The sequence below is a fragment of the Python bivittatus genome, unplaced genomic scaffold, assembly GCF_059951505.1.
Source record: "Python bivittatus isolate LINGU-HERP-01145 unplaced genomic scaffold, Pbiv_v1 ctg000650_np1212, whole genome shotgun sequence".
NCBI lineage: Eukaryota > Metazoa > Chordata > Lepidosauria > Squamata > Pythonidae > Python > Python bivittatus.
The window spans coordinates 128,468-192,704 of record NW_028277093.1 but is presented as its reverse complement, the minus strand read 5'-3'; the positions used below and the strand labels follow the sequence as shown (position 1 = coordinate 192,704).

General features: G+C 59.5%; 8 protein-coding genes across 13 annotated transcripts; 2 read left to right on the top strand and 6 right to left on the bottom strand.

The window, feature by feature from the left end:
* Positions 1-10,020: 10,020 nt before the first annotated feature.
* Positions 10,021-14,039, top strand: B3GALT4 (beta-1,3-galactosyltransferase 4). Its single transcript, XM_088151441.1, has 2 exons — positions 10,021-12,511; positions 12,906-14,039. Exon 2 carries the CDS (start codon positions 12,927-12,929, stop codon positions 13,989-13,991), a length of 1,065 nt encoding a protein of 354 aa, XP_088007567.1. The 5' UTR covers positions 10,021-12,511; positions 12,906-12,926; the 3' UTR covers positions 13,992-14,039.
* Positions 14,040-15,174: 1,135 nt separating this feature from the next.
* Positions 15,175-28,244, bottom strand: WDR46 (WD repeat domain 46). Its single transcript, XM_088151398.1, is given in 17 exon segments — positions 15,175-15,493; positions 16,207-16,320; positions 16,449-16,544; positions 16,793-16,887; positions 16,998-17,145; positions 17,262-17,415; positions 17,499-17,598; positions 17,697-17,832; positions 18,297-18,447; positions 18,765-18,869; positions 18,968-19,029; positions 19,131-19,218; positions 24,958-25,070; positions 25,146-25,226; positions 25,321-25,452; positions 25,538-25,622; positions 25,624-28,244. Coding segments are annotated over 17 exon segments (1,914 nt in total). The 5' UTR covers positions 25,770-28,244; the 3' UTR covers positions 15,175-15,385.
* A 143-nt stretch (positions 28,245-28,387) lies between these two features.
* TAPBP (TAP binding protein) lies at positions 28,388-34,668 on the bottom strand. 2 transcript variants are annotated; one of them, XM_088151317.1, is made up of 8 exons: positions 33,960-34,668; positions 33,436-33,678; positions 32,805-33,113; positions 31,731-32,063; positions 30,540-30,866; positions 29,668-29,757; positions 29,560-29,585; positions 29,282-29,426 (listed from the first exon to the last, which is right to left on the bottom strand). In XM_088151317.1, exons 1-8 carry the CDS (start codon positions 34,636-34,638, stop codon positions 29,415-29,417), a joined length of 2,019 nt encoding a protein of 672 aa, XP_088007443.1. In that variant the 5' UTR covers positions 34,639-34,668; the 3' UTR covers positions 29,282-29,414. The 2 variants fall into 2 exon arrangements, with proteins under 2 accessions (XP_088007442.1, XP_088007443.1); XM_088151316.1 differs by lacking the exon at positions 29,560-29,585 and having other exon boundaries at positions 28,388-29,426.
* Positions 34,669-36,078: 1,410 nt separating this feature from the next.
* ZBTB22 (zinc finger and BTB domain containing 22) lies at positions 36,079-38,760 on the bottom strand. The gene has a single exon (XM_088151421.1). It carries the CDS (start codon positions 38,535-38,537, stop codon positions 36,957-36,959), a length of 1,581 nt encoding a protein of 526 aa, XP_088007547.1. The 5' UTR covers positions 38,538-38,760; the 3' UTR covers positions 36,079-36,956.
* A 150-nt stretch (positions 38,761-38,910) lies between these two features.
* On the bottom strand, positions 38,911-46,583 carry DAXX (death domain associated protein). Of its 2 annotated transcripts, none has more exons than XM_088151351.1 (8): positions 46,070-46,583; positions 45,591-45,857; positions 42,591-43,350; positions 41,079-41,338; positions 40,282-40,459; positions 39,536-39,917; positions 39,246-39,447; positions 38,911-39,084 (listed from the first exon to the last, which is right to left on the bottom strand). In XM_088151351.1, exons 1-8 carry the CDS (start codon positions 46,196-46,198, stop codon positions 39,025-39,027), a joined length of 2,238 nt encoding a protein of 745 aa, XP_088007477.1. In that variant the 5' UTR covers positions 46,199-46,583; the 3' UTR covers positions 38,911-39,024. The 2 variants fall into 2 exon arrangements, with proteins under 2 accessions (XP_088007477.1, XP_088007478.1); XM_088151352.1 differs by having other exon boundaries at positions 45,591-45,853; positions 46,070-46,199.
* Positions 46,584-47,015: 432 nt separating this feature from the next.
* KIFC1 (kinesin family member C1) lies at positions 47,016-52,393 on the bottom strand. Its single transcript, XM_088151386.1, has 16 exons — positions 52,125-52,393; positions 51,932-52,046; positions 51,561-51,617; positions 51,414-51,455; positions 51,113-51,326; positions 50,834-51,032; positions 49,658-49,804; positions 49,453-49,581; positions 49,149-49,265; positions 48,886-49,059; positions 48,315-48,482; positions 47,958-48,096; positions 47,691-47,830; positions 47,405-47,478; positions 47,243-47,318; positions 47,016-47,163 (listed from the first exon to the last, which is right to left on the bottom strand). Exons 1-16 carry the CDS (start codon positions 52,251-52,253, stop codon positions 47,119-47,121), a joined length of 1,965 nt encoding a protein of 654 aa, XP_088007512.1. The 5' UTR covers positions 52,254-52,393; the 3' UTR covers positions 47,016-47,118.
* A 160-nt stretch (positions 52,394-52,553) lies between these two features.
* Positions 52,554-60,255, top strand: PHF1 (PHD finger protein 1). 3 transcript variants are annotated; one of them, XM_088151404.1, is made up of 15 exons: positions 52,554-52,876; positions 53,122-53,357; positions 53,444-53,525; positions 53,711-53,806; positions 53,884-53,969; positions 54,199-54,347; positions 54,579-54,674; positions 54,745-54,813; positions 55,920-56,043; positions 56,782-56,849; positions 57,663-57,782; positions 57,923-58,073; positions 58,156-58,259; positions 58,339-58,398; positions 59,568-60,255. In XM_088151404.1, the coding sequence occupies exons 2-15, from the start codon at positions 53,139-53,141 to the stop codon at positions 59,872-59,874; spliced, it is 1,731 nt and encodes a 576-aa protein (XP_088007530.1). In that variant the 5' UTR covers positions 52,554-52,876; positions 53,122-53,138; the 3' UTR covers positions 59,875-60,255. The 3 variants fall into 3 exon arrangements, with proteins under 3 accessions (XP_088007530.1, XP_088007529.1, XP_088007531.1); XM_088151403.1 differs by having other exon boundaries at positions 52,557-52,876; positions 59,565-60,255; XM_088151405.1 differs by lacking the exon at positions 52,554-52,876 and having other exon boundaries at positions 52,912-53,357; positions 59,565-60,255.
* Positions 60,256-60,423: 168 nt separating this feature from the next.
* Positions 60,424-62,467, bottom strand: CUTA (cutA divalent cation tolerance homolog). 2 transcript variants are annotated; one of them, XM_088151457.1, is made up of 7 exons: positions 62,363-62,467; positions 61,905-62,273; positions 61,534-61,682; positions 61,376-61,435; positions 61,214-61,259; positions 60,695-60,744; positions 60,424-60,605 (listed from the first exon to the last, which is right to left on the bottom strand). In XM_088151457.1, the coding sequence occupies exons 1-7, from the start codon at positions 62,450-62,452 to the stop codon at positions 60,503-60,505; spliced, it is 867 nt and encodes a 288-aa protein (XP_088007583.1). In that variant the 5' UTR covers positions 62,453-62,467; the 3' UTR covers positions 60,424-60,502. The 2 variants fall into 2 exon arrangements, with proteins under 2 accessions (XP_088007583.1, XP_088007584.1); XM_088151458.1 differs by lacking the exon at positions 62,363-62,467 and having other exon boundaries at positions 61,776-61,908.
* Between the last annotated feature and the right edge of the window lie 1,770 nt (positions 62,468-64,237).

Genomic DNA, 64,237 nt, shown 5'->3' with positions numbered 1-64,237 from the left:
GTGCCAATCCGGGCCAAGGAAAGCGGAGGCAGCCGGGAAACCTCACTTGCTGCTGAGGAAGAAGCGCACCAGCAGTGAGCAGGTGGGCCCAAAGGAAAAGCCTCTGCAGCCTCCAAGGCCCAGACCCAGGTGGAGGGCCAGAGCAGCAAGCTGCTGGACCGCTGCCACTGGTGGAAAAACACCTGAGGAAAATGGCCTGGAGCAGTAATTAAATCGGGGAGCTAAAAGGAAACGAATCTCTCCAGGGCCAGCAGCCAGCACAGCTCTGCGCATGAACACCTGAGCCAGCATCAGGCCAGCGCCTCGTCTCTTCTGCTGCCCACCAGACGCCCCCAGGAGCACTCTTTTTGAAAGGGAGACCTACGGCAATCGATGCAGCAACTGTGGAAGACCCCATCCTTGTCCCCTAGAGAGCTAAGCGTGGCCTGGCCAAAAGGGGGATTGGGGACTTGGGAAAGATGGGCTGCCCCATTCATTCGATATGAGGAGCCTGGCTGGGGGCCCTTCTGTGCGTGGTATGAACGCAGCCTGTTTCTTTCATTTCTGGTTCAGCGTCATATGAACCTTCACCCTGTGCGCTAACCGAGCGAAGGGGTGCGAGCACCCAGGGCTTGTTGGCCTGGCCCCTTCGCGGCAGATGAATGTCCCTGACCCTCCTCGTGAGCCCTCCAGTCTCTCCGAGGCCCCGTCGGAGCAGTCTCGTCTGGCCCAAGATGATGGGATGCGAGGCCGTCAGGCTGGGGTGTTATTTTGCCCAGGGTGCTCAGATGGCGCCCTCACTGGGTGCCGGCGGGGCTGGCGTGGATGGAGCCGGGCTGTGCACCTGTGGCGGTTGCTGTCCTTCAATGGTAGCCCTGACAAAGTGACCCCCTCCCTTCGACGGGGCTCCTCCAATGTGCCCGTCAGAGAGGGGGGGCCCGATCCTGTGCACCAGCATCCTGGAGGGAGTGCCGAGTCTGCAGCAGCTAAGATGGCGATGTCCTTCGGGCGCAGAGGGCTCCCACCTTCTAGCATCGGCCCACGGGAGCCCCTCCTCCCCGCAGGCAATCAGCAATGTGGTGGCCCTCCTGGGGATCGGCGAGGGGTGAGCAGCCCGAGTGTGGTGGGCCAGTGGCGGCATGTGAAGCGGACCAGACTAGCCCTGCAGTGCTCCCCGGCCCAACTGTTGGTCAGCCGCCTTCCGGCTCATCCAGCTGGCGAAAGCCTCTCCTTGGCCCAGGACAATGGCGGGAGGTGGGCTGGTCCCACCCCCGCGGAGTCACCTGATTGTGACACCAATGAACCAGTTTGGCCTCTGACGGCACCCCACCCAGCTGTCAAAGAATGTCTGGGTGCCACGGAAGAAGGCGACCCGTTGCCACTCGCACGATAGGAGGGCTAAACTTGGGTCTGCGCCGGACTGACCTCAGCTCAGGCTGGGTCCCAGTTCAGCCCTTTCCTAAGCCGGCTTGTGCCGTTAGCACCCCTTGCACCTGCTGCTGCAAAGCCCTCACGCGGGGCTGCCTCTACGGGCCTCCGGAAGCCGCAACTGCTCCACAGCGTGGGAGCTTAATCTCTGCAGGCACTCGACGCGCCGGCTACCTTTTTTACTTTTACCTGTAACATATAATAAAAAGAGGGAAAAACACACCAGAGACTGCATAGCTCCCTCCCCTCAGAAAACCGGTAACCCTTACATTGTGCGAGGACAGCCACATTAGTCTGTGGTAGCCAAAAATCAGGGGGAATCTAGCATCTTTGCAGCCAAGGAATCCTTGCACCTTTTAATAAAATTTGTTAGTTGGAAAAAGTACCAACTCACTCATGATTTTTGGCTACGCACATTATAGTGATTAAAGTAAACTGAATGTAAGAGGAGAAACCGAGAAACAGTGAAAAAGAGAAAAGATCCATTTAGTATCAGTATAAAATTAATCCAGTTCTTACATTCATTAAACCATGTAGAAACTATGGAGGACAGACAGGCAGAAGGCTGGCAGAGCGCATCCATGAGCACCAACCAGCAGTCAGAAGACACGATGAAAACTCCTTAATCTCACCACAGATGGACAGACTCAACCATAGTTTCCACTGGGAAACTGTCAGCATCTTAGACCAAGCTAAATCCAAAGATGCAGGAGAATTCTTGGAAGCCTGGTGTTCAGACAAGGCAGCCATCAACAGGCACATAGAGATAAACAGCATCTACACACTATTCAAAAGAGACAAAAGGCCAGAAGATCGCCTCACCAGCAGTCATCACCCAGATAATCAAAGGTTACCACCAGGCACACAATCCAGGAACTACCAGAAGAGCAAAACAGGGCCCTTACCCCCACCAGCACTGGCAGGGCAGGCCACAGCACATAAACAGAGGGCAAACCCCATCCCATTTTAGCACTGAAGATGTAACTTAGCCGGGTAACGAAACGTTTGCAAGAAAAGAACCAAGCTCAGAGAACCCCACGGACTCCGGAGTTCAACCCTGAGCTGCACATATTCACCTCTATTGGTATCATGTAGAAACATGTTGCTCTATTTTTTTTTTCATTTTAGAATATAAAGAGATTTCAAAAATGGGTAACAAGGACACATCTTGAATTTATTCCTTAACATCAGAACAAGCGTTTTCCTTCTGTGTAATAAAATAATTATCTTTCCAAGTTCTAGGCTTGATAAAGTCCTTCAGAGTATAATTCAACATCATATTTACATTGTGAACTGCTGTATATTTTCCCCCAAAGATGTATGTTTGTCCTAATTTGAACCCAAAGAGGATCTATGGCTGGACAAGACCCAACTGGGCCAATGTCAAGTCCACAAAGTCCAAACCCCAATTCAGAAGAATTCCTGTGACACCAGGCCTGGCTCAGATAAATGCTCCTTTATTGGTTGGTACAGGCAGCTTGAAGCAAAGCATTGCTAAAACTAAAGCCTGTAAATTTCCCTCTACTTATTCCCCCCCCCCCCCGCTTGCTACATTGGCGCCAAATTTCTTTCTCACAGGATGGTGGCCTTGTGCATTCCTCCCCTTGCTAACATAGTCCTTCCTGGCCTTCAGGCTACCACCGGTTTTGTCTGCATTCAGGTCTTGCTGTGCATTCCCATATCAATGTAGCGCCTCTCCATCTCAAAGGAAAACCCCAAGCACACCTATGAACTACCACTCCCCCCTCTTGTCACAAATAGAATCAAATCAAGCAAACACCCATTGACTGCTATAGCTCTACAACAGCCTTTTTAAAATTGACATTTGATGGATGCAGGTTCTGACATGCTGCCCCCTCAAAAGGCCCCTCTTCACCACGATGGTCTGGAAGCCTAGAAAATAATAATTTAAGGTTATTTAATTACTAATATATACCTTACATTTTTCCAATCATTTTACTTAGGTTTGTTTGGATATTTCTTATAAAATTCTAAGAGCAAGTCAGGTGGCTTAACATGTTTCTTTGAGACCCATTCAGCAAAAGATTTAGGGAAATGTTTCCAATGCACTAAATACTGAATGTCCCCTCTGTGCTGTCAGGGGAAAAACCACATTAAACACGGGAGGCAGACACACCATAAAACAAGTCACTTCAAAGTTCTAAAAGCTTTATTAAATGTTAGTTCAACAAGCAAGTAAAGTTCAACCAATAGCATACATGGTACTCACTTAGATTCACATTGCAATGCCATGACCATTTTAATCGAGCCGTCAGGTAAACAGCTTGACCAAAATGGTACCGACCCCCTCAGATGCAATCCCTTTTATCCTTTAAAACCACAAACCACAGACATGATTCCTAGGTTTAGCAATTGATTCGTAACGTCCTTGGTGCTAATTTTACCATACCTTCCTCTTCTATTCCCATCAGCAGTTTGCTTAGTCTTGCATTTGACTTTTCCTGTCATTGCCCTACAGGTCACAAGAAGCTAACCTGGCTTTATCAATTGCAATCAAAACTAACATTAAAACATGTAGAAGGCTACTAAAATTTTCCTCTCACAGTGTTTTCTGGAGTCCAATATTTCCGTGACCTCAAAGTGCTGTTCTCCTTCAATCATAATTGGTTCTGGGTTAGGCACTGCTGGTCTCCACTTATCAGACTCTTTGTATGGTTTCAACAGGTCATTGTGGAAAACAGGATTAATCTTTCTTAAGTTTTTAGGGAGCTTTAAGTGCACTGAAACAGGATTACTTTTTCCCCTTCAAATGGTCCTAGAAATTTGTATCCAAGTTTTTTACATGCTTGAGATGATTTTAGATTCTTAGTGGATAACCATACTTTGTCCCCCACTTTCCAGGGTTCATGTGGAGCTCTCTCTTTATCTGCTTGTTTCTTAGCTTTCTCTTGCTTTTGAAATTGCTTCTTCTGTGATTGGCCACAACTGTCTTATTCTGTCCCCCCATTCATCCACTGATTTAACTCCTTTCGTATCATGAGGCAGTTCAGGTATAGGTACAAAATCTTGTCCTGATACAATTTTGAAAGGGGATAGACTTGTACTATCGTGGACAGCATTATTGTAAGCCACTTCTGCATAAGGTAATAAATCCACCCAATTGTCCTGCTGATAGTTTATAAAGCATCTTAAATAGTGTTCCAATCCAGCATGCCTCCTCTCCGTCGCTCCGTCTGTCTGAGGATGAAAAGAAGAACTCATGGCTTGCTTGGATCCCAAAAGCTTAAGTCGCTCTGTGGGCCCCAATGTTGGGCTAGGTGCCTTGCTGGGTCTTTCGGTTTGACCACAAATTGCGCTTCAATGGGTTGAGGGGGAATATACATCTCCTCGACCACGATCTGCGGGGAGTTGGTCCAGTCATTTCCCCCAACTGCTCCAAGGTCCAATTTGGCAATATCCGCCTCCATTTGCAGTAGTTCTCTCTCCTCCTTGGTCTGTAGCTCGGGCGAACTTTTCTCTTGTTCCTCTGAGGCCATTATAGGTTTCTGGAATTTTCTCGTAGAGTCACGCTCTCGGGTAAAATCCAGTATCAATGAGTTTAGCAAAATGTCAAGTCCACAAAGTCCAAACCCCAATTCAGAAGAATTCCTGTGACACCAGGCCTTGCTCAGATAAATGCTCCTTTATTGGTTGGTACAGGCAGCTTGAAGCAAAGCATTGCTAAAACTAAAGCCTGTAAATTTCCCTCTACTTATTCCCCCCCCCCCCCCCCCGCTTGCTACATTGGCGCCAAATTTCTTTCTCACAGGATGGTGGCCTTGTGCATTCCTCCCCTTGCTAACACAGTCCTTCCTGGCCTTCAAGCTACCACCGGTTTTGACTGCATTCAGGTCTTGCTGTGCATTCCCATATCAATGTAGCGCCTCTCCATCTCAAAGGAAAACCCCAAGCACACCTATGAACTACCATTCCCCCCTCTTGTCACAAATAGAATCAAATCAAGCAAACACCCATTGACTGCTATAGCTCTACAACAGCCTTTTTAAAAGTGACATTTGACGGATGCAGGTTCTGACAAGTCAATGCAATCTTTCTGGAATTCACATTTAGACAGTTTTGCATAGAGCTGTGCCTCCAGCAGTTTTTTCAAGATTTTCCTGACTAAATCCACATGTTCCTGCATAGTTTCTATGTAAATTAATATATCATCCAAGTACACCAACGCTCCCTTGTAGAGGAACTCATGCAACACCTCATTAATCAATTGCATGAATACACCGTGGGCTCCTTTTAATCCAAATGGGAGAACTTTATACATAAAGTGTCCAAGGTGTAAGGTTTACCCCGTTCGACTCAGAGAAACTCTCGTGACATGTGTGTTCAGCAAAGAAGTTTACTCAAGTGTAACGTACGTAATTACAGACAAAGCCAGGACTGGCTTGGCACATTTTACAATACAATTTATAGTTCCCCGTTCCTGTGCTTAGCCCCTGTTGCTTGTTTACAGATTACCCGCAGTAATACAAATACAATACAATACAAATACTTTAATGACCAAGTATAAAATATACACAAGGAATTTGTCTTCGGTGACGAACAGCAAGATCAGCGGTGTGTTTGGATAGCAACAAAAAATTAATAAACAGTAACAATAACACTGCTCAATAAAATAACTTTTCCAAAGAAGAAGCCACTCTCCAGTACATATCAAATCATACCCTAATCCCCCCCTTTACTCAACTGGCAGATTCAGTCCAGCTCTTTTGTGTTCTTGATCGTTGTCTATCGATGGCGTTTTTGTAGTCGTTGGGTCTTTCTGTTGCTCTGCTCGCAAAACTGGGAGTTCCCAATCATGAGCTGATTGCTTTAACTTAAATCCGAGGCTCTCCCCTTTGTCTACAGTGCCTGCGGCAATCTGGCATTGACACAAAGTATCTGCTTGCGGCTTAGGTGCCAGCTGGCCCATGCTAGCGCTCGAGTGGTGAAACCGACTGGGCGCGGCTGGGCAAGTTCCTAGCTGTGCTGCACCAGCTGAATCTGACACAAGGAGGCATCGGAATGCGGTTTTCCACTCATCCCCCTCCCTTATTCGCACTTGAAAATATGCATCTCTCAGATCGAGTTTGGTAAAAATCTCTCCTTTTGCCAAATGAGATAACAAGTATTTCAGTAATGGAAGTGGGTACTTGTTCTCTTTACACATTGCATTTAACCCCTGATAGTCTGTGCATAAACGTAAAGTCCCATCCTTTTTCTCTCTGAACAACACTGGCGCCACTAGGGGGGATTTGGCGGGCACTATGAAACCCCGGCTTAAGTTTTTGTCAGTGAATTCCCGCAATGCTCCCACTTCTTTTTGAGTCATTGAGTACATTTCCGGGGTTGGGTACTTTTCTCCTGGCTCCAGCTCAATCAGTCAGTGGGGCGGCGTGGTGGTGATTGGCTGGATTCAGCCTCGCTAAAAACTTTTGCCAAATCTCTATAGTGCTTAGGGATTCCAGCAGCCCCTCCCGTGTGGGGTTTCCTCCCTTGGCGTTACTCATGTATGGCTGCCAACCCCAGCTCCATACGTTGGCAGGGCTCCACCTTTTCGACCTCACTCACGCCATCCGGAAAGGTCAGGGTCTCTGCCCGCCAGTTGACGCTTGGGTTCCACAACTCTAGCCAGGACATTCCCAAAATGAGGGGGTAATTAGCCAGTGGCACCACCAGACACTTTAAAGTCTCCCGGTGCGTCCTCCCTCTTAGTTCAAAGCCTCCATACAGTACCGTACCGCACTGCCCCCCACCGCAGTTCCATCCACTTGCCTGACAATTATGGGTGTTTTTAGCCAGGGTACTTTTAACTTTAATCCGGTGACCAGCAAAGGGCTAATTAAGCACCTGGAACACCCGGAGTCAATTAAGGCCGTAAGCTTGGCTCGGCAAGTCGAATGCGGTGCCTGGATTATCACCTCAGACGTCATCCGACTCACCCGGATGTCTTCGATCAATTCGCTCTGTCTCTGTTGGTCACGCCTCAGCCTTCCCACCTGCTCTCAGGCGCGGTTTAGAGGTGACCTGCGTTTCCCGCTGGCTGCTCTTCTTCCTCGCTGTCCGACAGGTATTGGATTACAAACCACTCCTCTTCCCCTCCTGCCGCCGTACCTTTCCTTGTTGTTTTCGCCGGATTCGCAGGTTTGTTGGCAGGTTTCGTCTTTGCCACGGCTTTTAAAGTTGGCTTCTTAGGGGAGGTTGAAGCGAAATGCCCCTCCTTGCCGCAGGTGAAACATGTTTTCCCCGCTGCTTGCGCCGTTACGGACGATTTTATCACTCTCGTTGCTGGTTTCATTGCTTGTTGTCGAGCGGCGCTTGAGGGGCGGGCTGGTTCTCCAGGATGGCTCTAGACCTCCAGAGAGGCCTCCCTCAGATTCGTCCATGTGTTCCCGCCTTCAAAGCACATTTCCTGGAGGGTCTTTGGGGTCACCAGGGTTCTGTGTATGAATTAGATGTAGTATTTTGCTGGGGGTGTTTTAATTATTGTACTTTATTGTCGTTGTTAACTGCCAAGAGTCATGAGATCTGGTATGTAAACTCGTAATCTCCTGCATGATTTCTCCTGGATAAGGCAGGGTGGCTGGAAATAGCCTTGCAACCGCCCAGGGCTGTTTGTGGGGAGGAGGCTTCCCTGCTGCAAGAGACGCCTCAGGCAGGGTCCTGTGAGGATGGCTACAGAGGGCTTCCCCCAGGCAGGACCTGCCCTAAGCTGGCATCTGGAAGAGCACATACTCTCCCCGCCATGATGGATGGTTGGCAGTATGGCCCACCCTCTGTGAGCCCCTCCCCACTGCATGGCCAAGGGTGGCCTTCCGAGAGACCCTGGCACCAGTGGAGGGCTGGAGGGTCTTCCGGCCGGAGGCCTGGTGAAGAATGGGAACTTCAGCAGAGGGCATGTGAGGGAGGAACCCTCCTCTGATCAAAGGCCAGTTTGTTAACTTGCCTCAGCTGAGAAAAGCAAACCTCAGCTGACCTTTCCAAACTGAGCAACAAATGCCACTTTTATTCTCCTTTCCAAATGATGGAGCCAGTGTCCACCTCTCTAGAGCAGTGGAAGAAAAAGGAGGGGGGAGATTTGGGGGTGGCAGCAGTGCCAGGAGGGACCTGGGGCAAGGAACAGGGAGCCCCTTTGCTCCTCGGGAACCTCCAAAGCTATACTTGGTTCCCAATGACCACAGCTAGGCAGGGCTGGGGGGGGCACTTTCCTCCAGCCCATGAGAGGCCAGGAATATCCGGCCCTCCTCCTCGCACCTCTAATGGAGAGTGGGTACATCTGGGCATGTGGTGGCCCACAGGTGCCCCAAGGGCAGGGCGAGGGAGCAACGTGGCCAGCTTCTATTCCCTGCATCTCAGCAGCCCTGCTCACCTCAAGAAGGGGCTTCCTGCTCAGCCGGACAGACGACTGAAGAGAGGGCTTTCTTGCCCAGCACATTTTAACCAGTGGCACTCACCTCCCCAAGAGGCAACAGTGGGCACCAACCTGGACAGGTTTCAAAGGGGCTTGGGGAGACTCGGGAGCCTGAGGATAGGGATCATGGACAGGAGACCACTGTCTCTTTGTCCTGCGGGGGAACCCTCCACAAGGAGCCCGTGCCCAGGATGCTGGGTTGCAGAACCCCTCTGGCCTCAGTGATGTTCCCTGTAGCTTCTGGGAATGGATTGATGGGGGAACCGGGAAGGCAGGCAAAGCCCAGGACAGCCCATTGACACCTCCCGGCCGCCTCTGAGAGTTTGCTAGGAGGGCCGGCTGCCAGCCTCTCTTCCGTGCCCAAAGAGCTAAACAGCTAAATGCTACAGGAGTGCCCGGCTCAGTTTACAGAAACAGCCTGTGAAAACCCAAGGGGCTTTTGGCATCAGAAGCGGCACACTATGGGAGGCCGGGCAGGGCTCTTGGGACAACCAAAGCAAAACAGCCCTTCATTTTGGGGAAAGCGCTACCATGCAAAGGGCCTGCGCTGGGTCCTGTCCCTGCCCCACTCCAGGCCAAACCGGGCCTGTCCGAGTGCCCCAGCCCCCAGCGGGGGAGCAGCTGGCCCGTCCTCCCGCCAACCGGGAGGGCTCAGCTGGCACCCTGGGAGGGAGATGGAGAGGCAGCTACCGACGGCTGCTTTGCGGGGGAGGGGGCGCTTCTCTGCTGAAGCTCAGCGCCAAAGCTTCCCTGGCAAGCAGCATCACCAAGAACAGAAAACCCACAAGCCCCTGCGAAAATCTGGGGGAGAATGGGAATAGGAGGTTCCTCTCCAGGCACACACCACAGCCCCAACACAACCACACATGCCGCCTGGCTGCAGAAGGCAGGCCGGGGTCTCCAGAGGGCCTGAGCAGCTGTCTGGGCCAGTCTGGAGAGCAGCTGCCTTGGCTCCCGGCCTGACGTCTTGCAAGGCCCTTTCCCAGCAACTCCCCCCCTGCTCTGGGCAGCCCACAGCTGTCCTGGGGCCTCCTGCAACCAAGCAACCGGGCAACCAGGGCCAGGCTGACCTCGCACAGCCTCCTTAACTCCTTCAGGACTGGAGTGGGCTATAAACATTGTTAAATAAGTCAATAAGCAACGGGCATTCTCCCTTACCCACTTTCTCTCTACCCCTTCGCCCCTCACCCCTCCCTTTGCAATCTGACCTCTCTCTGTGACTGACTGACGCAAAGCATGGGAAGGTGAGAAATACATTGTTTTTTAGGCATAAAGGGAGAAAGACAGTTACATACAATGTCACAAAGAGAACAAGGAACGATTCAGATTAGAGAAGCAGGAAGGCAGCCGGATTCTGAGGGGAACGATGCAACATTTCGGCAGCCGGGGAAGGGGGCTTGCGGAAAAGTCTCCAGCAAACAGAACCAACGAGATGCAAAGATTTTGGGTGAAATGGAACTGAAGGAAACCCGGAAGAAGCATTCTAGAATTTACATGGAAACAATGATGATACTGTCTTTCAAAGAGTGGAACTGAAATCAATGCTGTGAATGTTAGTGCCCTGGGAAAACCGGATGAAAAGGGAGTTGAAGGAGCTGCGAGTACTTTGAAAACCAGTAAGGCTGCAGGTGTAGATCTGGGAAAAAACAATCTGGCTTAAAACGTACACGTGAAAATGGCACGGCACGGCATCTGTGCCAACACCCAGAAAAATGCTTTTAGGATTCCCAATAACAGGGAAAGGGAATACGAGTGAGTGCCAGAGCTCTGGGGGATTTGAAAAGGGCTTGGCAGAGTTGCCATCCAAAGGGTTCAGGAGGTCACAGCGAGTGCCCAGACCAAGGTTTGCTCTTCAGCAGGACATTGAGAAATACGTGAATGTCAGCCTCAAAACCTGCTCAGATTGTTGATTTGGAGAGTGTTCACAAGAAAGCAAACAGGCTTGAATGAGGTCAGGTTTTGCCCAATTACAGAGCTGAAGAGGAACACTGAATGGGCGTAAGGTGGGAGTGAGAGTACGTGGGCTGCTTAGCAAATGATTTAGCACTGAGCAGGGAATCAGATGGGCAGCTTCCTCTTGAGATCCACGATGGATTATACCTGTGGCAACAGTTGGGCTGAGTTGCTGGGGTCACAACTGCGTGCGTACTTCTGAAAGCGGCAGACCCAAATGGTCTGCGGGGAACATTGCACAGCTAGTCTGATGGAAAGGGGGGTTGTATTTGGCAGGGAAAATGGAGGGAACGCTTGAAAGTTATACACGGGAGAAAAACCAGAACAAGCAGGTGGCTTTTGCGTATCTTGGTAGAATACTGGCTAGAGATGTTCTAACTAACACCGTTCCAAGGAAAGAACAGGGAACAGAGCTGGGGTAACCTAGTTCTAGATGGGTTTTGTTTTCTGATCTCATGGGTTGAATTTCTTGGCTTATGATTTCTTGTTCCTTTTCTGTGCTGTGTTGCAACGCTGCTCTCCCCTGAAGGATGCGAAGTCATGGCCACAGGAGGAGGGCAGGATTCAGCAGGGGAACAGCCTTTGAAGCAGCACTGAGGGAGGTGGGCAGGGGGGGGCTCCGGGTCCAGCTGGGGTCTGCAAAACATGCGGGTGTGTTGCCGATTCAGCCAGAGTCCCAGCACAACTTAACAGTTTGGGTTTGCAATTGTGTAAGCATATGACTGCAATCAAGGAAAGACTGTGCAATAACCCAATGGAAGGGTCTCTTTGTCTTTGTTGAGTCCCGGAAGCGAGGGGCCCCAGAGACCATCCGGCTCGGGGGTCTCCACATTAAAGCTCCCAGCGATGTGGCCTCTAGCCCCACCCAAGCACCTTTTGACGGGCGTATAATCGAGGGGAGCTGCTGCTTCGTGTGGCTCGGAAACCACGCTCTCGCCATGCAGCCTGCAACTGGATTCCTCCTGAGTTTGCCCTCAGCTGCCGTGGCCTCAGACCAGCCCTGATGGATCTGGCCGCGGCCTTCTCCTCCCGGTAGCTGTCCGGGGGCCTCTGATGCTTGCCGGGAGAGAAGTTCCCCTCACCTCAGGGGCCCCTTACAAGACGACGTTCAAAAGTGCACCCTCAGCATCTCTGGGGCTCTGACGGCTGTCCCTTTCAGCCCAGGGCTGGGCCTCGGCCTCAGTTCAAGGGCACTGCTGGGCTTTGCCTGTTTCCTGGACCAGGCCCCACCATTTGCAATGATTCGCATCTCTTGGATGCCAAGCAGCAGCTAGAAAACAAGCGCCAATATCCAGGATGGAACAGATACCCCCAAATCCTCCATCTAGCCAGGGGAGAGACAAGGAAACAAGGGGAGAGGAGGGGGCTGTGCTGGGAGAGCAGGGCGAAATCAAGGCAGGCTCTCTCAATTCCACCGAGGGGGCCGGGGCAGGGGCCTCTGATGGACCCTGGGGGTGGCAGCGTAGTCTGGCGGAGGGGCAGGCTCTCCAGGGAATCCGGGGGTATTGCCTGCCCCCCGCCCGTTAACAAACATGCTCCGGGAGAGGTTGCTGGAGGGGAGGGGAGGCTGCGGGCCGGGAGCGGGATCCTGGCGAAGAGGCTCTTGAGGCTGCCAAACGGCGGAGGGCCGCGGACGGCGCCTGCCCGGTCGCGCGCAGAGGCGAGAGCAACGCGGGCGCCGCGAGCAGGCAGGTCCGCAGCGGCCGCTCACCCAACCGCAGCGAGCGCCGACTCCCTCCAAGCAAGGTCCGTTTGCTCCGCGCGGCGCCGCGGCCGAGGGCTCCAGGCGAGGGAGCGACGCCCCCGCGGCTTCCCGGCTTTGGCGGAGGGATGCAGGGCGGCCGCCGGCGCGGTACTGTGAAAGCGGCGGAGCCGCAGGCCACCTCCGGCGCGGCGCTCTGTCCGCCGGCCAGCACGGGGCCGCTCGCCGGGAAGCGGGGGGAGGAGGGTGCCGGCGAGGCCGGCCCGCCTCAGTCTCGCCGCGCAGCGGAACGGAGGCCGGCAAGCCTGCAGCAACGGACCTCCGCAAAGCGCGGCAGGCCAGCCCGGGGCTCAGCCGCCCTTTGTCCTCCGGCAGCCGGGGGAGGGGGCGGGCAGGCGGACCTGCGCGCGGAGCTGACGTCCCCTCTCTCACTTGCAGGCCCTGCCGCCGCCGGCGCCCATGGCCGCTGCGCCCCCCTGCCCGAAGCGCTGTCCGCGCCGCTCAGCCAGGCTGCTGGGGGGGCTCCTCTGCACCCTGGCCGCCCTCTCGGTGCTCACGTTCCTGGCTGGCGGCGGCCACGAGGAGCTGCTCTCCCGCTCGCTACCCTTCCTGCTGGCCGCCGGCGGGGGGGAGCAGCCCGTCGGCGCCCCGCTCCTGCCCGCGGACGACGCCTTTTTGCTGGCGCCGCGGCCGGGCGCCTGCGACCCGCGCGGCCCCTGGTTGCTGGTGCTGGTGGCCAGCGCCCCCGGGCACGCGGCGCAGCGGCAGGCGGTGCGTCGCAGCTGGGGAGGGGCCCGCCGCGCGGCCGGGCGCAGCCTGCGGACCATCTTCGGGCTGGGGGTGCCCGGCGAGCCGGCGCAACAGGCGGCGCTGGAGCGCGAGGCGCGCGACCACGGGGACCTGCTGCAGGCGCGCTTCGTGGACACCTACGCCAACCTGACCCTGAAGACGCTGGCGATGCTGGGCTGGGCCGCCGCCCGGTGCCCCGGCGCCCGCTTCCTCGTCAAGGCGGACGACGACGTCTTCCTCAACCTGCCCGCCCTGGCGCGCCACCTGGGCCAGCTGGCCGGCCCGCCCGCCGCCTACGTGGGCCGCGTCCACTGGCGCGTGCCCCCCACCCGGGACCCGCAGAGCCGCCACCACGTGCCCGCCTCGCTCTATCCGGAGCGCGCCTTCCCGCCGTACTGCGCCGGCCCCGCCTACGTGCTCTCGGCCCCCGCCGCCGCCGCCGTCTTGGGGGCGGCTCGCCAGCTGCCGCTGCTGCCTGTGGAGGACGTCTTCGTGGGCTGGTGCGCGCGCCGCGCCGGCATTGCCCCGCGCCACGTGGCGCGCATGATCGGGCCCGCCCGACTCCCGCTCGACGCCTGCTGCTACCGGGAGGTGCTCTTTAGTGTGCACGGCGTGACGCCCGCGCAGATGTTGGCCATGTGGGAGGCGGCGGAGCAGCCCTGCGGCGCCTGGCAACGCGCCCTCGGACTGCTGCGCTGCCAGGCCCTGGCGTGGCTGGCGGCGCTGGCCCCCTGACCGCGGGCGGGCGGCCGGTGGCGTGGCGGCCGGCCGGGTCTCGCCTGGCTGCCAAAGCGGGCGGAGAAGCGGCGGGTTTCGATCCCCGCTTGGGGCTGTTCGCCCGGCCGCTTCGTTGCCCGAAGCCAGCGCGGCCTATCGGCGAGAGGGGAGGAGAGGAGAGGCGGCGATGGATGTCTCCCGCGACCCGTGGAAGCGCCGCTACGGACTCCGTGAGGACACCGTTGCCGACTTCCCAGAAGCCGGGCTTCCCTTTCCGGGCTGCGGGGTGAGAGGCTCCCCTTTTCAAGCGCTCCGGCGGATCACAGTCCGCAGCCGCAGTCCCGCATGACGGCCGTCAGAACAAAACGTCTTCACCTGGCTGGGTTGCCAACGTGGTTAGTTTTTGTGGGGGGCGGGGGTTTTCACTATCGATAGGGAGGACATCCTCCTTTGTAACGAGAGCTCGGGTGGCCTCGTGGCGCGACTGGTGTTCGCAGGCGGGTGAGGGAGAGGCCGTCCCACAGAGCTGCAGGGCTGTGCAAACCTGCAGGTTACCTGGCGGAGCCTGAAGGGGTTGGGCACAGCCAGGCCCTTGAAGTCCAGCGCATGGGGCTTGGCTCTTGTCGGACCTGGGAGTGAATCTGGGCATCATGCCAAGCCAGAACGTGGTGTGGTTGCGAAGGGGGCAACTGTGGTCTCTGAGCCAGGTTTCAGAGGGCCGCGCGGGTCAGGAGAGGAATCTTTGCAGTTGCCCAGTTCCACCTGGGGGGTGGGGTGTGTGTGCAGCCCTTGGGGAAGGGAGGGCCTAAGGACAGATTAACACTGGACCCCCCCCCCCAAAACTGGCAGGGGAAGCTACAGTATATAGACAGGCAGCACACCCCACACTCCCTTGCCCAGCTGATGTCCCCTAGTTGGTCTGCAAGAAAACCGCCAAGCCCTGAGAGGGCCAAGACCTCCACAGCAGCAGGATCTCCCACCCCAGCGGAACATCTGAGAACGCCACTGGGGATGGCTTTTACCCCGCCCGGGGCGGAGAAGGCTCGGCTCCCTCGTCCCAGGCCTGGCTGGGAACGCTCCACGGTGAGGGTCTTGGATGCCCTCCCATTCTCCGCCCACCGCAGAGGCCTCTCCCCTTCCGCAGCCCAGGACCAGAGAGGCTGCCTTGCAGGAGGTGCTGCTGAAAGGAAGAAGCCCCATGCACAAGGCGTCCACAGATCACCACGGTGTATTTACTCAGCACTCCAAGTCCAAAGAAACCATGAGAATTTCAGGGAAGGTCCATGGGACCAGAAGGTGCCCCAGCGCAAGGCCAGGGCTGGGCCGTTCAGGCAGCTCGGCTGGCAGAAAAGCTCCCAATCCTCCTGCGCGCTGTGGGGACGCCTGGGAGCCCTGCCGGCCTTCTTCACCCGCTATTTCTGGAAGCGATCCAGCGCTGACCTGCAGGCTGCAGGGGCTCCAGCCTTGGAGGGGGCTGGCTGGGCCTCTGCCTTGGCAGCCAAGCTCTTCCGAATCAGGGCCTGGGGGGAAAGGCGGGTGGGCGTGAACGGGAGCAGGCAGGGTCGGATCTGCCAGCAGAATGAGCTCTCCAAGGCTGACCCAGCGCAGGGAGAGCCTTGGCCGACATGCTGAGCCCAACGGTGGCCTTCCCGCAGCAGCTGGCTATCCCCGCTGGGCCAAGCCATGCCCGAGCAAGCCACACCAATGCAGAGGGTGGGCTGTGTGTGAAGGGCAGGAAATGGGCCATCCTGCCCACCCCGCCCAGCAGGGACTGGCTGAGTTGCTTTCCCCAGAGCAGGGCTCCAAACTCAGCCCAGGGAAAGTGGGGAGAGCCCCAGAAGCAGGGTGAGCATGGCCAGGAGGGTCTCCCCCACTGAGACAGCCAGAACAGGGCTGATCCCAGCTGCCTCGCGCACCTGCATGAGGACTGCCTTGCCCGGGTGATAGGGAAGGAGGGGGCCATCCGACAAGGGCCCTGCTCTAGGCTCTGGAGCCAGGACCCAACCAACTTGGTAATCAGTTAATAGGGTTACCCCTGAGTCAAGTTTAATCGCTTTCTTGTGCTCTGTCTCATCAAAAATTAAAATTTGGCAACCCCCTTGGTGTCCACGTGTGGCTTGGCAGGGTTGGGAGGGCTGGGAATTCTTGGGATCCAGTGAGAATGTGGCCGTGGAGAAAAGGAGCTGGGGCTGAGCCATGGGCGGGGGAGGAACGGGAGCCTCAGGAGACTTACCCGCTGCTCCTCAGCTGCCACCTCCTTCCTTCGCTTCAGCCGCCTGCTGGCCGAGTCCCGGCCTTTCAGCCTCCGCCGAGGGGAGAAGGGCTCCTTGGCCTCGGGGTCGTAGCCCTGAGGGAGGGATGTGTGGACTCAGTGTCCTCAAACCCAGATGCTGGCAGAGCCATGTCTGGCGCTGCTCTGTCTGCCCAGAGACACTGGAGACATGCCATCGGTGCCCACCGGCCCCGGACACATACCAGCCTCTCTGCACGCTCCTTGTGCTGCTGTTCCAGGGAAACAGTGTCCACCTGGCCCAGCTGTCTGGGGTCCAGGGAAATCAGCTCCGATGGGATCTGCGGAAAAGAACGGGCTGTGAGGAAAAGCAATGGGGGGCTCTTCCTGCCCCCCTAGAGCGCCCTCTGCGATCCATGGCCACAGGAGATGCCCTGAGGGCCTGGAAGAGAAGCCCAAATCCCAGGGCCTCTGGCTTGACCCAGCTGCAGACGGGGATGATGGGCACTGAGGCCCGGCTCTTCTAGGGGGGCTGGAATGGCCAAGGGCACAGGCTCAGCCTTGTCACTGAGGGTCCCTGGGGGCTCACCTTCTCCAGGAAAGCTTTGACCTCCCACTCCTGCCTCTGCTTCCGGCTCCGGAAGGGGTTGTTCTCCAAGGCGTCGAAGTTTGGCTCCCCAGCACCTGCAGTGCAAGTGGGGTGGGTGGGTTGGAGGTGGCCCCTCCCCACAAACATGGTGGCCCATCCTCACCTCCCCCACGGCTATGGGGCAATCAGCCGCTGCCCCACTTACCTGGGACGAGGAGGCTGGCAAAGCCCTGCCCGTGTCCCACGCCCAGCACGTCCTCAAAGGGGCAGAAGCGCAGGCTGTGGGAGGGGCTGGGCAGCGCGTGGCACACGTAGGGCTTCTGGGACGGGCAGACCGAGACATCCTTGTACACCTGGGGGGAGAGGGTGGCATCTTACAAGGGAAGGGCCTTGGGGGCCGAGTCATGGGCCCTTGGCTGTGGGAGGGCCACCCGGGACCGAGGCTCAGCCGCAACGACGCGTCACTCACCTGGACCACCTCCTGGCAGGCGGCCCCCAGGAGTCCCCGCTGGCTGAAATCCAGCAGCCCAGCCCCACAGGGCAGCAGCAGGGAGTGGAGGCGCCGATACGCCCGGAGGTCGTAAACATGCAGCTTGTGATCCAGTCCTGAAGTGGCCATGTAGCTGTGGGAGATGGGAGAGCCTGTTACGCACTCAGTGCCTGGCCCCGTGCCCTTGGCTGCCCCCCAGGCTACCCAGTCACTCACCTCCCAGAGGTGTCAACCGCCACGGCCCTCACGGCCCCCCGGTGGCATAGCATCCTGACCAGCGGTGCCTTGGCACTGGGGCTCCAGAGTGTCACTGTTCCTGCAGTGGGAGGTGAGGGGAGAGGAATGGGGAGAGGAATGGGCAGGGGCGCCCCGGGCAAGGGCCGGGAGATGCTCGCGCAAGCCCGCCTGACTCACCGCTGCTGTGTCCCAGGTGGATGACGGCATTCGAGGGGTTCTGGGCCATCGCCGCCAGCCGGCCTGCCTTGGTGCAGATGGTGCCCACCTCCTTCCCCACTGAGATGTCTAGATACTGCAGGAACCCTGTCTCGCTCTGGGGGTCAGAGAAACAGTTCTGGGGTGTGGAGAGAAGTGCCCCCCACCTATGCCAGGCTTCCAGATCTTGGTGCCCTCCAGCCCAGCTGGCCTTGGTTGATGGCTAAGGATTCTGAGAGTTGGCCCAAACCCACCAGAGAATCTGGCAGCAGTGGATTTCCTAGATTGGCAGTGGGTCAGTCTAGGTGACCGCGGGGTTCCCTCCACCCCTGTGGGGATTCTGTGTTCAGGAAAGAGAGCTGCATGGTTGCACTTTTGGAGCAGTGCGTGGGCTTTTCTTGAAAGCTAAGCACAGCCACATACGTGTGCGGAAAAGAAAAGGTAAAGATTCCACCCCAACAGGCCGGCCGTGAAATCGGAGAAACCGGGGGCGAGAGGTGGCCTTTGCTGGGCCCCAGGAGAGCCATGGCACAGCAGCTTCGCTCCTTGGGGGCCCAACGGCTGGTCAGGGCTCCTGCTCACCGCTGTGGCCAGCAGGAAGTGGTATGGGAGGAACTCCATCCTTTGGACGGCATGGAAGCGTTTCAGGCAGTTCAGTTCCACCCCCTGGTTGTCATAAATGTACAGCCACTTGCGCTGGGCCACGGCAAACATGGTCTCGGTGTGCAGCCACCTGCAATGCACAGGGTGGAAAGTGCGGGGGGCCCATCTGCCCCAGAAGCCCAGTGGCTCCTTTGTGAGGGGGGGTGCGTGGGCACAAAAGCCCCAGCCAAACACAAGCCCTCGGTTGTGGTTTGCAACTCCCACAAGTTGTGACCCTTGTGGACTTCCACCTGTTGCAGTGGAACCACGCTAAGAGGGGAACTCACTGGCCATGCTGGTTGGGGAAACCCTGGTACCCTCCCTCCCTACTCCCCAGTTCCCACCTGAGGGGGCAACTAAGAGCTGGGGCAACTAAGCTGCGCCAACGGGGACATTGCTGGCACTCACGTGAGATCCGTGACAGTCTCCATAACGTTGATCTCGCACATCAGGGACTTTGTGTGCCAGTCCAGAGCTGCCACATGGCCCCGGCGCCCCCCAAGGAGGAGATGCCTGAGGGTAGGAACACACCCAGGGATGAGGGGAAAGAGCACAGGCAACTCCAACCTCCATGGTCCGAGACCCTCTGCAACGCCCCCGCGGCCGTTCACCTGCCATTCCGTGTGTAACTCAGCCGGTAGGGGCCAAAACGGTCCAGCTGCAACTCAAAGCGCTGGAGAAGAAGGAAGACGTGGCAATGAAATTGGGGCGCCCTACCTCACCCCAACTAATAACCACCACCCCACCCCACCCCACCCCACTGTGCCCCTCCACCTTGGCACTGGCTGCAAGGTCCACTGCGGCAGCGATATCAGCCTGTGCGATGGTGCAGGTGTCCTCGTCTTCATCCCCTTCCAGAAACCTGGTGCAGGGAAGGGGGGGGGATTAATGCTGCACCCCAGGCCTCCTTTTTCACCATTGAGATCCATTAAAAATTAGCAAATGCAATAAAATAATTTCAACAAAAACGAGATTCAGTTTTCAAGGCCACTTTAAAAGATGTCAAAATCTTGAACTTTCAAAGAAAGAACAATTTCAAGCAGGCTAGCTGGAAGGAATTGGTTGAACCAAAACGACATCCAAACGCAGACAAGATCTTTCTCCCACATTCATCCCCACACTATGCAAAGATCTGTATTTTTTAATTAAAGTTTTAAATAAACATAACACCCCTTTGAAGGTAATTTGCACAATGCCGTAAAGATGATGTGGCATTAAATCCACAGTATTTTGTGAAATTCCAGTTCAATTAGCAGAATCAGTATTTCTAAACATTTAGAAACGCTCATCCTATTTGAAGTAGCATTTCACAATCTCTTGATTATTCCTGTGTGTGGTAGCATCTCATGATGGATGGTGGCCTTTTCTGGTTGTTTGCTTATAAGCCTCCTGGCAATACGTATCAGGAGCGGAGGAACAGAAGAATCAAAACAGAGGAACGCAGGCACCTTTGCTAAGTCCAGAGCAGTGTTTTCAACCTTGGCAACTTTAAGATGACTTGTGGAGTCCGTGGGGTTCTCTGAGCTTGGTTTTTTTCTTGCAAACGTTTCATTACCCGTCTAGGTAACATCTTCAGCGCTAAAATGGGATGGGGTTTGCTCCCTATTTATGTGCTGTGGCCTGCCTTGCCGGTGCTCTTGAGGGTTCTCTTGATTAACGTCAACAACCTAACTAGGAAAGGCTGGATCACAAAGGAAGAACAGTGGCGGATGAAAAGCATCCTCCCACGCTTCTATGGACGACCAAAAATACAGAAGCCTGACATACCACTCCGACCAATTGTATCTTTACCAGGGACTCCAACATACAACATAGCGAAAGAACTGGGGAAAAAGCTTCACATCTCACAGAGAACAGTGAATATTCTATCAGCTCCTCACTGCAGTGCCTCCAGAAAATCAAAGACGTACACATAGATGAAGATGAAATTATGGTCTCATTTGATGTCACGGCACTCTTTACGTCCATAAACCCAGAACTAGCAAAAGAATCCATGTCAGCAGCACTACACAACACACCCGACCTAACTGAATACACCCAGATCGGAATACCCAGAATCACGGACCTTGTCAACCTCTGCCTCACCACCTATTTTCAGTTTGATGGACAAATATCCCAGCAAATCAGAGGCACACCCGTGGGATCACCACTGTCAGGACTCAGAGCAGAGATTGTAATGCAACGCCTAGAAGCCATAGCACTTCCCCACATACAGCCTAAAATATGGATCCGGTACGTAGATGACACCTTTGTTATACTAAAAAAGAACAAGTAGAGAAGACACATGAAACCACCACCAACATCTTCAGAGGAATAAAATTCACCAGAGAGGAAGAAAACAACAACACGGTCCCCTTCCTGGAGATCCTCATCAGCAGAGGAAACAACAGCAAATTAGAAGCCCAAGTCTATCGGAAGACAACCCACACCAATCAAGTACTCCACTACCAAAGTAACAACCCAACCTCCCACAAGAGGACCTGTGTAAGAACATTATTCAAGCGAGCACAAACGCATTGTAGCAACCCAGAACAGCAGAGAAAGGAAACAGACTGCCTATACAACATCTTCCAACAAAATGGATAACCACGCAACTTTATCAAAAAGTGCCTGACCACTCAACCTACTACAACACACTCTACACAAGCCAGGAAAAGGATCACACTGCCATACATCAGAAACATCTCAGAAACCACCAACAGACTATTACAACCACACGGCATCTCTGCAGCACGCAAACCAACAAAATCACTCCAAAATATCTTAAGCAGACCAAAAGACCCAGTAGCCCAAGAAGGAAAAACAGGAGTCATCTACAACATACAGTGCAAGGACCGTAACGGCCACTATGCAGGACAGACAGGCAGAAGGCTGGCAGAGTGCATCCATGAGCACCAACCAGCAGTCAGAAGACACGATGAAAACTCCTTAATCTCACCGCACGTGGACAGACTCAACCATAGTTTCCACTGGGAAACTGTCAGCATCTTAGACCAAGCTAAATCCAAAAATGTAAGGGAGTTCTTAGAAGCTTGGCACTCAGACAAGGCAGCCATCAACAGGCACATAGAGATAAACAGCATCTACATACTATTCAGAAGAGACAAAAGACCAGAACATCTCCTCACCAGCAATCATCACCCAGATAAGCAAAGGTTACCAGCAGGCACACGAAACAGTGAACAATACCTTAATCAAGGAACTGCCAGAGGCGCAAAACAAACCCCACCCCCCAGCACTGGCAAAGCAGGCCACAGCACATAAATAGGGAGCAAACCCCATCCCATTTTAGCACTGAAGATGGTACCTGGCCAGGTAATGATGTTTGCAAGAAAAGAACCAAGCTCAGAGAACCCCACGGACTCCGCAGTTCAACCCTGAGCTACACATATTCGCCTCTATTGGTTTAAGATGAGTGGACTTCATGACTGGCTGGGGAATTCTGGGAATTGAAGTCCACTCAACTTAAAGTTGCCAAGGTTGAGAAACACTGGTCCAGAAAGATTAAAGCGCCACCAGGAAATCCAAGGGACCTTCACCCCCTTGAGCAGAAGCAGTCTTTTTGTTGGCCTGGGGGTGAAAGTGAGAGGCCTCCCCAAAACCCTCAGGACCCCACAGGCAAAAAGGCAGAAAAGATCCTTTTCAAGATGCAACTTGTGGAACTCCTGGCCACAGGATACAGCATTCAGCCTGGAACGGCCTGCCTCCAACTGACTGCTCCTCGGGAAACAGAGAAACTGCTGGGGAGACCCTTTGGCCTGCCCGGGGAACAGGGCGGTGTTGGTTCCTCCTGAGCTGGAGGGATGAGGGACCAAAGCAGGTGGTCGCAGGGCAGGATAGCTGCTTCAGGAAGCGGCTGACCAGCCGCAGCCAGGATTTGGAGAGCAGCAGGCACCAACAGTAGAGCTGCCCAAGGAGGACCAAAAGGCTTCCCGTGGAGCCCGCATTTGCAGAAGGCCTCCGTGCTGAGACTTTCTGGCTTAGCAACATGGAACAGTCAGGCTGATGGCAAATGCCGCTGAATCAGAAAGGCCAAGGTTAGTTCAGTACGCAAACTCTCCGAGGGAGAGCAGAAAGAACGGGAGGCCGTGCTGATCCATCCGTGCCTTTTCTATGCTCTGCTATATGCACCTTTATATCTTTACATTTCAAATGATGTAAGAAGAGCAAGCTCCTCTGTCCCTCTCTTTAACGATCTTTCAATTCGCAGGACAGGACGTGAAGCATTTTCATGGAGGATTTATTATCTTTACATCAGCAAATCTTAGGACATCGACCTTCAACATGGTCAAAATTTATATTCTCTGTAAGGGCGAAACCTACATTGCCCCCCAGTCCCCAGTTCTGTTGACAGCTGCTTGGACTTTTTAAAATGTTAGAAGGTTGGGACATGTAGACATTTTTATATATTAAGACATTTAGATGTTTAAACATTTATCTTTATATATTGTATAATATGAAGTAAAAGCAGGCCTAGCAAAATGCTAATATTCCCTTTCCTGTATGTATGGTTGACTTTACTTCAGATTATCAAAATGTTGCATTCTTGAGGATGTGACCTTTAACACTTTTCAAAATCTCAAGGATGTGTTAATTGCTCTCATAGTTTGTCTCTTCCTGACTGAAAAGGCGGCAACTCATGTAAGCAGATATACTGTCTTGACTTGATAGTGTCTTCTTGTTCAGATGACCCCTCACAAAGAAAGATAAGCGGTTCTGACCTTGTTTCTTAGGGATGTAAATCAGGACAGCGCCTGGTGGACAATCAGAGTGATAAAGGATAGTTTACATATGGCTGTTAACACTCAAGGTGATAAGAAATTAGTTTACATATAGAAAGGAAGAACCTTATTCAGCATCAGAGAAAGGGGTCCTGGATAAGGGGAGGAGTATGGATCAAGGTAACTGGTTTTGATTGGATCAGAAAGGTCATGACATCTTAACCTGGGTTTGAATGTAACAGAAGGTATATAATGTACTGTAGGGAGGGGGCCTGGTGCGGCCGCCCACCTAACTGCTTGCTGTCATTGCTTCTGCTCTTGGATAAAAAATAAATTTCCTAACTTCATGCAATTCGTCAGTGTCTTTACTCCCGGCTCAGAAACGGACCTGGTAAGATAACTTTTTCTTCCAACAAAAAGTTGCAGAGAGCCGCTGCAACAATGGCAGACGCCTAGCATTTTCCCACCCCAGAGCCAGCAAACAAGGGTGAGTTACAGCTTCCTAACTGGCAAAAGGGGTTGATGTATTGATACCAATCAGACAGAGTGAAAAAAATCAAAGACTTTTGCAACCTCAGTCTCGGGGGTTTAAAAGGAATATTGTAATAAACACCACAGACGTGACTCTGTCCTTCCAGCTCCCCAAGAGAGCCCATCACAGGAGCAAACCGGCACAGCCCGAACTCTGCCTGTACGACTGGGGCCCCAAGCCCTCTGGGGATTACTTAGCATGGGGAGGGGGAGGCAGAGAGGAGCACCCGAGCCTGGCCCCGCAGGAGGCACACAAGAGGCACCGGCCTCCCTGCCAAGCAGCCCTTTCTTGCAAGTGCAACACGAAATCATTGCTACAAAAGACAAGAAGCCTTTGGCAGAGACCCAGAAATTGGGGCGCTGTGGAGGGTAGAGGGAATCATTTCAGATTTTCATCTTTCAAAGCCTTTTTGTAGGGTGCTGCCTAGTGAGAAAGTCTGCAGGCTGGCACATTCAGTTGGCTTTTTTCTCCAAAGCAGCCCCGGCCTCTAACCATCCTCCATCCAGAAAAACTACGGGTCAGAAAGGAAGCAGCTGAGGGGAGCACAGAATCACTCTGGACCACCTTGGAGGACGGAGGTCTCAGCAGAGAGACAGGGGAGGACCCGGGGAACTACAGAGTAACCACGTTCACCTCTATTCTGGGAAGGTCTCCAATAGACGATCGACAAGTTGTAGCATCCCATCCAAGGGTTCATAAGGAAGGGAGCCGGTGTAGGGTTCTAGCAAAGAAATTGTGGCTGAGCAGCCCCTCTCCTTCGCCGAAAGAGTCACCAGCTCAGGAGATCAGGCAGGCGTGCCATGGTGTACTCGGAGCTGACAGCCTTGGACAGATTCCCTTTAAGAGAACGGCAGGAAATGGGGGAGAGGGTGACCTTGCCGTTGGCTGAATGACAGCACAGAAAGGGGGTTCGCTGATGGCCCCACGCCAGGAGCCTCTAGGGCAATATCCAGGATGTGGGGGAGATGCGGGCACGCTTATCAAGTGCACCGGTGGGACAAGGCTGGGAGGGGGCTGACCGGTAGACGAACGAAGGAAAATCCAAGAAGATCCAGAGCAGTGGGCAGAAGGGAATAAGACGGAATTTTACAGGGAGAAAGACAAAGTCCTGCACCCGAGCAGCAAAAATAAAAGGCGCAAGTAACCGCTTAGCAGCAGTACATGGAGCCACCAGCGGGACGCAGCTGCTAAGAAAGCGAACGGCACCTCGGGGCACTTCACAGGCCCAGACCGCGGGAAAGGCTCCATCGGGCTCAGGTCGCCCCCTGAAGACGGCCCGGTCCCGGGCACCGCCGCTCGGAAAGGGCCGAGGAGGGCCGAGGGCCGCCGGAAGCGAGGGGGGACTCACCCGGGTTCCTCCGGGAGCAGCAGATCCATCCGGGCCGCCTGGCGAGCCGCCGCTTGGGCCTTCTCCTCCTGCGCGGCCAGCCGGTGCTTCAGCCGCTCGCTGGACACGGCCTCCTGCGGGACACGGCAGCGTCAGAGGGGCGCGGGGGGCGGGGGGACAGGCGGGCGGGCGGGGGGCCGCTTTCTCACCAGCTGCTGCGGGGGTCCGCGCTGGAACTTCCGCGCTCGCTCCGGGGGGGCGCCGGCGGCTCCGGCGAAGGGGTCCGCTTTCTGCAGGGGGAGAACAGAGGGCGCCGTGGGGAGTCTGCCCGGGACCCCCTCCCTCCCTCCCTCCCTCCCTGCCTCGCCCGCCCGCGCTCCTTACCCCCGAGATCTGCCTCTTGCCGCCCCGCTCCGTCCTCCTCGGCCGCCGGGCCTTCTTGGTCTCCCGAGGGGCCGCCCGCTCGCCCTCGGCTCGGCCCGGCTCCCCTTCCCAGTAGCGCTGGGGCCGCCTGCCCTGGGGAGGGGAGAGGGAGAGGGGCTAGTCCCGCCGCCGGGCCCCGAAGGCGGCGGCCGGGGTCCCCTCCGGCGCAGGGCCTCACCTTCTTCCTCGCGGCGGGGGCGGCCTCCCCCCGGGGTCGCTCCATTGCGGCCGCTTCGTCCCCGCCTTTCCCACTGCTCGCCTCGCCGCTGCCCCACGTGCAGCCGCTTCCGCCGCCGCTTCCGGGCCGCTCTCAGGACGCGCGCAAGCCGCCCGGAAGCGACGCCACAGGAGGCGGGGGGGAAGAGGAAGCGGCCGCCATTTGCGAAGCGGGAGGAAGCATCCGCGGCCATTTTGGGAGAGGGCACGGCGGGCCTCTAGGGACCCTCTTTTGACGGACTTAATTTCAACGCGTAAAATGGCTTCTCGGCGGGCGGAGCGCAGCTCGCGAGCAACCGTCAAATCGCGTTATTTGCCACGACTTCTTAGCCTATCCTACAACTGCGATATTTTGACGATGATAAACAAGGAGGATCTGAGGAGTAGAAAAAAAGAACAGCAATTTAAAAAGCGGCCATTTAAACAGACCGGACTGGAAGGAAGTGGCTGGCCACGGCTGCCCCAACCTAAGATGGCTGCAGCCTCACCCCGCCCTTTCTTAAGATGGCCTCCGCGGGCGGGGCTTCCCGAGGGAGGCTGATCCCTGTTGGCTGTTCGCAGGCTTCTGCCTTAAAGCCAGGCCCGCTGGGGGGTTCTGGGAGTTGAAGTCTTAAAGGTACCGCGTTTGAGAAAGAGGGGGCTCTGGCGCAAACAGGAAAGAAGAAAGAAGAAGAAGAAAAGGCGAGGGGCGGGTGACGCGCGGCCCTCCGGGCTCTCGGGGTCCGGCGCGGCGGAGGATTTCCCCCGGCCGAGGCTCTCCTCGTGGCGGTCCTTGAAAGCTTGCTCGAGCTGCGGTCCGCGAGGTTCTTAAACCGCTGACGGAGCCGGGCTGTCGGCTCAGCCGCCGCCGCCGCCGCCGCCGCTTCTGGCCCGGGGAACCGCAACGGCCGCCGCTTTCCGTAAAGGGGCGCCTCCCAACGGGCCAGCTTCTCGCGCGGACGGGGCGGCGGCATCCGGCGAACTTCGGGAGAAAAAGCTCTCCGCGGGTCTGTCCCGAGAGCAGGCGCCGCGCCCCCCGCAACGCCCTCGGGGCTCCAGCGGGAGGCGGCGCGAGGCTGAGTCGACGCCGCTGCGGGGGCGCGACGCTGGGCCGGCCGGGCCCGGCCCGGCCCTGCGGAGGCCCCGGGCGGGCGACCTCCAGGCGCACCGCTCCGCCTTCCCGGTGGGTCGGGTCGGGACGGCAACGGCGCTCGGGGAGTTGGTGACTGGAAATGATCGCTTTTCCCAGGCCTGCAAGGAGTCGGCACCTCGAGGTGATCCCCACCCCTTGCCAGTCTTGAACCAAAGATAACAATTTTGCCATCTGACATACTATTTATATTATTATTTATTAAATTTATATGCTACCCATCTCCCCTCTGGGCGGCTTACAATTAAAAAACTGTAAGGACATTTTTGACTGAAGTTTGTTAGATGGAACAGGCACTACCAGACTCCTGTTCTCATGAGAAACTGATTGTAATTGTCCCTTTTACACAGGGAATGTATTATTATTAGCAATAATCCTTTCACTGGCTGGGTGCTTGCAACCCCTAATATTCAGGGTTTAATGAATGAAATCACAAACAAAATGATTAGGATATGGGAAGTAAACAGTGAAAACCTGAAATAAATGTATTTCCCCTCTGTGGATCCCCTCCCTTCTGGTTCCACCCCCCCCATCTTTTAGATCAAATGTCCCAAATGGTTATTTTTCATCGTACTATTCAACAACAGCACTGCTCCATCTTACGTAAACTCCTAAAATTTGAGAACTGAAAGAATAAAACATAGGTAAGCCGCGCTAATAAAAATGGCACCTCCAGTGACAAAGACTCAGAAGGTCAGGTGCGATGGGGTTCCATCGGCTTCGTCCCCCTCAACGTGATCACGTAGCGGGGGGGATTCTCTCAGAGTTGCGGACCAAAAGCTCTCTGAATTGTACCCAGGAACCTACAGAGAACCAGTGGTGACTGAAGCAGCGGTTTGCCACTGGGCTGCCGTGTTTGGCACCAAGTGGGGCTCAGACTCGTCTTCCAAGGCACCCGTGTGCGTCTGGCAGAAGTCCACATCCGAGGCAACGAGGGTGCAACTACAGCCAGCCCATCTGGCTCCAGAGCGGTCACATCTGGCACTCCCCGCCACGGCTCCCACCTGCTGTTCCAGCTACGAGTGCAGAGAAGCTCCCAGAGGGCTGACTGGCTCATCGGGGGGACACGACCCCATCCAGAGGCCAAGTTGGGGCTTCCAAGGAGCCACCCCATCTTGCAGGATTCAGCGTGAGCCTGTTTGGACCATCTAACTCCCGATTGTTCAGACCACCCACGTCCTACTTGGCCCATGAGAAGACCAGACGCCAGACCAGCCGTGGCTTCCCAAAGATGTTGGGAAAGATGGGGGCACCCACAGCAGAGTGGGCAGGTCTGAGTCTCAAGGAACGTCCCTGGATCAGCAAGCAGGGAGTGGTCGTGGGGGGACCATGCCATGTCTGAGAGGCCACGACCTGGCTGCTGTGCCACAGGGCAAGCACTCAGCTGCCTGCAGAAAACCTGCTGGGTCTGTCGCCCCAATGGCGTCCTGGAGAAGAAAAGCTTTGCTCCTCTGCTCCCGCGTGGGCAGGGTTTGATCCCCCCTGGCACTGGCAGGTGGCCCTGTTCATCACCAAGCTGGGAAAAGCTCCAGATGCACTTGCCAACAGGTGGGCTGCCAGGACTGAACCACCACCTTCAGTCTGGGAGTGGGTCAGCAGTAGAGTCATCCGGATCTCCCTCGTTCTGCAAGCCACACATAATTTCTCCTCCCGCACCCCAAAGACCTCCCTTCAAACCGTACATTTCAACGGAAATCTTTATGGGCTGCTGCACAGAGCAAGGCAGGCAGTTGGCAATCGACGTGCAGCTTACGATCTGCAGCAGGGAAACCCCAACAGGCCTGGGGGGGAGCAGTGCCAGACAGCCAGGGGACGGTAGCTGCTGCCTCGGGAGGCAGGCTTCTCTGTGGCGGTGCCAGAGGGAGAGTCCGCAGCAGACCCCATAGATGGCCTTGATCTCGTGAGGGGCGATACGCTCCGTCCACCTGGCTGCACAGGGGCTTTTGCAGGCCCGGTGTTCCCCTGGGCAGAGTTTCCACTCGTGGCAGGACAGGACCAGGCTTGGGTCCTTGCCTGTTTCCAGAGCCACTTCCTGGCTCCAACAAGCAAAGCGCAGTGCCCCCAGGCCAGGGAGCCGGGTGCTTCAGCCGTGCCACCTCCTGGCCGACGGCCTCTTTTCTGTCCCGCAGCTGGGGGGGCGGGGGCAGGCAGGAAAGCCACCCCCCCACCCATGCCACAACAAAGGGAGCCCAATTCAGGACTTGAAAACCAAAGTTGCTTAAATATCCATGGCCAGATTACAAGACAGAAAATCTGGTGCCAGGCCCTCTGCTGGCTCTTCAAACGCCTCATGTCTGTGTGCCCAGAGCAGACCAGGCTGGTTCCATTACTTTAAGAGCAACAAGGGCCAATATTTTGGGAGAGCTTGCACAACTGCCAAAGGGGAAAACATGGGCCTGCTGTGAAAGCAGCCCACGGGGAAAAAGTGAGGGCAGGCCCCTCCCTACCCATCCAAAGGGCCCTGGGGGCAGGCGGGCAGACCTCCCCATCTCGCCAAAGGGGTGAGGCGGGAAGGGGAGTGGGTTTCCTGCTTGCTTTATCTGGGAAGGGCACACAAGCATCCCAAGTGATTTTAGCACCCCCCTCCCCAAATTGCCAATGAAGATCCCCCAAAGGACTCCCGATGCCTCCTTCAGGTTTCCTCTGCGCCCCTTTCTTGAGGATCCAAAGGGGGCTGCACGACCCAGGAGGACGCTGTCCACTGACCGGCTCACTCCACTTTCTGTGGGAAAAAGAGACTGAGGTGGGAGGAGGTTCAGGTGTGGCTGAAGGTGCCGCCCGCTACTCCTCTGCCCCAGCCCGGCAGGATGACCAAGAGGCCGCGAACGGCCAGGCACAGGACGTCGGGAGCTCACCTCCGACCTCTCCTTCTCTCCAAGCACTGCAAGAAAGCAAGCAACCTGGTCAAATATGACGGGGTACCCTTTGAAGGGGGGGATCATGAGCAACAAGCGAGCGCTTACCTCGCCTGGAAATCGCCTGTAGGAAGCCCAGGAGTGCAAAAGCTATCAGGAAGAGGCCAATGACGTCCTCCACAGAGGGGCCTGAGGATCCTGGAAAGGAAGGGAGGTGGGGAGTCCGGGAAAGGGGCATCAGCCCCCCTGAAGCCAGGTGGGACCCTTCCCAGCCCTTTGGGGTGCTCTCCTGGAAACCTCTTCCATCAACGCGTCCCACGCAAGGCGGCCCCGGGGACATCAATCGGAACCAAGCCCCGCGAGGGCTGAGTTCCTGGGGAAGAGGGGGGGGAGCCCAAGGTCCTTGTGTGCTGGTTGGGAACTCTGGGAGCCAGGGTCCCAATCCAGCTGGCCCAGGTGTTCTCTTAAGAGCAGCACCTCTTTAGTCATACCAATGAGCTGGCTGGACTCTGCCATGGGCCCAGAGGCTCTTGCCTGCACCCAGGGTTGATCGCACCCTGACCCCGCCTGGAATTCCTGCAGGATTTTACCACAAAACCGAGGGTCTGCACAAACACCGCTTTCAGTGCACCCTGCAGGGCAGACTGGCACTGGGACCCCATCGTCTGGGGCTGTACCCAGGATTCACCACCTGCCTCTGGTGCCAGCAGGACCACAATGCCGCCAAGAGAAGCCATTTCACACTTGTGGGTCCAAAGAACTGTTATTCCAGTCCCTCAAAACTGGGGGTCCCCCAGGGCCTGTTCTTCTGGTCCCGAGTCAGCCCTGACTCTGGGTGGATGCACGAACACCCTGCAATTTTCTTGCAGCAGGTTTGGAAGCAGTTTGCCCTTGCGTTCTCCTTACACGGGGGGATACCCTTCCTCCGCAGCCTCCCTGCTGTTCCCCCACCAGTGGTCCCACCGCTCCTCTGCACCTACCTGCCACGTGCAGCTTCACAGCCTTCTGGAGCCCTGCCTCCCCCAGCCCCACATGAGTCATGTGGCAGCTGTATGAGGACCCCTGGTCTCCTGGCTGGACAGCTGGCAGGCGGGCAAAGCTGGTGAAGCTGTAGGTGCCATCAGGGGACTGCCGGTGCCCTGATTCCCAAGTGTCCAGGAGGACCTCGTGGGCCATGCCAGGGCTGCGCCGCTTCCAGACCACGGAGACGCTCTGGGGGTAATAACCAGTGATCTCACAGACCAGCTCTGCGTGGGTGCCAGGGGGCACTGAGAACGGGACTGGGCGGAGGGTGGCCTTGGGTGGCTCTGGGGGAAGAAAGAGGGAACAGGTCACAGGGAGGATGTAAGGTTTTTCCCCTAAACTCAACCCCCCTTTTCCTCCCAGGAAGACTAAGAAAAACAGAGGCCCATCATCTACCAGTACCAGATAATGCAGAAACAGTGGCTAGAAGATTTCTGAGCGTTGCGTAAAATAAAATAATTTCTTTCTTGGCAAGATTTAGACCCTGTCTTTCATTCAGGAACTCAGGTGGTGTGCGCAGCACTCCATCCTTCTGGTTTCTCTCACAACAACCCTGTGAGGTAGGCTGGCGTGAGAGAGTGACAGGCCCAAGGCCCCCGATGAGCCTCCAAGGTTGGGGGTGAATCTCCTGGGTCTCCCGGCTCTAACCCAACCCTTCACCACCACCCTATTCATTACACCCAGCTGGCATCTCAGTCTGCTGCCACCAAAGAACCAAGCCAGCATTCCTTGAGCTTCCTCTGGCCTGGGTGAGCGTTTGCTTTCCGCAGAATCCCGGGACCTTAAAATACACCTCCGTTAGCAAAGGCGAATCCTTTCTTCTGCCCGTTAACAAAGCTTTGCTGGGCCCCAGTGGTTCCAGACCTTGGCTCCCAGCAATCCAGTCCAGGCATGGATCAAACTGCCCAGCGCTTATCCGACGCCTGAACTTGGGGAAGGGAGCAGAAGCCTTCCAGTGCGAATAGCCCCCTCCCCCCACCAGGGACTGAAAGAATTATTCATCTGGCCCCACAGGATCTCCTCCTGGCTGCCCCGGAGCAGGCTCTGCAAGCCAGGGAGAAGCTGGGGGAGACCCTGCCTGGGCTGGGGGCCCTGGGGGCACCCAGCAGCCGAATGGCGTGAAGCACGGGGGGGCTGGAACCACTCACCCACGATCTTCAGCTCCACAGCCTGCTGGGCATGAAGGTGGGGCAGGTAGATGGAGCAGATGTAGATCCCCTCGTGGTGCACCTGGACCGCCTGCAGCTGCAGCGAGATGTTGCTACTCACGGGATCCAGAAAGAGCCGGGCCCCCTCCTCAGACACCGACATGCGTTGGGCAGCTCCGTCGTAGGCCAGGATCACCCGGCCTGCCCCGCTGTACTGGTGGCGCCACTCGACTGAGAAGGCCACAGCTGGAGCCGAAAAGCTGCAGTCGAGCAGCACGTCCTGCCCTAGGCGGGACTGCAGGTGGGGTGTCCGGGTGAAGACGGAGAGGACGGCTGCAGAAGAGGAGAGGCCTGGTCAGCCAGGCCCGCATGCCCCTTCCACGTACCCCGGCTCCCCCCGCAGCCAGGTTTCGCGGGGAGGCCCAGGTTCCCTGGGGAAGATGGCACCCAGACGTGGGGCTAGCTGCCTCCCCATTAACCTTTGGGGGGGACAATTCTAACTTCAAAAATCAGTGTTTAATTTCTTCTAAGGCTTTAAAATTCTTCATTAATGTTTTTTTGCTAGTTTTAAGTCTGGATTTATTTTGTTGCCTTATGCCCTATGTTTAATTTGTATTCCTAAACAAGTCCTGCTCCAGCTAAACAAAGAGGAAGGAACAAAAGAAATAAAATAGTAAAAAATCTGACTGTTTCCTTTACTGTATTCTCAGTAACAGAAAATGACTTTTAAGGATAAATTATTTGAAGGAAAAATGTACACCTTATTCCACTAAATATAGCCTTGCAAAAGGCTTTGTTCAAGCTGCCTCCTCTTGTTGAAATCTTTCTCACCAATCACAACCCATGGGATATGTGAGACTTCAATTCCCATCCTTCCCAGCTGGGGGAGATGGATCTTATCACCCTGCCCATCTGGAGAGCATTATGTTTGGGTTACTACTTAGGAGTAAGCCTATACAATTAATTCAGGATTGTTCTTGTTTGCAATATTATTGCTAAGAAAGAAGGAGCAGTCAAAGAGAGCCCCCCCATCAGTAGCCCCCTCCCTTGAATTCACGGAGAAAGGTCCTGTACCTGTTGCTGTACTGACGCTGCTAGTCTCTTGTTTTCCAGACAACGGTGCCTCCCCGTGGAGGATGCTGCTGACCCCAAAGTCCACCTCCGGATTCTGGATGGTGGTGATGACCCACCGGCCTTCCAGGGAGCGGGGGCAGTCCTTCTGGCTCACCAGCCCCACAGCCCAGGGCACGTGGGCCTCCTGGGGGTGGTATGGGTTGATCTCACAGGAGACGTGGGCCTCAGCCTCTGAGTCTGGGAGATCAGCCCCCCGCCAGAGGGGGTGGGCCCTGGGCTCTCTGCTGCTCCAGAGGGTACCAGACGGGTCTGTCCAAAGGAAGGGGAGACGGAGAGGTGGGGTGGTTTCTTCTCTCTCTCTCTCTCTCTCTCTCCTGCTGGCCAGAACACCCAGCCCTGTACTGGCAGCCCCAGGGCCGGGAACCCGCTGGGAGCCGATTTGGCATCTTTGAGGGTGGCCTCGGAGAAATGGACTTTAAGGCCGGCACCCACCGCCGAACCCTCTCTTCCCGCTTCAGCCTCCAGCGGTCTGCCCTGGCCCGCCCCGCCCCCCGCCTGAAGAGAGCTAGCTCCTCAGGACGTCACCGCTCCAGAAGAGGAAAGTCAGCCCCGTCACGCCAAGGCTTCGTACCCAGCAGCTGGAAGGCCAGGCCGGCCTCCACCTCCGCGGGCAGGTCGTGCTCCAGGGCGGCTTCAGGCAGGCGGCGGCCCGGCGGCGGCAGGATGAGCAGGGCGCGGCGCTGGCTCAGGTCGCTGGGCATCACCGACCCCCCGCCGCCGCCGCCGCCGCCGCCGCCGCCGCCCTTCTCCTCCACGAACCAGCAGCCCAGCTTGGCCGCGGCTGAAGGCGGCGGCGGCGCGCTCAGGGCCGCACCTGCAGGGCGGACGAAGGCGGTGAGCCAGGCGCAGGCCGGCCCCGCCTCTCCGAGGAAGGGAAAGCGGAGCCCGCCCGAGCGGGGAACCCCCGCGGCGCTTCTCCCGGCCCGCGCTCCCTGCCGCGGGACAGGCGGTCGCCCGCGGGTCAGCCCCAGCCCCAGCCCCAGCCCCTGCCGGGGGCCACGGGGCCGGGCGGTCGCCGCGGCTTGAGGGCCCCTTGTGGGCGCAGGCGGCCCCGCCTCCCCCTCCTCCAGGCCCGGGGCGCCCGGCCCCACTTACCGAGGACGAGGACGGGGAGGAGGAGAGCGAGCGAGGCGGCCATACCGAGCGGGAGCGGACAGGCGGGGACCGCGAGCGGGAGAGCAACGCTGCGCGCTCTGCTCCGGCGGCGGACCCGCTTTCGCTTTCGGCGGAGGAGGAAGCCGCGCGGCCGGGAAGGCGCGGCCGGCTTTCGGCGCCGGAAAACGGGGCGGCCGGCTGCTCTCCGGCGCGGAATCTCGGGCCGACGGCCCCGGGCGCTCCCATTGGGCTCCTGCGCCCCAAAGCGTCCCGGTGGCGCGGGCGCGAAGGGGCTCGCGCGCTCCCTCGCGCAGAAGCCGCCTGTCGGCACCGGCTGACTCGGCCTCGCGGCCGCCGGATCACCTCCTCGGTCGGGGCACGGAGAAAAGGCCCCCTGCGCGGCGGGGGGCAGCAATCTCGGCGCCGAATATTCTCGGCTTCTTTCCAGCAGGAAGCACCCAGAAGCGCCTTGCTTTGCTGCTGACGGTCGGCGGCTGCCAAGCCGAGCCTCAGCTCCGCTCTCGGCCCCAACGAAGCCCGCGAGCTCTCTCGCCCGCCCGCCCCGCGCGTTAGGAGAGGGACGGGCTTCCCACGAAGCGCTCGGTGCCCGGTAGCCTCGCGGAAAGGAACATGACGGCGCGCGTTCCAGTCCACTTTCCTCCGGGCAGGGCGATTTCATGCTCGCAGTGATCCCCAGGGGCCGCAGGTAGCAGCTGATCCGGAGACAAGCTGGATGGGAGACCACCAGGGGATCCCGGGATCAGTATTAGGAAGTCAGCAAGCATTCCGGAAGGCAGCAGGGGCAAACCCGTCTGCCCTGTTGTCCGAAAAGGACACCGAGGCCGCCCGGCAGTCACAGCTCAGCTGGAACAGCTTTCCTTTCAGCCTTGGGGGAGTCTGGCCTAGGCTCTTCCAATGAAGGGGGTGGGTGCGCAAAGTGTATTTCTTGTGCTGGTGACACAGCCAGGGAGTGGGCTTGGGTTGGTGTGTTTGTCTTCGAAAGTTTCCACTTGTGCCGAAATGTCCGACGTGGCCAAACAGGAGTCACAGCTTGGATTTTACCACAAAATCCTCAGTATCGGCTCCCCATCTGTATTTACACCTTCACACCAAATGAACACTCCGGTTCCCCCCAAATATTCGGCACAGCCGCAAGGGTGAGGTGGGCCCAGAGGAAGAGCCCGCTGAGGACGAGGGGGCAGGGAGCATCCGCAGGGGCCCCGTTGTAGGCCCTGCTGGAGTGGCCCCTCAGGGGCAATCTTTGGGCCTCCAAAACTGGTGCTAGCTGTGGGGCCTCTTCCCTAAATAGCAAGCCTGTTTGGTCTCGGAGTTTGTCTCCAGCAGAGCCATGAATAAAATGCCAGTCAGAGGGCTCTCCCAGTTTCCTCTTTGCCAGGCAAGACGAGGGCAGACGTGGCAAAAGGGTTGAAGGAAAAGCCATGCCCTAAACCAGACTTCATTACCACATTTTCCCCTAGCTTAGGATTTTCTCCATTGAGCACTGGTTTTGTCATTTTAGTTTCGGACATGGACCTCTTCCTGAATCCAGCCTTCCTGTCCTTCACGCCCTTGTCCCTTTCCCTCCTTCCTTACGGGCAAGAGGCTCGATTGAGAGCTAGAAACTGAGACAGGATTAGAGTTGGGGCAGGTGTTGAGGGGATCACTCCGGAAGGGGGGGGAAGAGAGCATCTGCAGGAAGCGTCACCCAGAGACCTGGAAGCCCTTCTGCTCTGTGCTGGCGGGACCCCCCAATTTCCAGGCCGATGCTGGCAGGGCAGGGGGGGCAAGCGATACAGGAGCTGCAGGCGGTGCCCTGTGAGCTGCAGGTGGGAAAGCTTGGGGAGAAGAAGACGGAGGGCGACACGGGGGCGCGTTCAGGTCCCTAAAGGGAAGCCTCTTCACGACCACGGGCACGAGGACCAGAATCAGTGGAGTTAAGCTGCAGTTCCCTGGATCAGCCTAAATTTAAAGCAGAACGTCACTGGGCTGACTGCTACCATGGGGCAAGGAGAGCCCGCCTGGCCTCCTCCCCACAGAGCTCACCTGCAGCAGGGGAGGGGGCTCCCCATCTCTCCTTGGCCCAAGCCACGGCCCCAGGGATGGTGCCAGCAAAGATCCAAACCAGGCGATAAACAGCAATAAATATTTATAGAGAATTTGTCGCTTTCATAAAAAAAAAAAAAAAAGGCCCCAACCAAATTGAAGGACAACATTTTTCATCTAAACAGAAGGAACAAACGGGCGGAGGAAGGGGCTTTTCCTGGCTCCCCACGTGGGGATGCCGGGGGGGCTCTTCCCCTGGCTGGGGCAGGAGAGCAGAGCCCAGCTGTTTCAGGAGGGAGGTCCAGAGGTGTGATTTCCCCCCAAAGCAGGGGGTTCTCTCCGGACACAGTCACCGTCCAGCTCTTGGACTCATCCAGCTGGTCAGAACTGCCCCCGCCATGAAAAATCTCCCCCCCACACCTCTCCCTGGGCAAAGCAGGGGCTCTTGCCAAAATGTCTGCACCCCCAAGACAGACATGCGCAGAGAGGGGAGAGGAGGAGGCTGCTACATCAACAGGACCCTCCCTCTGCAAATGGGTCAGAGGGTGGCATTTAGTGTTGGCTTCTTCCCAAGCGAGTCACCTCTCCCCTGAAATAGGATTTTAGGCAAGGGTTAGGGCTGCAAGAGAGGAAGGGCCTGGGGCTCTGCCCACCTGGCTCTGGGCCTGTCCAGGGTCTTAATGACACCCCTGCCGAGGCTTGGGCCCATTGCATGATGGGAAGACAGCCAGGCCAAGCAGCCGGGAGGATGAAGCTGTTCCTGGCTCCCCACCTTCTGCAAGGTGTCCCCTGCAGAAATCAGCTCGGGCAGGTCCCAGAGGGGAGTCGCAGGACTTGTCCAGGGAAAGGGGCCTGGCAGCCCACGGCAGCCAGCGAAGGGGAAGGACTTTGGCTCATCCGAGGGCCAGAAGGGTCTTCCTCGCAGGGAGGGCATCAGTTTCACAGCCCCCCTCCTCACATCTTGCTGCTCCCTGCGAAGCCCAGTTCACTGCGTGGCGACCTCCCAGTGGACCATTCAGCGTCGCCAGTGATCCGGGATGGCGATGCCTCCTTCTTGGCAACCCCGGAGACTGCAGAAGCGCCCGAGATGCTGCCGCTGCCACCTCCACCGAGGCGGTGGCGCCTCTCACAGTGGCCCTTGTGGCGCATGAAGCTGTCGCGCCACATGAACTTCTTGGCGCAGACGTCGCACTCGTAGGGCTTAAGGCCTGTGTGGGTCTTCATGTGCTCCGTCAGGTGGTGCTTCATTTTGAACTTCTTGTTGCAGACGGGGCAGTCGAAGGGACGCAGGTTGAGGTGCATGTTGACGTGCCGGTCGCGCATGCTCTTGTGCGAGAAGGCCTTCCCGCAGTGGCACATGAATATCTTGTTGCCGTCCCCGGAGCCAGCCGCCAGCTGCACGGCCCCGTGCTCCACGGGTGCCTGCGGGGGGAAGATCACAATCTGGTTGCCCTGCATGTCCATGGGCAGGAGGGGCCGCTGCGGGAAGGCACCGGGCAGGGGGGAGCCCTCCTCCAGGCCCTCGTAGGGCGAAGAGAAGTCCTCAGAGGACTCGCAGAAGTTCACCTGCTCCTCTAGCTTGGCGCCGCCGGGGTCGGTCAGGGTGCGCACGTCGCTGATGCTCAGGGCGGCCTCAGGGAGAGGGCCGGACGCCGACGCCTCCACGGGGTCCTCGTCCTCCTCGCAGGTGAGCACCAGGTCCTCCTGCGAGCGCTCCTTCTTGACGAAGACCCACTGCTTCTGGGGCACGATGCTGGGCCGCACGTACACCGGGCGGCGGCCCTCGCTGCTGCCGGGCTCCCCGCCGCCGTCGCTGGCGTCATCGTCTGTCTCCAGGATGAACTTGCTGCCGCCGGCGAAGGGGTCCGGGCCGCGGGAGGGGCCCTTCTCGGCCTGGAAGACGACCTCCTCGTCGTGCTCGTCCCGCTCGGCCGCCGAGCCGCCCCGGGGGCCGTACTTGGCTGGGTCGGGGCCCTCGCCCCCCGAGTCGCGGGGGCTGAAGTAGTTGCTGCTGCTGGGCGACTGGTTGTCGCTGGTGCGGCTGGAGTGGACGCGGGAGGAGGAGGCGGCGGCGGCGGCGGCGGCGGCGGAGGAGGAGGAGGAGGCCACGGCGGCGGCGGGGGGCGGCGGGCCCGGCGCGGCCGCGCGGCGCTCCTTGAGCAGCTCCGTGCACTTGTCCACGATGTGCCACATCTGCAGGACGCTGCCCACCGTCAGGAAGTTGACGATCTCGTCGCGGGCCATGCGCAGCCGGCCGGTGTAGGCCGAGCCCAGCACCATCTCGAAGGCCGTGGGGTCCATCACGCTGGGCAGCACCACCGAGGTCATGTTCTTCAGCAGCACCTGGTCGTGGAAGTAGGGCGAGGAGGCGGCCAGCACCGCCCGGTGGGCGCGGAAGACGCGCCCCTGCACGTGGATGGCGATGTCGCACAGCTTCCCCTCCACGCGCTGCTGGTTCAGGCTCTCCAGCAGCGCGCTCGTCACCTCGGGGAAGTCCACGTGCACCACCGCCAGGCCCGCGCCCGGCGCCTCCATGGTAGACTGCCCCGCGCGGGGAAGGCTCGGCGTCCCGCCGCTCCCTCGCCTCGCCGGGAACGGGCCTCGCGCCGGGCAGCCTCTTCCTTTGGGCGCCGCGGCTCCGGCCCGCCCCGCGGCGAGAGGATTAAAGGCGGCCGCCCCGCAGGCCTCGCCCGCCCCGGGCCGCGTCGCCTTTAAGGCCGGGTTTCTGCCCGCCGACCGCGCGCCGCGCCCTCTGCGCACGCGCGGCCCCGCCCCCGCTCGCCGGAAACGGGGAGAGAGGGAGGCGGGTACGAGCCGCGCAGCACGCGCAGAGGAGGGGCCGGCGGCGCCGCGCCCTCCCGCCAGAAGCCCCCGCCCCCCCCGCCGAGAAGAACGCACGCAGCCTCCGTACAGAAAAATAGTCATTTTTATTACTAATCCGCTCCCGGGTCTGAGTTGCGCAACTCCCCGCCCCCCTTCGGTTCCCGAAGAAAAAACAGCGCCGCCCGGCCGGCCGGCGGGGCTACTCCGAGTCGGACAGGACGATGATCTCCTCCGGGTCGCACTGGGTGGCCACGCTGGTCTGGGGAGGAAGAGCAGAGAGCGGTCAGCGGCCACAGAGCAAGGGGTCTCCGGGGTGGAGGCTGAAGGCGCTGCTCCCCCCGCAGCCCCCGGAAACCCGGGCGGGAAGGGGCCGGAGGAGGCCCCAGGACTTCTGGGTCCCACCTCCCCGCCAACACCCACCCTGCTGAGGAGCTCCTCCTGCTGCGGCTGCGGCTGCCGGGGTGGCGGAGGACTGCCCTGGGTGCTGGTGACCAGGCCCAGGCCGGGCGAGTCGGCGCGGGTGGAGTCTGCCAGGAGGGCCGGGCTCCGGGGGGGCAGCCAGCGTGGCCTCTCCTCCTCCCCCTCGGAGCCGGAGCTGGGCACCTCGATGCAACCGCCGCTGCTGCCGGGAAGAAAGCAGGGAGACGCAGCTCAGCAGCAGCCCTCCCCTCGGACCCCTTCCCCTCAGTCCGCCCACCGTGTCCCCTCACCTGTTGGAGACCGGGTGCTCCCCCCGCCAGTGGGCCCTCTTGCCGGGCGGCTGCCCGTTGAGCTCCCCGTTTTCCAGAGAGCGGCTGCGCTTGGGGGGCAGGGGGCCCTTGGGGACGGGGCAGGCGGGCTCCTGCTCCCCCTGAGGCGGTGGCGAGGGGGACAGGGGTGGCGTGTCCTCATCCTCCAGCGGCAAGGCTTCTTCAATCTCCAGGAGAAAGTGCTGGGAAGCGGAGTCACCGGACGGCGCGATGCTATCTTCCTCCTCGTCCTCGTCCTCGTCTTCTTCCTCCAACTCCTCTGCTGAGGAGTACAAGACCACCTCGGGCACCTCCAAGTCCATGTGCTGGTCGGCCTCTGCGTCCGTGGCAGAGGGGTCCTCATCTGTGCGAGGGGGTCAGCTGAGGTCAACTCCCTGGCAAGAGTGCTCTCCCCCCCCCCCCGTTCAGGAGCAGGTGGGGGAGCCAGAAAAGGGGCCAACAAAACAAGGGGGTGTGAATTATAGGGGGGGTCTAACAAAAGGACAGGTAGTGTGGAAAGAGGAGCGTTGCACAAGTGCTCACAGGCCAGCAGGAACCCTCCAAGGAACCGTGGGACAGGCAGGAGACACCCCCGGGCTATTACTGCACACTCACCCTGCGGAATTCACTGCCACAAGAACGAAGGTGTTTGGAGGGTAAGGCTTGAGTGTCTGCGAAAGAAGATGGGCCCCTGTGTGCCACCTTATCCACCCACCCACAAAGGGTACCTGGTTCAGGAGCTGCCACTGCCACCTCCTCTTCCTCTTCCTCTCCACCATCCAGGCAGTTGGCCAGTTCTGCTTCTATGTCAGACTCGGAGGAGTCTTCCTCCTCTTCTTCCTCCTCCTCCTCCTCTTCCTCCCACGATACCTTTTGTATACACATCTCCTCCAGGCCTGTGCTGTCCTAATGGAAAGGCGGTGGGCGGGGGGAGGTTTCCACTCGTCCCTTATTTCTCGGTGGCTTCAGAGCCTGACCCTTGGCCCAGCCCCACCGTTCTGGATCACGCAGGACCTGCGGCCAGAGGAGGCCCCCGGCACAGAACAGTGGACTTCGCCTTGCTAGGAAGGGGATTGTATCTCTGCCAGCCCTGTGAGGTGATCTGGATCAGGAAGCCAGCTTCGCAGGGAGACCTGGACTCTACTGAGATAGTTACAGAATCTTGCAAGCCTGATTGTGCCCCCCCCTGTGAGTCTGGGGAGAGCCAGCCTGATCCTCCTCTTAATAGGCTGGTTGTCTTTGCAGCCGTTTTGTGAGAGTGCCCCTAGCCCAAGAGGGCTGGGATACCGTGCCAGACCCAAGGCCCCTCCCTCCCTCCCTCTGCCCCGTGGCTTCCTATTTATTTGACTGAGTGCCCCAGCAGAGTGTCAGAGATGGGGTTGGTGAAAAGCCCACAAACAGGGAGCCCTCCGCGAGGCTCTGCTGCCCTGCAACTGCAAAGCCAACCCAAGCCAGCCAACCCTGGGGACGCCCCCAAAGGGGCTGGGGAGGATCCCATGGCACAGGGCTTTTGGGCCCCAATTACCTCTCTGGCAGCTGCCCCCGAGATGGATTCCTTGGGGGAGGCCGGCTCCCCCTCCACAGCTCCAGCAGCTCCGCCGGGGCCGGTGCACATCCCTCTGCCGTCCCGTCTGGGCCGCCTCCCCTCCTGCTGGCCCTCCTCCTCGCTCCTGTCCTGGAGCTGGACGAACCGCGAGATCACTTGCTCCAGCCGCTGCACTGCCAGCTCCTGGTTATGCTGCAGTCGCCGAGCCAGCTCTCCGTCCGCCAGCGCTGGGTCAGAGTCTGCCCGGGCAGGAGAAAGCCAGAGGCTGAGGGGAGTGCACCTGGCCCCCCTTGGCCGACGCGCTCCCACTCCCCTGACGGTGGGTGGGTGGTCAAAGGCCAGCTGCTGCAAGGCCCCCTGGGAAGACCCCTCTCCAGATTCTCTTGAGCCCAGGGGACGCTGGCCCGGTCCCCTGCTGCCCCACGTAGCGGAAGTTCTTCCCCCCCGCCCAGAGCGGGGGCCAGAAAGTTCGCCCTCCGCCTTCCTCGCAAACCATGCAGGCAGCCCTCAGAGAGGCTTGTGCCCGAGCAGCTCCCAGCAAAGGCAGGAAAGCTGGGCAGCGATGGTGGGGCTGGACAGACAAGCCCTTCCCCTGCCTGCTCCCTGCCTCAGGGCTAACGTTCATCCCGGCCTCACCCCACCCCCCTTTTCCTGAAAGCCAAGGAACTTTGGTGGGGCACAGCTGGGAACCTCCTCCCCACTTTTATGGGAATAGCTGGAAAGCCCCACCCAGAATTCTTTCCAGAAGCACCCAGGGGATCCGCAGCCCCAACCCTCCCTCTCCTGCAGGGCAGTGGCAGCCCACCTTTCCTCCTGGCCAGCCAAAAGCGTTCCAGCTCGCTCGTCTGTGTTACAAGCTACAGAACAAGCTGCAGCAGAGCAGCTTCGAGTGGGGAGAGAGGAAGCAGCAGGAGAAACACAGGCACTGAGAAATATCCCCCAGCCCCGGAGAATGACCAAGATGGGGCAAGAATGGTTTAAGTGATGGGGGGGGGCGGGTTTGCAGGCTCCCTGGTCCCAAGCTCTGTGGGGCGGGGATCCACGTGCCTGGGACTGAAAGGACAGCCAAGGACAGCATGCCCACCTCCGTGCAAAGGCTGAGCTTGGCCACTCTTCCCCTGAATGTGCCTGACGCGCAAATCCAACCCCTTTGCCTAGTCTTGGGTTCAACAGAGCAGGTGGGCCTGGAAAACAGGTTTATGCAGGACCCAGATTAGCATCCAGTGGGAGTCTAGTCTGCTTCCTTCCTGATAGCCAGTAGAAGAGGAGCGGTCTGTTAATCGTTTGGGTCCCCAAACTGGTGGCAACTAGAGGTGGCCTTAAGCAAGACTCGATTTGTGTTGTAAGGCACCAAAATTGGCCTTCCTGGTTGAATTTGGGGATGACAATAGGGTTATTTCGAGCCAGCACCTCCCCTTTGTGGAGCCAGGGGCCACTGAAGAGCTGCTGCCTTGGGCCCTGGGCGACCATTCCACCCCCCTCAGCACTCACTAGGCCGATACTGATCGGTGAGGTGGCTGCCAAAGTTATAGATCAGGTCGCGGCGACGCCGGTCCTGCAGACAGGCACCCACATCGCGGAAGGCGTCGGTTGCCATGATTTCCATCTGGCGCTTGGGCAGGCCCAGGCTGTGACGGGCACTGGCCTTTTGCACCACCTTGAGGATGTCGGCGAAGTTTGGGAAGGCCTCTGGCCGGTTGATGAGCCGCTCAATGCGGCGGTTGACCTCAGGGTAGCGCGTCCCACGGTAGGGGATGTGCTGCTCGATGACCCGGCCCGTCAGGCTGTTGCAGCCCTTCAGCTGACAGAGGAGCTTGAAGACACGCATCAGGCGCCGCTTGAGGCGGCTCTCCTGCAGGTAGGCGGAGTCCCTGCTGTCCAGCTCCGCCAAGTCCAGCTCCTGCTCCTGCAGCCGCCGGATCTCATCTGCGTAAACCCGCAGCAGGTTCTCCAGGTGGCGGATCTGCCGCTTGGAGCCCACGCGGGGCTTGGCGGGCTCAGGTGGCGTCTCAGAGACAGGAGCGGCCACGTCCCTTTTCTTCTGAGAGTGGGCCCGGAAGGTGGTACACAATTCGTTAATGTAGACGTAGATTTTGGTTCTCCTGGCTTGCACCCGCGTCAGGCAGTGGCTCAGGACATTGCGGAACTCCACAGAGGCCAGGTACTCCGGGTTGGTCTTCTGGTGCCGGCCAGACAGGTAGGAGATGACCTCAGGGTGATCCCCGGTGTGCTTGGAGCAGAAGGCCACGAACTGCAAGGGGAAGGGAGGACAGGAGGAGCATTGCCTGAGGAACATGCAGGACGGGCAGCTTGACCTGTCTACAACTTCCCCCGGGGAAGAAAGTGGGAGCTGAAGGAAGACACCCAGGTTGTTGAGCTGGAAGGTGACATCCCCACAGAAATCTATGGGCGAGTCCCACAGTCCCTAAACTCTGGGAGGAGAATCTTTCACAGAGGTGGACTGATGTCCACAAAAGCCTCTGGCCCCTTCGTAGGGAAGGTCAACCTGCAGTTGAAGAGAGGCCAAGTCAAAATCTAACAAGGAGAAATTTGGAGGAATCCAATAGAAGAGAATCTCTGTAGCTCGGGGTTGAACTGTGGAGTCTTTGGTGCTCTCTGAGCGTGGTGGTTTGATTGCAGATGTTTTGTTACCTGACTAGCTAACCCTACTTATATACAGCAGCTTGCCCTGCCAGTGTTGGTGGGGGTGCGGTTTTCTCCTTGGATACCCACCCAACTTTATCAAGAAAGTGCCTGACCACTCAACCCACTACAGCACAACCAACCCAAGCTACAAAAAATATAACACGTCCATACATCAGAAACTTCTCAGAAACAGCCAACAGACTATTATAACCGCAGGGCATCTCAGCAGCACACAAACCAACTGAAGCCCTCCAAGGCATCTTAAGCAAACCAAAAGACCCAGTAGCCCAAGAAGAAAAAACAGGAGTCATCTCCAACATACAGTGCAAGGACCGTAATGGCCACTACATAGGACACAGGCAGAAGGCTGACAGAGCACATCCATGAGCACCAACCAGCAGTCACGTTTCTTCTGACACGATGAAAACTCCTTAATCTCACCACACGTGGACAGACTCAACCATATTTTCAACTGGGAAACTGTCAGCATCTTAGACCAAGCTAAATCCAAAAACCTGAGAGAATTCCTGGAAGCTTGGTATTCAGACAAGTCAGCCATCAACAGGCACATAGAGATAAACAACATTTACACACCTAAAAACCTAAGAAAGCTCAAAAAGACCAGAACACGTCCTCTCCAGCAGCCAACACCCAGATAAGCAGGGATTAACACCAGACAAACAATCAGGCAGAAAACAATACCCCAATCAAAGAATTATCAAGGAGAAAACTGCACCCCCACTAACACTGGCAGGACAAGCTGCTGTATATAAACGGGGCAAAGCCCACACTCCCTCGCACTGATGATGTTACCTCGTCAGGTAATGAACCGTCTGCAAACAAACCACCAAGCTCAGAGAGCACCAAGGACTCCAAAATGAGAAGAGGAATAAAGCTCAGCAGGCAAAAACAGAAAAGGCGGTGTGCATCTTAAGATGAACGGGGACCAGGACAGTGTAATTTTGGCCATGGAGAAAACCATACCAAGCCTTGGTCTCCCTGGGATCCTGGGAAATAGGGAAAAAACAGGATGGAGCCTTTGAGATCTGTTCCCAAGGATCTGCCTTGGGTCAGTGGCAGCTTTCCCTTGCATCCTGTGAAAAGGGCAAACTTCCTGACCGCAAGATCTGTGCAGCAGTCTACCTGTGGAGGTTGTGGGGCCCGCACCTCTCAGGGATGGTGCTACTGGTTCTCCCGTATGTTGCAGGAAGTTGGACTAAATAATCCTTGAGGTCCCCTCAGAATTCCAGGGATCTACAGGAGCACTTATGACAAGTCCCCAAATTGCAAAGGGACTCACTGGCCACTAAACTTGCCCTGCCCTGCATGAAGCTTCATTAGCGTTTCCTGTGGCCTGAATGCATCATGTTGTTTGCTTTCCCCAGTCTCAGTCAACAAAACCCGCAGAAGAGGCCGATGTCTCAGGACCACAGGTCCAATCCTGCACGGGTACTAACTGCTTGAGCCCCTGAGGAAAGCTGAGGTGAGCAGGGAAGTTAAGTGAGCTCCAGGGAAGGACACGGAGGTTGTGTCTCCTCCTCAGCGGAATGCATTTCGCTCCCTTATATTTCATTATTCCACGGGATGCTTTTCACCCTTATTAGATGCTCAGACCCACTTGTATAAATGGATTCAATCAAGCTGGTGGGCGGAAATTACAGGAGCTTCTTGGTCTGAATTTCGAAACCAGCAAGGCGCCCCAGCAGCCTCCCGCGGTGGTAGGTCAGGGAAACACCCCGGCCGCCCGAGGGCAGGCGGGGACCACGCCGCTCTTCCTGCCCGCAGCCCGAGCGAGCGGGGACCCCGTCTCCCCCGCGGCCCTGCCCGAAGCCCCGCCGCGCTCACCTCCTCAAAGAGCCGCTCGTTCTCCGCGCGGAGGCCGGCGGGGCCCTTCTGGCCCGGGCTGCCATTGAGGGGTCGGGGGGGGGCGCTGGGGCCGGGGGACCTCTCCTCCCCCTCCCCCTCCCCCTCCCCCTGCGCGACGGGCGGCGGCGGCGACGGGGCGCTGTCTTCTTCGTCCAGGACGATGATGCAGTCGCCGGCGCGGGGCGAGGAACTCATGGCTGGCCGGGCAGGAGGGCGGCGGGCATCGCCAGCGGGGGCGTGGCCTGGCTGCGGGAGAGAAGCACCGGGGGGCTGAGCCGGGGGAGGCAAGGGGTCTCCGGCCGAGAGCCGAGGGGGACCCCCCTGCACCCGGGAAGGGGAAGGGGCGGAGAGGCCGCTCCGCGAGGGGGCTCGGGCCTCCACTCCGCCGGGGGCGGGCCGGGAGGAGCTGGGGAGGCCCCGCGCCAGTCTGCCCTCGGGAGCGAGCGGGGCGTCCTCACCGGCGGCGGCCGGCCCTTCTGCTCCTCCGTAGCTGCTTTAAGTTTCGATTCCGTTCGCTTCGGCTCGGACTCCCGTCCTCCCTCTGCGGCCACTGCGCAGGACCGGAAGCGGAGGCTCCGTGCCGCCATATTACTGTACGGACTAGGGGGACGGCAACGGCGGCCCTGCGCTTCTTCTCCGGCAGCAACGTAGGCCCCTCCCTGCCGAGGAGCGCCCGCGCCAGTAGGAAGGTGAGCCCCTTCATCCCCCTCGATCCCCACAGCGATTGGGCGTCGCCATCTTCCCGTACGCGAGAAACACTCTCCGGCGACTTCCGGCACGTGACTGGCCGGCACCCGAAGTGGTTCGGAGGCCACGCCCCTCAAGGCCGAACTCTTCTCGCGCTGTGGCTGGGCTGCACTCCACGGTGTGGTGAGTTCTGTCCCTTCACAGTCGGTAGACTTCACACGCGCGGGATCGGGAGGGAGGGGGTGGAGACGGCCTCCCCAAGTTTTCGCCTGCCCCGTGCCCGTCAACGGGCGGCCAACCACTGCGCATGCGCTTCCTCTCCCGCCGGCCTGCGCGAGCCGCAGAGAGAAGGAAAAGAAGCGCGCGGGCGCCGAGCGCACTTCCGGGTTTCCTGCGGCCCCTTCTGGGTCGCCCCGGGCGGGCGGCGGCCCTCCAAAGGCATCGTCCCCCGGGAACGCCGCTGCCGAGTAGTGGCATGCGGGGAGGACGTTGGGAGACGGTGGCGAAGAGACGCTGCGAGCGATCGGCCAGAGAAGAGGCAGCGCGGTCTGCAGCTGGCAGAGGGTGTGGGTGGAGGGACCGCAGCCCCCCCCCCCCGAGTTTCTCGGGCTGTAAATGAGACAGCGGGGGAATTGCGCTTGCAGGCTTGCAAGAAGGTGCTGCTCCTTTGGGGGGCCTAGAGCAGAACCCCAGCAAAGAAAGGGCTTGGCAGGACATTTTGCCCGTTTTTATTCAGAAAGTTTGATACACGCACTAATCGAAAAGCATTAAAAAGGTTAAAAAAAATGAAACCCAAGTGTTGAGGGTTTTGGGGCCACGCTCATTTCCGGTTGCTGGAGGCTGTGCCAATGACGCACTCGTTGACCTGCAAGGTAAGGGAGGGGTTCAGCCACCTTGCCCCTCAGCCTGGTTCCCCTCCCGACCAGCCCCCGGGGGCCACTTACTTTTCTAGCAAAGCGGAGAGAGTTCAGGGACTCGGCAAAGTTCTCCTCCAGCGGAGAGATGTTCACGAACATAAGCCTGAGGGAAAAGTGCAAAGCGGGCCCTGAGTGGGGGTGCTCCCAAGGGCAGTGCCCTCTCACCTGCTTCCACCCCTAGCCACTCACATTTTGGAGCTGCCACCCAGCGAGTTCTGGAGGAGATACGTCAGCTTGCTGTTGCGGTAAGGGACGTGGGCCTCCTGCAAAAGGGGACAGGCGGGATGTTTCTGGCCCCAGGCAGGGAAGAAAGAAGCCCCGAGGTTGGGATCAACCAGCAGCAGGGCAGATTTCCCAAGGCAGCTCCCTGGGTGGTGGTATTCTCCAGGGAGGGGAAAGAGGAGCCCTCTGGACTCCCAGCTGCTTTCTCACAACCTGCCCCCAGCCAGCCAGGGGGTGGAAGGGCTCCAGCTACCTTGTTGCTGAGGGCCATGATGACCAGGCCCAGGCTGGAGAGGCTGGTGTTGATCGCCTGGGTCTCCTTCAGCCGCTCCCCCTTGGAGAGAGACTTGTCCAGGCGCTCACTGCCCGCCAAGTCCACCAAGCTCAGCACAGCTGCAGGCCCAAGGAGAAGAACAAGAGCAAGTCAGGGCCCTTCTGAACTAGGGGCTGTTCAAGAATCAGCAGCCCCAGGCCTGGAGAGCGCTGGACCACTCTGTCTCCCGCCACAGCGGCCACTCACAGGAGGTGTGCAACTCCTGCTTGGCATTCCTGCCCTCGATACGGAGCTGGAAGAGGCTGTGGCTGCGGGAGGAGCGCTCGTTGAGGTTGGTCTTGGCCACTGAGCGGTGGGTTTTGGCCGTCATCAGCAGCTTCAGAACCTAGAAAGGGCAGGGAAAGGTGGGCGTCGGCAGAGTGTGGGAGCCAGCAAGAGAGGCTGCAGGGCCAGGCCCCAGAAGTAATGGGTATGTGGGGGAGCCATGGGGAGAGAAGAGGAAGCTGGGTGAGAGCCCCAGGGCCTGGCTGATTGGATGCTCACGTCTTCCAGAGTAAAAGATGCCAGAAGCCCCTCTGGCAACATGCAGGTCTAGCGTAGTACCTCCTGCTCAGAAGAGACAGGGACGTAGCAGAGGTTGGGGACGTGGAGCTCCTCTGTGAACTGGCTCACTCTCCGGATCTCCAGCTCGCCATTCTGCTCTGGCCGCAGCACCAAGAGGTCCCGCAGTGTCTCATTGTAGATCTCTAGGAAGTTGGCTGTGAATTGGTACTGACAGGAGAGACGGCAGGATACTCAGGCCCTCCCAGGATACGGGGCAGCAGGCCAGTTTCAGAAAGCCAGAGGGAGGGTGTAGCCCCCCGTCAGCCCTGGAAATGGCAGGAAATGGGGGCTCAGCCCAGGCCCAGAAAACATGAGGTTTATGTCTGATTTTGCTGCCCAGTATGACTGGGATGCCTGCAAGGAGCTCCTCCAGACTTTTCTCCCCCTTCCGCCCTACAGAACCAATATTATGTTTCTCCAGGCAGTTTGAATGCCTCTGAAGAACAGACAAGGGACCCCAAACCCCTCGGGTCTGCACAGTCCCAGAAGTCAAATTGCACTAGGCCATTTACAAGGGACCCTTGTAACTCAAGTTTCTCTGGGCACAGAGGGACCAGCTGCCCCCACTCACCTTCCATCCCTTGGCCTCCATCCCGCGGGAAGTTGTAAAGACCTGTTGCACAGCCCGAGGAATCATGCCTGCTGTCTCAGGGCCCATGTCATCTGGGCCCTCCATTGTGTATGTCTTCCCGCTACCCGTCTGCCCGTAGGCGAAAATGCAGACATGATATCCATCCAAGGCCGACTGGCAGGAGAAGAGAACATCAAGGGTGAATGCCTTGCCAAAGCAGGGTCACCCCCCGCCATCCACCAGGTGTGCCTCTGCCCCCCTACCTGAACAAGCAGGGAAATTTCCTCAAATACGCTCTCCTGAGAGCTGGACGGTGGAAACACCCGGTCAAAATTGAACTCATACGTGATGTCCTCCTTGCGCTCACGGCCAACATGGGACTGCAGGGAGAAGCCACGAGGGTCAGGCTGATCCACCCCAGCCCAGAACAGACACTGGCTCCCCCGCTTGGCAGAGCGTTGCTTGAGGAGCTTGGCTAGTCACCTGCCTCGCTGGCCCCATTCCGCCAATGTGGCAATAGGGCTCTCCCCCCTCCGCCCACTAGGCCTGGGGGTGAGGCAGACCTACCTCCTCCACCTTGGAGAGCACAAGGCTCCTGTTGTCGTCAGCTGGGAAGCGCAAGTGGCTGATCGCCTTCTGAGCCTGCCTCTCACAGGCTAGCAAGGGGCGCACCCGGCAGAAGACACGGATGTTCCCCTGGAAAGCCAAAGCAAGACAGGTCAGCCCCTTGTGGCAGTGGCAGGGGCCCCCTTCCCACAGGCTCCTTCCTTACCTTCAGCTCCTGCACCGCATTGTGCAGGAAGCGGCGCTCCATCTCTGACTCGTGCAGCCTCTGCTCCAGCTCTGTCGCCTGGGCCCTCAGGGTCTCGTTCTGCCGCCTCTGCCCAGCCAGGCTCTGCTCAGCCAGCAGCAGCTCTCCCTGTGGGGCAAGGAAGGATGGGTGGGCGGAGCCCTCGTCTCCCTCCCCACCCTGGACTCCGAAAGAGGGAGGTTTGGCTGGCATGGGACATCCCAGGAGCCTTCCTGCTAGGGGCTTCGATTTATGCTGCAGGGTTATCCTGCCTGCTTTGCAAGGCTGTTCTGAACATTCACCTTGGGGAGGTCCTTTCTGCCTGGCCCGGCCTTGGCTGAGCAGAAAAAGAGCCAGCTGCGCGACAGATGCTATCCAGCATGGAGAAAAAGCAAGAAGAGCAGGGCAGTGAGGGGCCACAAGGCTCTAGCTTCAAGTCTGGATCTGTGGCAACCAGCCTGCTTCTGCCCTCCTCTCTGCCACCCCCCTGGACCAGTCTCAGCCTGTTATTAGTGTTACAAAATGTCTGAAATAAGCAACCTGAGAAGGCCAGAGGGGGCAGAAACAGCAAACAGCACAAATCTAAGGAAGGTGGGCTCAGATGTGTGAAGCCAGACCAGCCTGGAAACTGAAAATGATGCATGCAGAAAGGCTCCCTTCACCCAGTAAAGGCAGCAACGGCCAACGAGGCTCACTGGGGGTGGAAGGACTGAGGGCCAGACAGGAAGCCAATCAGGGAAAGACCACCACAGCTGCAGCTCCTTCCGCCCACCCTCGATCAGCGGCTAGGGAAGGCTTCAGCGAGTCCGTGCGCATGAAAGTGCTTGAGCAAAACTTGGTTGCGTTGCATTCATTAAAGCTAGAAGGACTAACAAGCAAATTGGTGTGGATTACTTGTTTGTCCACGATCCCCTGGAGGTTATTATCTCACTGAAAGGCCCGGGAGCGTGTTCCCCATGTAAACTCCTGACCACTGACCAAGGGTCCCTCTCCCATGATCTCGAGATGCCCATTCCTGGCTGTGCGTGAGGTGTGCCGTGCAGCAAGCGGAGAGAGCTGCTCCTGCGTGCTTCAGTGGGCGGTGAATGGAAGCCTGTTGACAGCAAGGGAGATACAGCGAGCCGTGGCCCGCCCGGAAGGCCCAGCCCATCCACTCACCTCTCTGGCCCTCAGCTGGACGGCCAGCTCCCGGCTGCCCTCCGTGACCTCCTGGTTGAGCACCTCCAGCTCCTCAATCCTCTGGGCTTGGCTCCGGAGTGTTTCTTCCAGCTGCTGCTCCTTCTCCAGAAGCTGTGACACTTTCTGGGTGCTCTCCTCAGCCTGGCCTTGGCAGACCCGCAGTTCCGAAGCCAACAGACTGCAGAAGGCCATTGGGAGGGTTAAGACCAGCAGCTGGCCCCCAGGGGTCCCGCTGCTACATTCAGCTGCTCTCCTCACCTGGCCTGGCCAGTCAGCTCCCTGTTCTGAGCGTTTGCTTCCTTCAGCTCCTGCTGCAGCCCTCCCAGCTGGCTCTTCAGGGTCTCGTTCTCCCCCGCCAGCCCCTGGACCCTCTCCTTGTAGGCGCCCACCTTTGCACGGAGGTCGCTGATCTGTCCCTTCAGGTCCCAGGGGGTTCGCTTCTCCCTTCCGCCTACAGTGGCAGCAGGAGGGGCTGCGGGGGAGAAAACAGGCCTGAAGAGCAGCAGGGGAGGTTTAAAAGGCTCCCACCCACCCACGGGCCGGCAGTTCAGGGCCCTACCTGGCTTGGGAGGTGCCGCAGGAGCTGGCCGACAGATCGGCCCTAGAAGGGAGAAGAAAGAGAAAAAAAAACAATAGAGAGAGCAACTCAGGAGGGCAACTTTTTTGCTGCCCCGCCAGCGCAGCCCAGGTACTGCTAACTGCCTACCCATGGAAGAAGCTCCTGGGACAGCTATGGTGGCCCGGGCCGAGGATCGACGTCGTCCTACAGAGAAAATGCAGTGAAGGTCGCCAGCCGCTCTCCAGTAAGGCTGCTGCGCGGGCGACGCGCGTGATTTCTGGGTGCGGGCAAGGCCAGCGGCAGCTCCGGCGGCACCATTTTGCCAGCGGGCTCCGAAGGCCACCGAAGCCCCCAACCGGAACCGCCACCGGCTCCCCAGCAGCTCCGCGGCGTCGGAACCGGAGACTCCGGCCGCCGCGTTCTGACGACGGATCTTGAGGAAAAGGCAGCAAAGCGAAAGCAGAAGGCGTCGATCGCAGGGGCCGCGGGGCCACCCAGGCGCCGGAAGGGCTTCTTACCGGAGGCGCGGAGGAGGCCGCGAGGCGCCGCGGGGGCCGCTCGGGGCCGGGGGCCGCCCGCCGCCAGGGACGTCGCGCTCTTCGCGCCGGGAGCCGGGCCGGCTCGCGCCCGTTTCTGCAGGGACGACATGGAGGGGCGGCTCAGGACGCGCGGCGACCCCTCGCCCCCCACCCCGCGCGGCCCGACGCTCACCTGGGGCTCCGCCGGGGGCGCGTTCTCGTCCGCGGCCGCGCGCTTCCCCCGCGGCCCGGGCCGGGGTAGCCGGGAGTCGCCGGGGGCCGCGGGTGCGCCGAGCGGCCGCCGGGAAGCCGCGCCGTCCATCGCCCGCGCCTCGGGTGTCACTGTCGCATCCTGCGCGGGCGCGCCCAACGGAACACTTTGCACACGCTCAGAGGAGGGCGGCGGCAGCAGCAGCGAGGCCGCCTTCAGCTCTCGCTCCCCTCAACGTCTGGGAAATTCAAACAAGCTCCCGTCGGGCCCCGCGCACCACAGCCAATGGGAGTCCGGCGGAGCGCACGCCCCGCCCCGGCCGGCGACCAATCGCTGTTGGATCCCGCTTTTCCTGGGTGGGCCCTGTCGAGCCCGGAGGCTCACGCGCTCCCTGAAGGCGGGGCCCGACGGCCCCCGTGCGTGCGCGCCCTCGCCTCCCCTGGAAGGCGGCCCCGCCCTCTCCGCTCCGGGCCGCCGCAGCGCCGCGCACGGGCGCCAGGCAAGCCGGGACGGAGGGGCGGGGCCTGCCTGGGGGCGGGGCCTGCGGGCTGACCCAGCGCCCCGCCCTCCCGAGCGAAGAGGGGCGGGGCTGGTTTCGTTTGCGCGCCACCGCAGGCAGAAGCCCCACCGGTGCAGCCCGGACGCCCTCCGGTCCCCCGCTGCATCTCGCCGCAGAGCAGCCACACGGGTCCCTGGGGGAGCCCGCCAGAGGCCGCGCCCGGCCAGACCTGAAGGTCGCGTAAGGGCGCCGCCGGGGCCGCGGGTTAAGGCGGGCGGGCGCGGCGCCGGGGCGCTTGTGGGGACTCCCGCGGCGGCGCTCGGCAGCCCCCGGGCCCCGTTCCGGCTGCTGCGTCACTCGCGCGGGGCCGGAGGGCGGAGCCGCAGCGGGGCCCGCCCGCGACCCCCGGCCGGCCGGACCTTCCCGGCGGCGTCGGCCGCACCGGGCTGCCCGGGGCTGCTGAGGCCGCTCTCCCCGCAGGCGGAGGACGCGATGTGATGGCGAGCGAGCCCCCCGCCGCCGCCGCCGCCCGGGGCACCCGCAGCAGCGCCCGCCTGACCTCGGGACCCTGGAAGCGCCCGGCCAGGGCCGCCGCCGCCGCCTGCTCCCCGCCCGCCCCGGGCGCTGCCCCGGCCGGCTGGCCCCGCTTCTGGGAGGGGCAGGACGTCCTGGCGCGCTGGACCGACGGGCTGCTCTACCTTGGCACCATCAAGAAGGTCAGCAGCCCCCCCCCGCCTGTCCCCGGAGAGGGGCCGTCCGTGCACACCCAGGCACGCGCGGTGACCCTGCTGCTCCCCTGCAGGTGGACCCCCTCCGGCAGGTATGCCTGGTGCAGTTTGAGGACGACTCCCAGTTCCTGGTCCTGTGGAAGGACATCAACCCAGGTCTGTGCTGCTCCCCCCCGCCAGGCCCCTCTGCAGACCCTGCAGAGGCCCCTCTGGCATCCAGCGAGGACCTGCCTTTCCTGGCTGGTGAGGGGGTGGAAGGGCAACACCGTCCCCTCATCCTGGGGGGGGGAGGCGGAGGGTCTGGCCCTGCAGGCACCGGAGTGACCCTGTCCCCCCCACAGCGGCCGTCCCGGGTGAGGAACTCTCCTGCTGCGTCTGCCGTTCAGAGGTCTCCAGCCCAGAGAATCGCCTGGTGAGGTGTGAGAAATGCAGCCACGGTGAGTGCCGCAGCAGCCACAGCCGGGGGTCCGTCCCTCACGCCCCGCCCCCCTTTAACCTTGGCGCTCTCTTGCAGCCTACCATCAGGAATGCCACCTGCCCCGGGTGCTCAGCGACGCTGCCTGGACGTGCAGGCAGTGCGTCTTTGCGGTGGCCACCAAGGTGAGGCGAGTTCAGCCGAGGCCCTCTCCCCCCAGATGATGAGCTCCTCTCGGCCCCTGCCGGTTGGAGGGCCTTTAGGTTTTCCCTCCTTCCTGGTCCAGATGGGAGGGTCTCGCCGGGTGCCCGGCGTGCTCCACCGAGAGGGAGGCGGCCTTCCCTCCTGCCTGGGCTAGCCCCAGCCTGACCTCCACCGGAGGGGGTCTCCTGCTTTCTTCCTCTCTCCTTGCAGCGGGGTGGGGCCCTCAAGAAGGGGCCGTACGCCAAAGCCATGCTGGGCATGAAGCTGGTGCTGCCCTACCAGCTGAAGTCGCTCGATTGGGATGCTGAACACCTCACCAACCGTCAGCAATGCTACTGCTACTGCGGAGGCCCCGGCGAGTGAGTGTGCGCAAGCCTGGTGTTGGGAGGGCAGAGGGGGACCCCGGCAGGGGGCCAACCTTGGGTGATCCAGAAAGGCTAAGCAGGATTGGGAGTGGAGAGTGATTGGATGGGGGACCACCAGGAGAGCCCGAGGCTGTAGGCTGGGAGAGGAGAGGGCATCTTGTCCCAAAGCCATGGGGGTGAGGCCCCCAAATTCTAAGCTCTCCTTAGTCTGACCCCCTTTTCCAGGTGGAACCTCAAAATGCTGCAGTGCTGCCGATGCGGCCAGTGGTTCCACGAGGCCTGCACCCAGTGTCTGAGCAAGCCTCTCCTCTACGGGGACAGGTGAGCCCCCGACCCCAAGAGACGGGGGGTGGGGGCTGGCCAGGCGCTGCTAACCTCTCACCCCGGGCAGGTTCTACGTTTTTGAATGCTGTGTCTGCACCCGAGGCCCCGAGAGCGTTCGGCGCCTGCCGCTGCGTTGGTGAGTTGGTGGCTCACGGGGAGGTCAGGCGGGCAAGTGCCCTCTCCGCTGCAGGATGACGGGGGGGGAGCCCCCGGGGCCTTCCCTTCTGCGCCATGAGGGGCTGCAGGCTGGGTGGGGGGCGTTGGTGCTGGGGGGAGGCCCACAAGCAAAAGGGGCAGGGGTCCTGAAACATACCCCAGGCAGTTTTAAAATTCGCTGCCGCCCCACTTTAGCACCAGGGCGGAGCTTTGGGCTGGGCACTTCCCCAACTTTTGCCTGGGGGTGCTTCTGTGGCTCGGGGGGTGGTTTCAGGGCCCAGCACGGGCACCCACTTAAAAGGAGGAGCACTGCTCACGTGGATGGGCCTCGGCCGTCCTCCGGCTGAGCCTTTCACCTCCCTCCGGCGCAATCTAATGTTTCCAGAGTGGGGATCCTGTGTCGGGCCCCGGGCATTTCTTTGGGATCCCAAGGCTGCAGGCCCACCCTGGCCAGCAGAGAGCTTCCCATTTTCAGCCACCCTCTGTTAAAATTCAAAAGTCACAATGGCCAGCGACCGCTCGCAGCAGGCGAGCTGCCGATGTCTGGAATAGCTTCCTAGCGCTGCACTAGGAGAAAGAGGGGCATGTGACGCACCAAGCCACAAATCAAGGATTTGCTGGCACCTTTTCCAACTAACCAGTTTTGCAGATTTTATAAAGTTGGTTAGTGGGAAAAGGTACCACCGGATTCCTGATTTTTGCCACTGTAGAGAAGCCCAGCTCTTCTCTCCCCGCATACGAGACACAAAAGAAGTAATTGTGGTCAAAAAAAGACCAGCTTCTTGCGATTTGGGGGTGCTGCTCTTGGCAGGGTTCACATGGCCCACGAAGCCCACATCCCACCTGGGTTAGTCTGCCATGTGAAACTGTCTGGCTGTGGGGCTGTGAATCGAGCCCTGGGAGCTGAGTGGCGCAAGCGGGGCTGAGGACCCACCCCAGGCCTCTCCTGCAGAGCCTTAAACGTGGTTCTCTGGGGCTTTCACGGAAACCAGCCTTTCAACTCTTTGCTGCGGGGGGGGCGCTGCAGGCCTGGCCTTGGGCTGGCAGATGTCTCTCACGCAGGCGTGTGCGTGTGTGCGTTTGCAGGGTGGACGTGGCCCACCTCATCCTCTACCATCTCAGCATCTGCTGCAAGAAGAAATACTTTGATTTTGAGCGAGAAATTCTGCCTTTCGCCAGCGAGAACTGGGACAGCCTCCTGTTGGGAGAGGTCAGAGAAGGGCCCGGGGGGTTAGGGAGAAGGAAAGCAAGGGGGCACAAAGGGGGAGTGGGCGATCTCTCGGCTTGCTGCCTGGTTTGCATCGTGGCAGGCGTGGATCGGCTGCAGGTCACGACTTGGCTTCTTGACCTCCATGAAGAGTCATGGGCAGCACATTTCTGCGTGCTCATTGGCATTTTGTGAGGGGCTGAAGGGGGGGCGGTTGCGACCACTAGGAAGCAAACTGGTGCTGTTACCCGTCCCTGCCTCAAATACAGCTTGAAACTACGTTGGGCCATTCGGCACTGAATTCCAGTAGCAAAAAACGACACTGTGCCGGAAGCTGACCAGCCACATGCTGGGCGAGCTGCGGCTCCTGCCGGTTGCCCGTTCGTGGTGTAAGCGCTGCTGTTTGCAGAGCCTCAGGGTTATCCCCCCAGTCCACAGTGACCCCTGGATAAGAGTAAAGATGGGAGGAGAGAAGCGCATCATGTTCGCTGCAGGGAGCACGGCCAGGCCTCAGGAGATGGTCTTACGGGCAGGGCCGTTCCCTTTGGCTCTGCGACGTGTCCTTCCTGGGAAGAGGGATAGGCCTGGGGAGGGCACAGCCTCGCGGGCAAGGCGGTTGGTTCCTCTTCCTTGGCCCTGCAATGTGTCCATTCGGGGGGTGAGGCTGCGTCTGGGGAGAGCGCAGACTTACGGGCAGGGCTGTTTTTTGTCGTCCTCGTTCCCTCTCCTCGGCCACCGCAGCTCTCAGAGACGCCCAAAGGGGAACGGTACAGCCAGCTGCTGAGTGCCCTGACCAGCCACAAGGACAGGTAAGCCGTGCTCATGGCTGATGCTTCCACCTCATGCTAAACGTACCGCATCTGCAGAGCATCCTAAGCTGGTTAGCCTTTTGGGGTTCAGCCTAATGTACAAGTTCAGCCCACTTGGTTCCACTAAAATTTCACTATGCTGTCCAAGCCCAGAAAACTGGCTAATTTAATTGCTTTGTGCAAATCCAGCCATGGGGCTTGGAAGCAAATCCTAACCTAGAAAATGCCCACCCTTGAGGCTTGTATCTGCGCTCAGTCATCCACGAACCCGGACGTGGCGATGTGACACGTTGTGCACATCCAACCAAGACTGGATTTGCTGGCACAGTGACTTAACCAAGTCAGTCACAAACCTTATGAGCTGCGCTAAAACCATATTTGGATAGCTTTAACCTTAGATATTTTTGTGTCTGAGAAAAAAAGCTAATTTACTGAGTGTATGGGTCAATGTATTGCGTGAACCCACAAAATGACCCAACCTGAGTTGGGTGAATGTGGAAAATTGGGTTGTTCTGGTAAACCATAGTTCAGATGGTTCTGGACAAGTGCAGCTGTTGGGTTTTCAATCACCCCAGATGCAAAGCGCCTTCCTGCTCACGTTCAGGCAGCGCGCAGATCTCTTCAGCACCCTGTCACTACAAGTCCTGCTCACTGCGCACTGGGTCTCGTCAGTCAAACAGCATCGCCTGACGGGACCCAGAAGTGGGCCTTCTCTTAGGCACCACGGCATTTGGGGCTGCGGTCAGGATGCTGGCCTCGCCGGCTGGAGGGAGCCATGCCAGCAGGTTCCCCCATTCCTTCTTTCACCCACAGATTCATCTCCGGGAAGGAAATCAAGAAGCGCAAGGGCCTCTTCGGGCTGCACCTGCGTGTCCCACCTCCCGCCCCCCAAGCCCCAGAGAGCCCCAGGTCACCCCTCATCTCCGGGAGCAGGTGAGAAGGAGACCTCTCCGCCCCACCGGTCTCCTCCGAAGCTGTGGGCCTGGGGAGAGAAGGAAGCTGCCCCGGAGCTCCTTCCCCCCCAGCCCCCCAGCTCCCCCCTGTGCTGCACAGATAAGGAGGGCCCCTTACAGCTTGCTTTCAGGGCAGGGCAGGCGTGGGAAGGGGCTCGAGCGCCGGAGGGACAGGCGGCGCCGTCCAGGCCTGAGGGCAGCCTTGAGCACAGAGCAGCGCAGCGCCAAGGAGACCAAGGAGAGGGAGCGGCTGGACAGGGCCCTTACTCAGGTAAGGGAGGGCGGAGCGTGTCCGGGGAAGAGGGGGCTGCGCTCGGCCCCCGGCACCCCTCACCTGCCCCTCTGTTGCGCAGGAGGTGGTGCAGAGCCCGCTCAGCCCTAACCAGAGCTATGGCGGCTACGGCGGCACCTGCAGCACGTACAACTTCCGCCGCACCGATGCCCGCTGCCAGGACAGGTGAGGCTCTGGCCAGAGGGTGCGAGGCAGGACCTCCCCCCGGCCAGCTCCCTCTTGACAGCCTGCTCTCTCCCTACAGTGCCCCGATCCGGATGTTTGCCTCCTTCCATCCCTCGGCCAACACCGCAGGGACCTTGAGGTAAGCAGGGCAGTGCCGACTTAGAAGAGTTTTTGCCGTGGCACCTCCCTGGGGAGTTACCCCCCCCCACCAGGAGGGCAGAAGATCCTGACAGGAAAGTGGCATTTGGCCCCAGAGGTAAATCTTGCATGCTGGCCTCCTGTGGCTGGGACTCCCCATCTCAGCAGCTGTTCTGCCTTGGGTGTCGGGGCCTGGCTGGAGTAGCAGGATGTGGGCTGGCAGGGCCCTGGGGCCCCCTTTCCACCCAGGCGTCCTCCTGAATGATTGTTCACGGGCTGGTCTGGAGTTTGGCCTCCCGCCCAAAGTGCTGTTGCTGAGCGGCATCCGGGGGGCAGCGCCCAAGGACCCCCCAATTGAGGGAGGCCCTGGCTGGGCAGGGGGCTTTGAGCTCCTTCACTGCAAGGAGCAAAGCCTCTGAGCCCAAGGGGCCTTGGAAGCCCCTGCGCCTCATGCTGGGCTGCCCCCACCTACAGAAACAGGAGTACCCTCCTCCCCACATAAAAGGAGGAGTGGGAGGGGTACAGAAGGGAAGGCTTTTCCCTCGGGGAGTGCAAGCAACCCTTCCTTTGTACCACTGGGCTGCCCCTGGGCCCCTTCCTCTGCATGGAGCCTTTGGGCCTCTTCACCGAGCCATAGCCGAGGGGGCAAGGGGCCCAATTCACACGCGGCCTGGCTCCCCTTGGAGAGGGCGCCGAAGGGGGCTCAGGGTTGAGAGGGCCAAGAGAAACTCCCTCGTAGAGGATCAGCTCTTCCGCGTAAGCACTGTCTGCGGTCTGGGGCATGGAGCTGGGGGCCGCCCTGCAAGTCAAATAGGAGGTGAGAATTGCCCGACCCGTAGCAGGGAGGCTCTGTTGCGTTCTCCGCAAGGCCTTCCCTGAGCCTGTTCAAAGAACCTGCACCCCATCCGGGGAGAAAGGTCCCTGAAGCAGGCTGGGCTGCCCGTCCTTGCTGGGTCCCGTCCTGTCAATGCCAGGCAGTGCGCTGAAGCCGCCACAGGCTGGCTGTGCAGCTGAACCACCTGCGTGCTGGATGGGAAGCACAGGGGGCCCCTTCAGGCTGGTCTCTGCCCATCATGGGCCGTGCCGCCGGCACTTTGCGGCAGGAGGGGGCAGTGGTTCTCTGCCTTGTGGGGGTCTGGCGCTGACCCGCTCCCTCTTCCCTTACAGCAGAAGCGGCGAGCCCCCCCTTGACCCTTGTGCTGCAGCCACCCCCGCCGCAGAGCAGCAGAGTCCGGAGCGGCCTGCCCCCGCGTTCCTGCCCTGCCCAGCGCCTCCCCCCAAATGCCGAGCCGTGTCCCCGGCCCCTCCCCCTCCCCCCACAACGCCCTCCGCCCTCTGCACCCCGGCCAGCAGCAGCTATTTTGGGGCAATGGGCCGGCTGGCGCGGGGGGAGGCCGTCCGTATCCTGGCCCGGCGCATCACCACCGATGGGACCGTCCAGTACCTGGTGGAGTGGGACGGGGGAGGCGTGTTCTAGCCCGGCAGCCAATAGACTCCCAGCTGAGCACGAAACCTAATCTGGAGCCACGAGGAGCCCCCCGCTCTCTGCACAAGGAAGGGTCCCAGGCTGGAGGACCCCACCGCCTTACTACCTGCGCCACTGCTCTTGCTACCGCTGCACCCCCACCGCTCTGCCAGCTGGCCCTCCTCGTCCTCCTCCGGAGCAAAGCCTGAGTTTGGTTTATTTTTTTACTGTTTCTTAGTAAAGTTTTTAGGGAGGCCCACTGAGAGGGATGGGCATCGCTTCCCGAGGGGGCTGCCTTCCTACCCCCCCACACTGCCGATTCCGTTGAGGCTGCCGCTGCCGCTCCCCCCCGACTGTTCAAAGCCAGAGGCCCAATAAACAGCTTCGGTGAGACTCGGCTGCCGTGGTTTCTTCCTGGGTGGGGCCCTGCCGCAGGACTGCAGCTGCAGAGGGGACGTCCAGGCCCTTATCCGGAGCCCAGCCCGCCTGCCCCGCACAGCCCTCGCGACACGAGGAGGCCCCCGAGGCTCCCCAGGACAAATCCAGGCGAAGACAAAAGCGTTACAGCCGTGACCTCCCCCTCAGGCCCGGGGGTGGGGCTTTATTGTTGGGACGGGCTGGTCCACTGTCCCCGCATCTCTCATTCGGGGGGCACGGCCTCTTCGACCCACTGCAGGTACGGGGGGTTTCCCTGCTGGATGGGGACAGCGATCACCTCAGCCACTTCATAGGGATGCACGGACCTGCAAGCCAAGAGGGGCGGATGATGTAGACACTGGACATGGCTGCCCACCGCCCACCCCTGGGGGCAGGGAGAGGGACTGTACCTTACCGGACATATTCTGCCAGTGCCGGGACCCGGGAACTGCGCGTTTTGATCATCTGGGGGGAGAAAGCGGAGTGAGAGAGCCCCAAAGCTGTAGGCGGGCCCGTTTGAGGACGGCCATGAAGCAGTCCCTCCCTGCTGTGCTGGGGGCTCCTGGTGCCTGTCAGGCTGTGTGTTTGGGGTTTCTGCCCCCCCCGGGGTTGTGCGAGCCAAGCCCCTTGAGCGGGCCTGGGGTTCAGTGGGCCAGGAGGATTCGGGAGACGGATCCACCGGGTGGCCCGGCCGAGAGGGTGGGACAGAGGCAGGAAGGTGGAAAAGGGGCATCCCAACCCCCAGGGAAGACCCCCGGATGGGACCTCTAGTTTTGCGGTTGCAGGAGACCAAAGGCGTTGGGGGCGCAAGGCCGCTCTCCCACAGAGCAGCCACCCAGCAAATCCAGGAGGCAGCCTCTCCCCCCGAAGGCCCCCGCGGAAAGGCCGAGCCCCCTTCCTCCTCCCCGCGTCCAGCCCGCGCGGCCCCACTCACCAGCAGCACCTCGGTGTCCTCCTCGATCGCCCCCTTCCACCGGTAGCTGCAAGAGACGCGGAGCCCGGGGGCGCAGCTGAGCCTGGGCGCGGCCGCCCCCCCGCTCCCCAGCCCCGAGCAGGGCCCCCAGTCCGCGCCGCGGCCCCGCGGGGCGAAACTCACACGGACGTGATCCGGGGCACGATGTTCACGCAGGCCGCCAGCCGCTTCTCCACCAGCGCCCTGCGGGTAGACCCGGAGGGGCGCTCAGGGGGCGCCGGGCGGAGCCCCCGGGCGCCAGCCAGCCGCCCCCCCCCCGCCCCGCCCCGCCCCCGCCCCACCTGGCGATGTCCTTGGCCGCTGTCTCGTTGGGGCAGGTGACGAAGGCCGCCGAGAGGCTGCCCGGGACGTGGGGCGCGCCGGCCATGGAGAGAAGGCGCCGGGAGAGCCGCTGCAGCGCCGGCACCAGCAGCACGGACAGCACCGCCACCTGCGGGCAGAGAGCGGCGGCGGCGGTCGGTCGGTCGGTCGGTCGGTCGCCGCGAAGCCCGGGCCGCCCGGCCGCCCCCGAAGCGGCGCTTACCCCGCAGGCGCCCGCGGCCATCTGCAGGCGGGGGGAGGTGCCCCTCCGCCCGGGCATGCTTCCCGCCCCGGCTCTGCCCCGCCGCTGCCCGCCCGCCGGCCTAGTCGGCGCCGCGGAGGACGCCCTCACCTGCTTCCTGTCGCGTCCGCCGCAAGACCCGACGGAGCCCCGCCCCCGCGACGGGGTTGCACTGTCAGGCGGAAGTGCAGCCGATGCAACGCGGGTCGCTCTCGCGCCGCCGCTGCCCTCAAAACTCTGCGCATGCTCCAGGCGCGCGAACCTGCCGCGGACCCGCCTGCTGCGCGCGCCCGCTCCGCTCCGCTCGTGCGGGGATGCGCCGCGGAGACCCCCCCGCTCGGGGTGGCGGCCGGAGGCAGCGGCGCCGCCCCCAACTGGGGTCCCGTCGCTGAGGGGCGATCGGGGTCCGCTCGGGGGCGCTGGCTGCTGCCTCGGTTGGAGGGTCGCCTTGTTTGATCCTGGGGTGCCTCGTTGAAAGGCCTGCGGCGATTCACATGAAGCAGCAATGACGCTTGTGGGGTGAGCCCTCCCCAAATCAGCTCAATCCGCCCCCCCCGCCGCGCGCCCACCTCGCACACACGCTGGCTTCTCCGTGGCTCGAGGGAGGGGCAAAGTAGGGTCCGGGGTTGCCTTGTGCCAAATCTGTTCCTGCGGCGCATCCCTCCGGTGAACCGGCTGCCCTCGAGGCTGACGTGGGCCACGGTTGGGAGTCTGTAGGGGCCCCAAACCAGACGCAGCCCTCCAACTGGACTTGCCCTTCTGGCGCAGCTGGCGGGCAGTTGGCGCCTGTGTGACTCCCGGAGGTGTTTGTGTGATTGCCGCTGGGGCTGTGGGGTGGGCCAGACCTCTTGCCCTGGCAGGCCAGGAGGGGCTGTCAGCTCAGGGACAGAGGGACCCCTCCCCATTTCAGAATAAGGCCCTTCCGGGTCTCCCCATTTTTTGCAGGCTCTTCTGGCCTGACTCTCTCTGGGTCTGCCCCCTAAGACTAGTGTGGCCATGGGGGGGACCCCCACACACCTTCAGGGTTTTGAAACACGAGTTCGAGGGGGATCGGTCTGCCCGTGACTTCTGGTCCTGGGGGGGTTTCCTGTTCCCAAAGGCCAGCTGCTGGGGAGCAATAAGGCCCCTCTGGGCCCCCTTGGGAATTCCCCGGGGTGGTGTCGGAAGTGGGCCCCTGTGGGACAAGGTGGGTCCTTGGCCCGATCTGGCCTTAGCTCCTCCTCTGCGCTCAGGAATGGCTGGAAGAAGCTGGTTGGAGCTCGTGGCTTTTCCCCTTCTGAAGTGGTCAGGCAGGTGCCCCCCACCCACCCCCCGCCGCCCAGGAGCAAAATGTATTTCAGGGGGACTCCAGCATAACCCTCAGCCAGAGCGTAAAGTTACAATAGGAAGGTTTGCCATAAACTGACGGTGACCGAATATATGGCAGAAAGGCAGGACAGTACGAACGGCCCGCGCTTAGAAAGCATCATTGCGAACAGCGAGATACTGTTAACGTGGAGGGCCCACGTCATGGGACAGCAGATTAAAAGGGGGAGGGAGAGGGAAGATTCTGCCCTATGAGATCTTGGATTCTCAATTTCTGTGCACAGAAGTGCTGGGAATACACTCATCAACGTTTAGGCTGCTCTCAAGGGATTTCAAGGGCCTGAAACACTTCCCACTTGCCAAGCGATTGCCTCATGTCTGCAACCCAACCAGGGCTCGGTAACCACGAAGAACAGGGCCGACGCACTCACAGCGTGGCTTGGCCCAACAGGCTTAATTGCATTAACCCACCTTAACCCTAACAACGAGCTGGGTTTGCATCTCGTGCAGCGCCATAAAGAGCAACCGACCAAGGTTAAAACTAGCCACGATTATTTGTAGCGGACTGTTCAGAGCCTGACTCAGGAGACCCTTTGGAAAACAGCCACTTGGACGTTCCTCCATTATCTGGGAAGAGAACAGCCAGCTCACCAATTCGCAAGAAAGTCTTTGGGGGAAGAGTGAGAAACCAGCAGAAATGAACGCTTTTCTGGCTTTGGAGAGTTTGCCCGCCCCTCAGAAGCCACCCTTGACTGGCTCCAGGCCAGCCTGCAGCCTCCCCTTTTCAGGGCACGGGGTGGGTCTAGAATCCTGGGGGTGGAAGGACACTGGGGGTTGTCTGGTCCAGACCCCCCACCCAGGGCAGGGATCCTCAGACAAATGGCTTGAAGGCCTCCAGTGATCCAGAGCCAGGAAATTCCTCCTAATTTCAAATTTTTATCGCTCATCGGTTCCTGCCCTGCCCTCAGGTGCAACGGAGAATGAATCCGCTGCCTCTGCCCTGAGACAGCCCTCCATGTATAGGAAGGCCGGACCGCGTCTCCCCCCCCCCCCCCCCGCCGCTGAGAAGGCTGAGCTCAGCAGTTCCCTTAACTGCTCTTGGCACAATTCTGGCTCCTCCGTGCCCCTTGCATTTTTGG

What these genes read in the sequence shown, in the direction of transcription:
- KIFC1 (XM_088151386.1), bottom strand. Translation starts at nt 52,253, where the DNA reads ATGGACGGCGCGGCTTCCCGGCGGCCGCTCGGCGCACCCGCGGCCCCC. An exon ending in CGCCCCCGGCGGAGCCCCAG is followed by an intron (nt 52,047 to 52,124) that starts GTGAGCGTCGGG and finishes TCGTCCCTGCAG; the next exon opens with AAACGGGCGCGAGCCGGCCC. An exon ending in TGCTCTCCAAGGTGGAGGAG is followed by an intron (nt 49,266 to 49,452) that starts GTAGGTCTGCCT and finishes TTCTCCCTGCAG; the next exon opens with TCCCATGTTGGCCGTGAGCG.
- B3GALT4 (XM_088151441.1), top strand. Translation starts at nt 12,927, where the DNA reads ATGGCCGCTGCGCCCCCCTGCCCGAAGCGCTGTCCGCGCCGCTCAGCC.
- PHF1 (XM_088151403.1), top strand. Translation starts at nt 53,139, where the DNA reads ATGGCGAGCGAGCCCCCCGCCGCCGCCGCCGCCCGGGGCACCCGCAGC. An exon ending in GTGTGAGAAATGCAGCCACG is followed by an intron (nt 53,807 to 53,883) that starts GTGAGTGCCGCA and finishes GCTCTCTTGCAG; the next exon opens with CCTACCATCAGGAATGCCAC. An exon ending in GATGCCCGCTGCCAGGACAG is followed by an intron (nt 58,260 to 58,338) that starts GTGAGGCTCTGG and finishes CTCTCCCTACAG; the next exon opens with TGCCCCGATCCGGATGTTTG.
- ZBTB22 (XM_088151421.1), bottom strand. Translation starts at nt 38,537, where the DNA reads ATGGAGGCGCCGGGCGCGGGCCTGGCGGTGGTGCACGTGGACTTCCCC.
- CUTA (XM_088151457.1), bottom strand. Translation starts at nt 62,452, where the DNA reads ATGCGCCGCAGGAACAGATTTGGCACAAGGCAACCCCGGACCCTACTT. An exon ending in GCGGCCAAGGACATCGCCAG is followed by an intron (nt 61,436 to 61,533) that starts GTGGGGCGGGGG and finishes GTCTACCCGCAG; the next exon opens with GGCGCTGGTGGAGAAGCGGC. An exon ending in GCACTGGCAGAATATGTCCG is followed by an intron (nt 60,606 to 60,694) that starts GTAAGGTACAGT and finishes CTTGGCTTGCAG; the next exon opens with GTCCGTGCATCCCTATGAAG.
- TAPBP (XM_088151316.1), bottom strand. Translation starts at nt 34,638, where the DNA reads ATGAAATCGCCCTGCCCGGAGGAAAGTGGACTGGAACGCGCGCCGTCA. An exon ending in CCTCCCCGTCCTCGTCCTCG is followed by an intron (nt 33,679 to 33,959) that starts GTAAGTGGGGCC and finishes TCCGCCCTGCAG; the next exon opens with GTGCGGCCCTGAGCGCGCCG. An exon ending in CCTGGCCTTCCAGCTGCTGG is followed by an intron (nt 33,114 to 33,435) that starts GTACGAAGCCTT and finishes TCCTTTGGACAG; the next exon opens with ACCCGTCTGGTACCCTCTGG.
- DAXX (XM_088151351.1), bottom strand. Translation starts at nt 46,198, where the DNA reads ATGGCGGCACGGAGCCTCCGCTTCCGGTCCTGCGCAGTGGCCGCAGAG. An exon ending in CACCGATCAGTATCGGCCTA is followed by an intron (nt 41,339 to 42,590) that starts GTGAGTGCTGAG and finishes CTGCCCGGGCAG; the next exon opens with ACTCTGACCCAGCGCTGGCG. An exon ending in AGGAGGAGCTCCTCAGCAGG is followed by an intron (nt 39,085 to 39,245) that starts GTGGGTGTTGGC and finishes CTTCCTCCCCAG; the next exon opens with ACCAGCGTGGCCACCCAGTG.